Raw genomic sequence first — 72,089 nt, 5'->3', positions numbered from 1 at the left:
GTATCGAGTATAGTATAAAAATTTGTTTCTCCGATTCACTGTATATATAGAAGGCGTAACCCACACACGCTCACTCACTATGGATGATGTAGGGAAGGTGGACTGACAGACAAACCAGCCTGTAGTGAGAAGCAGAGGTGTAGCTCAGTGTAGGTGTGAAACCGCTAAGATAAAGAGAAAGGGTGCAGTGTTTTTTCTTGCTCATTGGAGGGCAGTGGAGAGTGTAGGAGTGGGACTGAATAACTGCCATTGGTCAGAGAAACTGTTAGGTGATGGTGGGCGGAGTTACCAGAACTGGAAGTATAAAAGGCTGAGGGAAGGTTCTGGAAGAGTCAGTCAGCGAAGGGAGCACAGTAAAGAAGAAGTTCTGCTGAGGAAATAGAGACAGTGGAAAGGCTCCAGAGAGGACTGACAGTTGAGGCGGTCATGGGGGGTGGCCCAGAGGATGGTAGTCGCAGACGAAGACGGCCTGGCGCTATCATACGGATGGTGTGCTCAGACTGGTGCAACACTGTGGTGGTTGGGCCTAGGCCAGCCACAGTGGAAGAGCCACAGAAGACGCCACAATTATAGTTACAAAGGAAGTGAAGGTATCGGGGCCTGTGTACAGAGAAATGTGAAGCGGCTGTAGTGAATTGCTGTTGTCGACAGAAGGATGGGCACTAAAATCGGACCTGTTAAATACAAACTCTGTCTCAGTCTCATGTTTGTCTGCGGCAAGAAGAAGGTCCCCCTACAGTTGGTTATCCTACAGATGATACCTTAATACAAATTTTTGAAACAAGGTACTGTATCAGCACATACCAGGTGTGTCCAGTCTAGGGTTAAATTTCCGTCTATACTTCAGGAGTCAGACACAGACACTCACAGGCTCAGTATGTATTACACCAGAATTTAACAAATAGAAAAAGGGAAAGGTAGTCAAAGCGTACAACAGTATACAGTGTTGTGGTACTTTTAAATCTTCATATATATTTCAATCTCAGTAAGCCAGTCCAGACTCTCCGCTACTGGAAACTACATGGATACAAGTATAGATGCAAAGTCGAGTGTTAGCAGAAATTTTGGAATTACTCATCGCGGGAAAACCTCCCAGTAGATGTTGCAGAGGCGATGCAGACTCTCAATTACTGTGTCTGTGGAGAAAGCGAAAAAGGTTCTTTGTGAAGAAAGGATTGCTTTATCGCAGTAGTGTGGATCACATCACTGTTACTCGTCTCCATCAAATTGTGATCACAGGGAGAGCTGTAGCCATGGTCCCCACTGCCTATCATGATGTGTCTGGTCATTTTGGAGTGCAAAAGACAGAAGCCATAGGCCGTAGGCGATTCTATTGGATTGTGATGAGAGGAGACATTGAAAAATGGTGGCAGGAATGTCACACATCTGTGACTATCACAACTGTGAAAAGTGATCATAAACCACCACTGCATCTGCTTGTAAGTTGATGTTGTCAGGTTTTGATCTTTATCTCTCAATGGGAGATCATCCGATATACTGGAGGGTTGCCAGATTGGTTATGGCCTACTCGAGTAGTGATGGACAAATACACAGAGACAGGTTATGAGTCTGGAAATGCCACACGGCTGTTTAATCAGATCCTGGTTTATATCCTCTTCTAGGTAGGTGTTTACATTACATCATCATATTTCACTGGACAGTCAGTTAATCAAGAGTAAGCATAAATGGTTTTCAACCAATCAGATTATTATTCAGAAACCAATCAGATTGTCCTGTGTTGCTAATCGTTAGTAGTTGTTGTTGCGTGATGGAATCTTTAGTCTAGCTGGTGTAAGTTACACAAGACCCTATTACCAATCTCATTAATCTACCCTAATGATGGTTATAGCTCCATTATCTATCTTCATGAGGGTAAATGAGGGCTATATCCCCACTATCTATCTGGTACTTGTACTCTACCCCCATTAGACATAAGGTACTGTCACACTAAGCGATATCGCTAGCAATATCGCTATAACTTGTGACGTTATAGCGATATTGCTAGCGACATCGCTGTGTCTGATACTTACCTACGACCGGCTCCCCCGCTGGTTATTGCTGATCGCGCGAGAACGTCCTGGACCGCTTCTCGTCGTCAGCTTCCTGCTGGGCTTCCTGTGGAGAGACGAGCGAAGAGCGTGGAGCCGGGCAGGAGGACGCAGGATCGCCTAGTGTGACATGTAAGTAGTGACCCCCCGTCCCCAGCGATGTCACTGGTGAGATCTGCCTGTGTGGCAGCTCACTAGCGACCACTTAGCGATGTACCAGCGATCCTGTCCGCGTCATATCGCTGGTCGGGATCGCTGGTACATCGCTAAGTGTGACAGTACCTATAGTCATGTAGCCTTAATCACCTACTGGGTGAAGCAAGTTATTTATCAGTCATCTACTGAGTAATTTATGAGAATCCTGAGACTGAGATTATAGGTAATTATTATGGGGAGTCAGCATGATACAGCATTTACATACACAGTGTGTGTGTATAAGACCCCAGAAAGAAGACAAAGAATAGAAAGAGGACTTATAGGATTCCCTATCAACGTCCATTTCAAATGGTAGCCATTGATCATCTGAAGGTAGAGGTCAGCAGGACAGGCCATAGCTACGTCTTAATCATCTTTGATCAATACACCAAATTTCTAGTGGCCGTCCCTGTGAAGGATTTAACTGCCCAGACTACACAGCGGTGGAGCAGGGAGAGGTAAGTATTGCAACTTTCAAGTGCTGTGGCCATGACCAAGCAGAGGGGGCACAGTCATGGTTGACGGTACAGGCACAGGGCCCCTCATAGTACGCTGGTGTGTCTGACGGCGAGTGGGCCCTCCCACCGTCTGAGACACTGTATTGTACTATGAGGGGCCCTGTGCCATTGCCGTCGGCCATCAGTGGGCCCATCCACCTGTTCAAAGCAACGGCACTTGCCCGGGTGCGCCACGTCTTGACCCTAGCCATTGGGTGAGGGGTGGGCAGTCCAGTTATGGAGGTTTAAAAATTGGCATATGTAGATGTGTTGGCTGGACATTCAGCTGCTGCAAAGGGCGTAATTGGGCAAGTTCGAGGAAGAGGAGGGAAAAACCGAGGCACTTTTCTGGTAACCTATGTGTCATCAGGGGAAGGTGGTACAAAATCCTTTGAAACCCATGCATGGTTCATTTTAATGAAGGTTAGATCATCAACATTTTGGGTCGACAGACGGGTCCTTTTTTCTGTCAGGATTGATCCAGCAGCACTGAAGACTCTTTCAGATAAAACACTAGCAGCAGGGCAAGCGAGCTCCTGTAAGGCATACTGTGCCAATTCAGGCCAGGCGTCCAGTTTAGAGGCCCAATAGTCAAAGGGGAATGACTAGAGTTGAGCGATACCGTCCGATACTTCAAAGTATCGTATCGGATGGTATCGGCCGATCTTTAAAAAAAGTATCGGTATCGCCGATTCCGATACCGGAAGTCCCATTCAAGTCTATGGGACTTCCGGTATCGGAATAAGAAAAACCCTTTCCTGCCCTTGTACAGCCTCTCTGGGGTCTGTACGGGCCTTTCGGGGGGCTGTGCCGGCCTGCCAGGGGGTCTGTGCAGGCTCCGGTGGTCTGTGCCGGCCTGCCGGTGGTCTGTGCAGGCTCCGGGGGGCTGTGCCGGCCTGCCGGGGGGCTGTGCCGGCCTGCCGGGGGGCTGTGCAGGCTCCGGGGGGCTGTGCCGGCCTGCCGGGGGGCTGTGCCGGCCTACCGGGGGGCTGTGCCGGCCTGCCGGTGGTCTGTGCAGGCTTCGGGGGTCTGTGCAGGCATCGTCCGATGGGACTACAAGTCCCATCGGGCGATGCCTGCTACCATGACAGTGATTGACACATTAGCCAATGATGGGACAGTAGTAGTCCCATCATCCGGCTAATGTGTTAAATGTAAAAAAAAAAAAAAAAAAAAAAAATTACATGCTACATACATACAACATGCATACTACATACATGCTACATTCATACTACATACTACATACATGCTACATTCATACTACATAAATACTACATGTAACATACATACTACATATATACTACATGCATGCTACATACATACTGCATGCTACATACATACCACATATATACTACATACATACTACATATATACTACATGCATGCTACATACATACTACATGCTACATACATACTACATATATACTACATGCATGCTACATACATACTACATGCTACATACATACTACATATATACTACATGCATGCTACATACTACATGCTACATACATACTACATATATACTACATGCATGCTACATACATACTACATGCATGCTACATACATACTACATGCTACATACATACCACATATATACTACATACATACAATACATTCATACAATACATACATAGACATACAGTACATATAACATAGAGTAACATACTTACCAATACTTGTCACATTGTTCCCCGAAGCCATTGTCTTTTCCGGGATAAATATTAACATAACAAACCACAAAAATACTCACCCACGATCCGAAGCAGTCCACGAGTGTGTCCCACGACGATCTTGGGTAGAGAACTGCAGCATCAGATGATGCTGCCGTTCTCTACGGGCTGCAGGAATCCAATGACGGAAGGTAGGTATCCTTCCGCACTGTATTCCTCCGCCACTTAAAAAAAAAAAGTCCCTAGTCTCACTTTATGCCATTGCTGTGTGGGAAATTCCCACACAGCAATGGCATAAAGTGAGACTAGGGACTTTTTTTTTTTAAGTGGCGGAGGAATACAGTGCGGAAGGATACCTACCTTCCGTCATTGGATTCCTGCAGCCCGTAGAGAACGGCAGCATCATCTGATGCTGCAGTTCTCTACCCAAGATCGTCGTGGGACACACTCGTGGACTGCTTCGGATCGTGGGTGAGTATTTTTGTGGTTTGTTATGTTAATATTTATCCCGGAAAAGACAATGGCTTCGGGGAACAATGTGACAAGTATTGGTAAGTATGTTACTCTATGTTATATGTACTGTATGTCTATGTATGTATTGTATGAATGTATTGTATGTATGTAGTATATATGTGGTATGTATGTAGCATGTAGTATGTATGTAGCATGCATGTAGTATGTATGTAGCATGCATGTAGTATGTATGTAGTATGTATGTAGCATGTAGTATGTATGTAGCATGCATGTAGTATATATGTAGTATGTATGTAGCATGCATGTAGTATGTATGTAGTATGTATGTAGCATGCAGTATGTATGTAGCATGTATGTAGTATGTATGTAGTATATATGTAGTATGTATGTAGCATGCATGTAGTATGTATGTAGTATGTATGTAGCATGCAGTATGTATGTAGCATGTATGTAGTATGTATGTAGTATATATGTAGTATGTATGTAGCATGCATGTAGTATGTATGTAGTATGTATGTAGCATGCAGTATGTATGTAGTATGTATGTAGTATATATGTAGTATGTATGTAGCATGCATGTAGTATGTATGTAGCATGCATGTAGTATGTATGTAGCATGCATGTAGTATGTATGTAGCATGCATGTAGTATGTATGTAGTATTTTTTTTTTTTTTTTTTAACATTTAACACATTAGCCGGATGATGGGACTACTACTGTCCCATCATTGGCTAATGTGTCAATCACTGTCATGGTAGCAGGCATCGCCCGATGGGACTTGTAGTCCCATCGGACGATGCTTGCACAGACCCCCGGACATCAGCACAGCCCCCCGGCAGGCCGGCACAGCCCCCCGGCAGGCCGGTACAGACCCCCACAGGGTGCACAGACCACCGGCAGGCCGGCACAGCCCCCCGGCAGGCCGGTACAGACCCCGGGCAGTCCACACAGCCCCCCGGCAGGCCGGCACAGCCCCCCGGCAGGCCGGCAGAGACCCCCGGAAGGCCCGAAATGACGGCGCATCATGATGCGCACACACCGCGCATCATGATGACGTCAGGCCGTCAATCAACTGAACTTCCGATTCCGATGCCGAATTCCGATATTGAAAAAATATCGGAAGTCGGTATCGGAATTCCGATACAGCAAGTATCGGCCGATACCCGATACTTGCGGTATCGGAATGCTCAACACTAGGAATGACCTGTGAGGGAGAACATCGATATGGGAGGAAAAGTAGTTTATAACCATAGTTGACAACTGCTGTCTCCTGTCACTTTTAATCGATGCAGTATTAGCAGTCGTGTGAGCGGTACTTGAGAAATCATTCCACAACATGGTCATTAAATGCCACTTCTGCTGTGTGCACCACGAACACCTCTTCCATTGTGCCCACTATGGCTCGTGGGAGAACCAGCACCGCTGCTGTGTGCTGGGAAAGACTCAAACAAACGGTTTTCCAGAGTTGCTTGTTTGTTTGCCAATATTATCTCTAGGTTCTCCTGTGGCATGATGTTGTGTAATTTGCCTTTGTAGCGTGTATCGAGGATGCTGGCCAGCCAGTAGTCGTCATCCCTCATCATTTTGGCAATTCGGGGGTCCCTTTTTAGGATTCACAAGGCATAATCGCACATGTGGGCCAGTGTTCCAGGTGTCAATGATGCACTGCCCATGGTCGGTGGAGGAGCAGTTTCTGGCAAATCCACATCCCTACAGTCACACACAAACACTGCCCCTGACCTTGGAACACCAACATTTTCTCTTGCCTCCTGAGAAACATCCTCCTGCCCAAAATAATCATCCCTCTCATCCTCCTCCTCTTCCTCCACCTCGTCCAGGACAGCTCCCTGACCAGACAATGGCTGACTGTCATCAAGGCTTCCCTCCTCCTCCTCCGCTGCAGATGCCTGATCCTTAATGTGCGTCAAAATTTGCATGAGCAGGCGCATAAGTGGGATGCTCATGCTTATGATGGCGTCATCTGCGCTTACCAGCCGTGTTCATTCCTCAAAGCTCTGAAGAACTTTACAGAGGTCTTTCAGCTTTGACCACTGCACACCTGACAATTCCATGTCTTCCCTCAAACTGCCTGCCAGTGTATCCTCCCACAAATGCATTACAGCCTGCCTCTGTTCGCACAGCCTCTCAACCATGTGCAGGGTGGAGTTCCACCTTGTTGCAATGTCTATGATTAGGCGGTGCTTGGGGAGGTGGAGCAATCGCTGCAGCTTCTGCATACGACTGGAGTGTACGGCCGAGCAACAGATGTGTGAGCACAGTCTTCGCACCTTATGGAGCAAAGATGTTAACTCTGGATAATTATTAAGGAAGCACTGCACCACCAGGTTCAAAGTGTGAGCCAGGTATGGTATGTGTGTGAGTTTTGCATGGGCTATGGCTGCCACAAAATTACGGCCATTATCACTTACTACCATGCCAGCATCAAGATGTAGACTGCCCAGCCATGACTCTGCTTGTTGTTGCAAGTAGTCGGCCAGTACCTCTGCGGTGTGTCTGTTGTCGCCCAAAGACATCATCTTTAACACAGCCTGCTGGCGCTTACCACTAGCTGTTCGATAGTGGGACACCTCGTGTGCAACACTGCCAGCTGCGGATGTAGTGCTCGTGCGACTGCTCTCTGTGGACGAGCTTTCACTGATAGACGAGGAGGAGCGAAGGCCTACAGCCAACTGTTTCCTATACCGTGGGCTAGGCAGCACTGTTCCACCACCGCTGTCTCCAGTGGAGCCTGCATCCACCACATTAATCCAGTGTGCAGTCATGGACACGTAACAGCCCTGGCCATGCCTACTGGTCCATGCATCTGTTGTGAGGTGCACCTTTCCACTCACTGACTGTTTTAGTGCATGGACAATACGGTCTTTCACATGTCGGTGGAGGGCAGGGATGGCTTTTCGAGAAAAGAAGTGCCGACTGGGTAGGTCATGGCGTGGGACAGTGTAGGCCATGAGCTCGCAGAAAGCTTTGCTTTCAACCAAACGGTAGGGCATCATCTCTAATGAGATTAGTTTTGCAATGTAGGCGTTCAAACACAGTGTATGCGGATGAGAGGATGAGTACTTTCTTGTCCTACTCAGAGTGTCTGGTAGGGTGAGCAGGACTGGAGAGCTGCATATGGGGGAAGTAGCGGTGGACCGGATGGAGTGAGAGAGGGTTAGTGATGGTATTGGTGGTGATGGCCTAGATTCAGTGTTGTGTTGCAAAACCATTGTGATTCCCTGAGTGCTTTGGCCTTGTGACGACACCTCCACATTTAGTGCTGGTGGTGTGCTTAATGGTGGCGGTGGTCTTACAGTGGAGGTAGCGATGGAGCGTTGCTGGCTACCTTCAGTCGGAGCAGGTGCACATGTGCTACCTGAGGTTTTGTAGTCTGTCCACGCTCGCAAGTGCATGTTGATTAAATGTCTAAGCATGCAACTGGTATCCAAATTTCTGAGTTGTTTACCTCGGCTAAAGGTCCTTCCGCACTTCTTACAGGTAACCTTTCCTTCGTCAGTAGGATTTTGGACAAAGAAGTGCCATACTGCACTCTTCCTACTATGGTAAACATTTTCTGGCCTTGCACGCTGTGCTAAGTTGACCGTCTGGTCAAGCTGTCCTGCAACTCTTTTAGTTTTTGTTCTATGTTTTAGGACAGCTACGGGCCTGCTAGATAACCGCTGCTGCGATGTCAATGCCTGCTGCAGATCCTTCTCCATATCTGAACTATTGCCAGCGCCACCCTCCTCCCCAATGGATGCCAATCCAGGTCCAGAACTGGGTCATCCATCACCTCCTCTTCAAAGTCATCTGCACCTTCCTCTTTACCTTCCTCTGTGTCACTGTGTAAGGTGATATGGTATGCGGGAAGGGGCACCTGGGTTTCATCAGGGTCAGATTCGGGCTCAATAGACTACGAGGGCAATGTAGTGCTGTGGGTCAATGTATCAGCAGAATCATCTAGCAGTGGTTGTGCATCAGTGCACTCCATGTAAGATTCATCTTGGACTGGGGAATTCTGGATTTGACTGTATAACCCAGGCATGGTATGTGAAAAGAGCTCCATAGAGTAATCTGAAGTGTGGGCTGCCGCATCCGTAAATTTTGGTGGGGGTGAAGGACACAAGGAAAGGGTTTTTTTATGACCAGAAACCTGCACTGATGACTCCGTGCTTGGAGTTTTTGACCGTTCAGAAGAGGAGGCAATAGAGCTGATGGCTGTTTCGGCAATGTACGCCAAAACCTGTTCCTGATGCTCTGGCTTTAAGAGCGGTTTTCCGACTCCAAGAAAAGGCAACCTTACAGGCCTCCTTGGCCCAGAGGATGACGCAGGCTCAACACCTTCTGCCTTAGCTGCTATTGTGCTTTTGCCAGAACCAGCCGATGCACCACCACTATCAGTACCAGCTGCTCCCCCCTGCCCACGTCCGCGGACTCTTCCACCATACTTCCTCATGTTTGGGTAAAATGTACCAAAAATACCAGCAGAGAGATGGTACTGTATGAGGAGTGTCCAGCTGTGTAAGTTGTATTAAACAAATTAAATCAACGTATATATTTTATGTTAGTCACCGACGCTCCCACAGTATGAATTGGACCGTAATCCATCAAGCAGATATAAGGAACTGTTTGAAAAATGGACACGACTCTAAGGTGTAGGTCTGAAAAAATGGAAAAAATCCTCCTTTTTTTTTCCAGAGTCACACACAGGTAGCTTCTATTTGTCCGTGCTAGAAGGCGGTACATGGTAGTGTGTGAGTATGTAAAATTGACAAGCTCCGTGTATTTGTATACGGACTGACACACGCTGTCTCTGTCTAGTTTTGACTGTAATCAAACATCAGGTATACAAAACTGTTTGAAAAACGGACACGACTCTAAGGCATAGGTCTGGAAAAACGGACAAACTTCTCGTTTTTTTTTCCAGATTCACACACAGGTAGCTTCTATTTGTCCGTGATACCAGCCGGAATACACGGTAGTGTGTGAGGAGCGTACACCGCTGTATGGTGTGTGTATGTAAAATTGTCAAGCTCAGTGTATTTGTGTAGGGAGTGACACACACTGTCTCTGTCTAGTTTTGACTGTAATCAAACAGCAGATATACGAAACTGTTTGAAAAATGGACATGACTCTAATGTGTAGGTGTGGAAAAACGGACAAACTCCTCGTTTCTTTTTTACAGAGTCACACACAGGTAGCTTCTATTTGTCCGTGATACCAGCCGGAATACACGGTAGTGTTTTAGGAGAGTACACCGCTAGATGGTGTGTGAAAAAATGAACGCTCAGTAACTCACCAGGACAAAATAATAAAATTTGGAGTGCTTTGAAAAAAGCTGTTTGAACAGCAGTGTGCACACAGCAATGCAGCTAGCAGGTAGCCTTAATAGGCAGCCTAATCACCACCAGTGCTGCTGCACACGACAAAAATCCTCCCCTTTCACTGCACACTAACTGTACAGTGAAAAGCACTATCAGCACAAGCAGTTTTTTTTTCTTCTTCCCTGCCTAACGCTCTCCCTGTTCAGAATCAGCAGCAGCACCTCTCCCTATTGTAAGACCGGCAGAAGTATGATGGCGGTTGGCGTTCATAGCCTTTTATACCCCCTGTGATGCCACACAAAGCCAGTCAATCACTTCAATGCCCTGCTCTAACATGGTGCTGGCCGCTGCGCATGTCATCCCATTGCCCACAGTGTGCGTCGTCCATCATTGGGTGAAAAATGGCGCTGAAAGCATTATTTGAAATGCGACTTTGGCGCGCTGATCGGCGACCTCATGGCTGACCTCACGCTAGGGTCGGGTTTCGATTGGCGAAACCCAACTTTGGCGAAATTCGGCGATTTTTGAATCTGACCGACCTGTTTCGCTCAACTCTAATAAAGAACAGTTACTTTGTGAAATAGAAGATATTACCAAGGCCTTCTCAGATTTTTACTCAAATCTATATAATTTAAAACCCAATTATAGCTCTGACTAATACTGTAGATAAGACTGTTAAAACACAAAATTTCCCATCCCCAAATCATGGACCTTCGATCAAACTTTTTAGATAGTCCCATAGCTAAAGAAGAAGTAGAAGAGGCGATAAACCGATCTCCAGATGGAAAAAGTCCAGGTCCAGACGGTTTTTCGACTGAATACTAAAAATATTTTAAACCTGAATTATCCCAACATTTGACAGATTATTTAAATCATATTATTAAATTCAATGATTTCTAAAAAGAGTAGTAGCCCACATCAGCCTCATTCTAAAAGAGGGAAAAGACCCCACCTCTTGCAGTAGTTACAGGCCTATTTTGGTCATTAATAATTATGTGAAATTATACGCCAAAATATTAGCAAACAGAATACAAAAACTTCTTCCAGATCTGATAAACCCAGAACAAGTTGGCTTTGTCAAAGGAAGAGAAGCGAAGGATAATGTCATGAGGGCAATCAGCGCGATTCATCTAGCAAAACAACACAATATAAAAATGTCGATTCTCGCTACAGCTGCAGAGACAGGTTCCGATCGCGTTGATTGGTATTTCATGCAACAAGCGCTTGCAAAATTTGGCTTCCCTCTAAATTTTATACATAAAATATCTGCCCTATACACAGCACCCTCTGCAAAAATTAAAATTAATAACACACTATCCGCCAGCTTTGACTTAAAAAATGGCACAAGGCAAGGTTGCCCCTATCGCTCCTTTTGTTTATTCTCTCAATAGAGACAATAGAGACAGAAAATACAAGAATCCCCTAAGATCAAAGGATTGAAAGTCGAAACAGTTGAACACAAATGTGCAGCATACGCAGATGACATACTTTTCTTTTTGGTGGATCCTGACAAGTTGCGCTTCTTTAACTCAATCTCCAACTTCAAAATAAACTTCACCAAGTCCAATATCATGCATATTTATTTATCTCCTGAAAACAGAAATAATTTAGCATCAGTCTCCCCATTTAAAGAATGCTCATCCATTGCATATTAGGGAACCAAACTTAGCTGCTCTCCGTCACACCTTTTTGATTTAAACTTCAAACCATTGTTTCATTTGGTCGAGTCTACCTTATCAAATTGGAGAGATGTCCTGGTTTCATGGTTCAGTAGAGTCAACCTTATAAAAATGGTAATTCTCCCCAAAGTCCTATAACATCTCCAAACCCTCCCAATAGACTTTCTTCAACAATTTTTTCAAAAGCTCCAAAATATAATTTCAAAATTTATACGGGCAGATAAAAACCATAGGATAAACCATAAAACCTTGGTAAAACCAAGATGTAGAGGAGGTTTAGGTCTCCCTGATTTTTAAAGATATAGATTATTAACCCACATATCAAGAGTGATAGAGCTGCAATCCCATTGTCCCACAAAACTTTGGGTTCCACTTGAGTTGAATGATCTTCATGATGGTTTCTCACACTATTTATGGCCCACCCCATTTAATAGATTTAAATACGATAATATCACAAACCCGTACACTATGACTACCCTCAGATTATGGCCCAAAACAAAAAATGAATCTTATTCCAAATATATGCAACGCCACTCCTATTTGATCCCTAATAACTATAGATCTTTTAGGAGGAAAATCAGTCTCTCAATTCCCTTCAGAAACATGCCGATTTACTCCTTGTAAAAAAATATGTATGAGCAAGAACTGTAAAAAAATATGTATGAGCAAGAGCAAGATCAGCTGACTCACTAAAAAAAACTTTCACTTGAAAGATGAGGAAATTTAAACTCTACAGGAAGTAACCAATCTTTATCTCCCAGACATTTCTACCTCAGCGCCTGATCTGCCAATTCTTAATCTATTTATGAACACAAAAGGAAAGGGAAAATGATAGCCACAATAAATAAGAACCTGACCCAAACACAGGAGATCCCAGATTTCATAAAAAAAATGAGAATTAGAACAAAACACAAAATTTCTCCCAGAAGAAATTCATACAATCTTCAAAAACATCCACTTCCTAACATCATCAGTGAGATTCCAAGAACATAACTATAAAATTAGATCAAGATGGTATAAAAGACCTGACATATTAAATAAAAAAGACAGCTGAATCTCCCCTCTGTTGGAGATGCAGCAGAGAGAAGAGTTCTCCGCCTCACAATTGGCTGTAATGCACAAAAATTAAAAGTTTCTGGGAGAGAGTTAGAGAGCATATGAAGAAAACCTTAAATGTAGACATCCCATTAACATCAAGTTTCATTCTATTCAATCTGGATCCTTCAAATTTACACTTTAAAAAGGCTCATTGATATCTCACTTGCTCAATGCAGCTAAAATAACTATTGCAATACACTGGAAAGAAGTAGAGACCCCTACCTGCAAAGAATGGATAAAAGAATCCAACCAAATCGGTATATAAAAAAAAAATTAGACTCTCAGGATCTAAAAACCTAAAGACTCTAAATACATGGATAGCCTGATTGAATGCCTGAGAGGATCACCAAATAAGCACAAACAGTAATCTTTAGTTTCTGTCTCCCTACAAATGTCTTTTGTTATTCCCTTTTTTTTCTTTGCATATAGCTTATTCTGTAATGTTCATGCTTTGATTTGAGCTTGATTTCCCAAATCGCTTAGTTAACCTCTATATTTTAGGCAGGACTTTCTGACTCCCTAACCTCCCCTTTTCTTCCCGTGTCCCTCTCCACCACTGCCCCTTGTTTTTTTAAACTCTTCTTACAACCCTTTGGTTCACAAATCCGAAGCCTTGTAGTGTTATCGTTGTGGTTTATTACATTGTTTTTTCTCCCTTTCTTTCTCTTACTATTTCTGGAAAATAGTTACCTCTTTTCCTTTCTTGTTATATTATTGAAATTTTCAAAATAAAGAATATTATACAAAGAAAGGAAATTTGGCAAAAATTTTTAAAATTTCGCAATTTTCAAACTTTGAGTTTTCATGCCCTTAAATCACAGAGATATGTCACACAAAATAATTAATAAATAACATTTCCCACATGTTTACTTTACATCAGCACAATTGTGGAACCAAATATTTTTTGGGTATGAAGTTATAAGGGTTAAGAGTTGACCAGCGATTATTTCTTTTTATTAACGAAATTTACAAAACCAGTTTTTTTAGGGACCGCCTCACATTTAAAGTCACTTTGAGGGGTCTATATGAAAGAAGGTACCCAAAAGTGACACCATTCTAAAAACTGCACTCCTCAAGATGCTCAAAACCACATTCAAGAAGTTTAATAAGGTGCTTCACACGAATTATTTGGAAAAAAAAGTTTAACTTTTTTCACAAAAAATTTACTTTAGATCCAATTTGTTTTAGTTTTACAAGGTTAACAGGAAAAAATGGACCTCGAGATTTGTTGTGTAATTTCTCCTGAGTATGCCGATACCCCATATGAGGGAGGAACCTACTGTTTGAGCTCACGACAGAGCTCGGAAGGGAAGGAGCTCCATTTGACTGCAAAATTTGCTGGAACAATTGGTGAATGCCATGTCGCGTTTGGAGAGCCTCTGATGTACCTAAACAGTAAAAATCCTCCGCAAGTGACACCATTTTGGTAAACAGACCCCTCAGTGAACCGATCTAGATGTGTGGTGAGCATATTGAACCCTCAGGTGCTTCACAGAAGTTTATAACGTTGAGCCGTAAAAATAAAAAAATAAAATTTTCCCCACGAATATGTTTTTAGCACAAAATATAGCATTTTCATAAGGGTAACAGGAGAAATTTCACCATACAATTTGTTGTGCAATTTCTCCTGAGGACGCCGACAGACTATATGTGGGGAATCCTACTTTTGAGACACAGTGCAGAGCTCAGAAGGGATGAGGCGTCATATTGGAGTTCAGATTTTGCTAAAATGGTTTGAGGTTGCCATGTCACATCGGAAGAGCCCCTAAGGTGCCAAAACAACAGAAACTCCTTATATATGAAATCATTTTATAAACTTATTTAGATTGTGAGCCCCATCAGGGACAGTGATGAAAATGTGTGCAAACTGTAAAGCGCTGAGGAATATGTTAGCGCTATATAAAAATAAAGATTATTATTATTATTATAAACTACACTCCACAATGAATTCATCTAGGAGTGCAGTGATCATATTGGCACTACATGTGGATCACAGAGTTTTATACCACTGAGCAGTGAAGAAAGAATAAACTACATTTTTACCACAAAAATGTTTTAGCCCCAAGTTTTTAATTTTTCTAAGGGCTAATAGGATTTTTTTTTTTTACAAAAACCTGAGGTCCATTTTCTCCTGTGTACCAATAGCTTACATGTAATTGGGAAATATTGTTCAGGCACAGTGCAAAGCTCAGAAGGTAAGGAGCGCCAGATTTTACTGTTATGGTTTGCAGGTTCCATGACCCACTGGGAGGTGCCAGAACAGCAGAACCCCATTTTACAAACTACACAACTTCCTGAATTAATTTATGGGTGCAGTGATCATATTGACACCATGGGTGTGTCACAGAATTTTATACCATTTGGCAGTGAAGACAACATAAAAACATTTTTACCACCAAAATTTAGTTTTCTCAGATTTTACATTTTCACTCAAGTGGGTAAAAATGACACCAAAATTTGTCCCACAATTTCTACTGAACGTGGCACTACCCCATAGGTGGGCTCTCATTGCTTCAGAAATGCCAAATGTGGACGTATTATGTGGTTTAGGTACACTGTGGGGTTCAGAAATGAGGGAACATTTAGATTTGGGAGCGGAGGATTTGCAGAAGTTCTTTTAGTGGATGAGGAGCCATTTCGCCTTTCCAGAGCCTTTGTGCTACCAGTAACGTGGAAGCCCCCTATATTTCCATTAACAGATGACAGACCTGAGTGAGGACTTGCTTTTTTTGTGGATTGAGTTGAAGCTTTAATTGGGAATATTTTACATAACGTTTGGAATCACATTTATCTACACTGACCACTTACTTCAGGGTTTCCTTCTAAATCTCCAAGTGATGTGATTCAGCTGAAACCCCCGAGGGATCTATTCACTATATTGAGGCAGCAGAGTTACTTTGGACTCAGACTGGCCTCTGTTCAGTGGTGTCCTTCTTTTCAGGAGTGCACAAAACTGTGGCCGACTGCACTTTTATGCAACCCCAAAAAGATGGACACTGCTGGTCAGAGATCACATGGCATCCACAGTGCCTCCCTTTGCCTCATTATAGGGAATCTACCACCAGAGGTTCCATTAGATTCACGTATTTCAGAGACTTACATGAAAACCACAATGTAAGAGCTCAACGCAGACAGAATGCAGTATAAATGTGCGCCCAGCCTTAGGCTGGTTTCACATTTGCGTTTTTTTGCGCTGGAAAAAAAACGCATACGTGCGCATGCGTTTTTTCCCCTATATTTAACATGGGTGCGCATACCTGCGCACTGGCATGCGCACGTATGCGATTTTCATGCGCTGCGTTTTTTTGGGGTGTGCGTTTGTATTTTACAGACGCATCATGTTGCATTTTTTGGCCCTGCAAAAAAGCGCATGCGCACGTATGCGCACGTTTTGCGCTAAAAATGGCCATTATAGCCTATGGATGCGCATACGTGCGCACAGGCATGCGCATGTATGCGTTTTTTTAGCGCTGCGTTCTTTTGGTGGTGTCCACTTGTTGTACTAGTTATAATCTTCTAAAGTCAAAAAAAAAAGTCTATATAAAGGAGGTGCCTGCCAAAACTCTGCCACTACTACACTGACAGATTGGAGAGCAGACAGTCAACAAGGAACCCATCTTCTATCAGCGAAGAATGTGAGTATATTACATTATATGCCTGTCCTTTTAAATTATGTATGTACTAATGATTTTTATTATTTTTACATGCAGTATGTCTTCAGAATCCGAGTATTCCCCATCGCGGCAGAAATTGGCGCAAGCAGACCGTGAGGTGATTATTTTCGTGCATCTGGTAAGTATATCTGCTGCTTCTCCAAATCTCTTACGTTTTTTTCAACTTTTTTAAGACATCGTCATCATCATCTTCTTCTGCGGACGGGACTAGTGAGGGCGAAGAGCAGGAGCAGCGAAGCCAAGTCCCGGTGGTGATACGGAATGTATGTATCAAATGATTTGTAATGTTCTTTATTTTTTATCTTCTATTTTTACTCTTTTTTATGTTTCTTTTTTTGTAACTTTTTATTCAATTTAAATTTGATTATTCTAATGAATGTGTTTTGTCTAGGTTCCACAACGGGATGAAGACGTCTACCTGGATAATGAGCAGCTCATCAGCCTGGTCCAGGAGCGTTCGCCGTTGTGGGACAGCCGTGACCGGCTGCACAAGGACATTGTGGTGACCCGGCGGCTATGGAATGAGGTGGCCGCAGCGTTGATGGATGGCTGGGACAGCGCCACAGCATCCTCCAAAAAGGCGTTTAGTGAGTATTTCCCTGCTCTGTATTGTGCCGCAGTGACTGTTGTCCTTGACGGCACTGTTGGGTTTTGTGCTAGGCATATTCTAGCAGGAAACCCAACAGTGTCATCGGGGTCTACAGTGACTGCTTTGAGTATTGTATTGCTACATTGTGCCGCAGTGACTGTTGTCCTTGACGGCACTGTTGGGTTTCGTGCTAGGTGTATTCTAGCAGGAAACCCAACAGTGTCATCGGGGTCTACAGTGACTGCTTTGAGTATTGTATTGCTACATTGTGCCGCAGTGACTGTTGTCCTTGACGGCACTGTTGGGTTTTGTGCTAGGTGTATTCTAGCAGGAAACCCAACAGTGTCATCGGGGTCTACAGTGACTGCTTTGAGTATTGTATTGCTACATTGTGCCGCAGTGACTGTTGTCCTTGACGGCACTGTTGGGTTTTGTGCTAGGTGTATTCTAGCAGGAAACCCAACAGTGTCATCGGGGTCTACAGTGACTGCTTTGAGTATTGTATTGCTATATTGTGCCGCAGTGACTGTTGTCCTTGACGGCACTGTTTTTTTTTTTAACAACAGTGGACAAAGTCCGAACACGTTGGCGTTCGATCAAGGACCACTTCAACAGTGATGTTCGTGCTGAGGGCCAGGTTCGCAGTGGATCTGCGTCAAGGACCAGAACTAGATACCGTCACTATCACGCGTTGCAGTTCCTAAGACCGGTCCTTGCCACGAGATCGTAAGTATTATAAATTTTGGGTTTTTATTTTTATTAATCTGTGTTTTTCTAATCCACAGCTGATGCTTCTTGTAAAGGCATGGTAGTAATGATTTTCCTTTCTTCCACAGCACCTGGAGCAGCACCCTGCAACCTGGCCCTGGAGCGGTCCTTCCTCGGACGTCCTCTGACCCGTCCCAGCCATCCGACAGCCAGGAAGCACCTTGCAGGTCAGCCACACACACAGCTGGTGACCAGGAAGCTGGGCCATCAGGTGTTCCCCTGTCCCAGGTCTCTGCCACTGGTTATGCGGGCACTACCCGCCAGCGGCAGAGGGCCTTGGACAGGAATGTCTTGCCCGAGTTTATGCATTTGAGCGAGGCCTTTAATTCCAGCCTCAAGTCACTGTCCGACAGAGTTGAAAGCGGTTTTGCACTCATGGAACGTGGTTTTAACCACTTTGAACACCGCTTCAATTCTGTAGAACAGCGCCTTGACCGTCTGGAGGCCGACCTCAACAGACCAGCACACCATTTTTTTAGTAAGATTGAAAAGGGCATGGCGGAACACCTTAGTCCTGAGCAACAGCTGAATGTGCTGCAGGCCTGCAACAATGCTTTCTTGCAGGCTATGCAGCATAATCGGTACGGTCAGCAGTCAGTGGTGTCATTTCCACCTGTGCCACCATTGACTCGCTTCACCTCACTACCGACTTGTGCTGCATACCACTGCACGGACACCTCTATTCAAAGCCAGGACACCCACCGTTACACCACCACAAGTCTGAGTGCAGCTGGCCACTTCACCGACACCACCATGGCAAGCGCTGCTCCTGTCTGGAGCACCACCGCCACTCCCATGCATGTGTGGAGCTCAGCCACCACTAGGCAAACATGGAACAGCCCTGCCGCTACAACAACATGTAGTAGCCCTGCCACCACCACTCTGCAAACCTGGACCATCACTGCCGCCACCAGTCCTCCTGCAAGGACGAGCACTGCCAACGAAGAGCAGCAGCAGCAGCCACCTCAGCAGCAGCAGCCACCTCAGCAGCAGCCACCTCAGCAGCAGCAGCAGCCACCTCAGCAGCAGCAGCAGCCACCTCAGCAGCAGCAGCAACCACCTCAGCAGCAGCAGCAGCCACCTCAGCAGCAGCAGCAGCCACCTCAGCAGCAGCCGCCACCTCAGCAGCAGCAGCCACCTCAGCAGCAGCAGCAGCAGCCACACCAGCAGACGGGGGACCTACACTCAATATTTGCCCCTAGTTCAAGGCGAAATCTATCAAGGCGGGCATTGGGCCAAAGTCGGTCCAGGCACACAAGCCTACGGCGACATGCCATTACAACTAATGTACCTGAACAGATTTCCTCTCCTCCAAGTGTTCCTAGTTTAATTCCCTTAACTGGACTACCTTCCCCCACAAGTTTTGTTGCCCCTTCCCCTCAAACACCGTCTTCAACTGCAAGTGTTGCATATTCCCTGCACACCCCCAAATTGAAACCATCTGCCCCCAAACGCCGGAAAAAATAATTTTTTGGTTTATTTTTGTGATTAAAAATAAATTTACATTTGTGGTTCACCATTACAAAGTTTCATTAATGTTGTTTGCGCCGCTCACACACACTGATGGGTAAATACATGTTAAAAACCAACCCAAGGCCTAGTATAGTCATATGTGAAATAACACGGACTAGTATAGTCATACCAAGGCCTAGTGTAATAACTCGAGTTTTACCAACTTGGATCTGGTTTCATGAAAAACAAACTGTTGAAACTTGTCTAAAAAATAAGTTTCTTTTTGTGAAACAAGATGCTAGTTGTTAAAAATCGAGTTATTACAGTAGGCCTTGGTATGACTATACTAGGCCGTGGTATTTCACATATTACTATACTACTAGCCCCAAGGCCTACTATACTCATATTTGAAATACCACGGCCTAGTGTAGTCATTACAAGGCCTAGTGTAATAACTCTAGTTTTACCAACTAGAATCTGGTTTCATGAAAAACAAACTGTTGAAACTTGTCAAGTTTCACCAGTTTGTTTTTCGTGAAACAAGATCCTAGTTGGCAAAAATCGAGTAGGCCTTGGTATGACTATACTAGGCCGTGGTATTTCACATATGACTATACTAGTAGGCCCAAGGCCTACTATACTCATATTTGAAATACCACGGCCTAGTGTAGTCATTCCAAGGCCTAGTGTAATAACTCTAGTTTTACCAACTAGAATCTGGTTTCATGAAAAACAAACTGTTGAAACTTGTCTAAAAAATAAGTTTCTTTCTAGTTTCACCAGTTTGTTTTTTGTGAAACAAGATGCTAGTTGTTAAAAATCGAGTTATTACAGTAGGCCTTGGTATGACTATACTAGGCCGTGGTATTTCACATATTACTATACTACTAGCCCCAAGGCCTACTATACTCATATTTGAAATACCACGGCCTAGTGTAGTCATTACAAGGCCTAGGGTAATAACTCTAGTTTTACCAACTAGAATCTGGTTTCATGAAAAACAAACTGTTGAAACTTGTCAAGTTTCACCAGTTTGTTTTTCGTGAAACAAGATCCTAGTTGGCAAAAATCGAGTAGGCCTTGGTATGACTATACTAGGCCGTGGTATTTCACATATGACTATACTAGTAGGCCCAAGGCATACTATACTCATATTTGAAATACCACGGCCTAGTATAGTCATTCCAAGGCCTAGTGTAATAACTTGTAAGTTGGAATGGAGCAGATTACATTCATCCACTCAATGCTGACTTGTATTCCCCATGGACTTTCATTGGGGTTGGGTTTTGAGGGTTGTGTTTTGAGAAAATCACATACTTTTTTTTCAACTAGTTGCACAATTTTCTCTTGAAAAAAATTGGTTTCCTGATTCATGGCCTGCAGCTTTGCTCGTTCCAATATATTTCACGCAGACTAGCAATGCTGCATTTTAACTCATATGTGTATTTACCTGCCCAGGTGTGTGATCATCAAAAAATTAAGTTATACATGGGAAGTTTTTTATTTAATTGGAGTTTAAAAAATATAGTGCACTCAGTAATGGTATCAAATAAGGTTTTTTATTACCATAAACAAACAAAAACATTACACCATTTCATCTTGCCAGTGCACCCGTCCTACATCAGAAATAAAGTAGGCCGCAAATTGGTCCCTCATTTGGCCAACTTCAACGGATGACCTGAGAGTGTGCTGAGTGAATTCAGGCAATGGGTTAGGAGCATCATCGTCCAGTTCAAAGGTCAGGTGCTCTTTAGCCATCACAAAGTTATGTAGAACCACACAGGCCTTCACCACCTCATCGACTGTTTCAAGTTTAAGATTAATGGCCGTGCCCAGAATTCGCCATCTGCAGACAAGAATCCCAAAAGCACACTCGACAGTTCTTCTGGCCCTGGTCAGCCTGTAATTAAATATTTTTTTGGTGTGGTCCAAGTCCCGGCTGGAGTAGGGTTTCAGTAAGTTTCCGCACATTTGAAAAGCCTCATCGCCAACCATTACAAAGGGCAGTGGCGGAGCTTCGGTGTGAGGAAGAGGCCGTGGCATAGGGAAATTAAATTGGTTGCCATACAACCTCCGGCCCATGTCTGAGTTTTTAAAAGCCTGTGAGTCATTACCACGGCCAAATGCTCCAATGTCCACTGCTACAAACATACATCCGGCATCCGCAATCGCCATGAGTACTATTGAAAAGTACTTTTTGTAATTATAGTACTCAGATCCCGTTCTTTGGGGTTTGATGATCCGTATGTGTTTACCATCAACAGCTCCCAAACAGTTGGGAAAATTGCATACTGTCCAGAATTTGTCAGCAATTTCCATCCACTTTTCAGCGGTGGGCAGGGGCATAAATTCTGGACAAAGAACATTCCAGAGAGCCCGGCAGGTGTCAGCAACAATTCCAGACAAGGTAGAGATTCCAATACGGTACTGGAAGTGTAGTGAAGATAGGGTTTCTCCAGTCGCCAGGAATCTGTGAACAGACAAAGAAGTAAAATTAATATTTATGTATATTATTTTAAAAAACTATAAAATAAAATATTAGTACATTCACGAAAACTAATTACCCAAGGTTTTGAATACTAAATTTAAAAAAAAAACATCAGACCGCACCCCTTGGTTTTTAAAACATACCGTAATGTCACCAGTAGCCGTTCCTCAGGAGGAATCGCACGACGGAGCTGTGTGTCCTGTCTCCGGATGGATTGTTGGACATGAGCAAGCAAATCCATGAAACTTTCGTGGGACATCCGGATATAATCTGTAAATTTCTCCGGGTTTGACTGGAGCTCGCTGTAGAGGGTGTGGTATGCCCCACGGCTCTCCCGGAGTTCAACAATCGGATGTATCCACATACGCCGCCGTCTTCGCTGCCTCTCTCTCTTCCTTTGTTCATGGCAAGCAACTGCATACGCCTGAGCCATCGCGATGTCCAAATCCAAGTTGAAGTGAAAACTCTTCCAGCGTAGATCCATGGTCACGAGAAGAATCAAGCAAATGTGAAGAATACTGTAGACAGGGTCTATATATTAACATACCACACCCACAATGAAGTCCCATTGGTCTTGTGTGTTGTTGAATGGTTGTTTTTTCTTTTTTGTGGGGTTTTTCCAAAATCTGTAAAAAAACGCAAACGCACAAAAAACGCATACAAACGCACAAAAACGCTGCGTTTTTTTCCTGCATGCGCATAAAAATGCTTGAAAAAAACGCAGCGTTTGTATGCATTTGTATGCGTTTTTTCAATGCGTTTTTTTGCGGGAAAAAAGTGTGAAACTAGCCTTACTGCGATTTTTGGGAGGCAGAATGAAAAAATCAACAGCATGTTAAGAATTGGTTTTATTTATTTTTTACTCCATTGCTCATGCAGTATAAGTGATTAGGTGACTTTATTCTTCGGGTCAGTGCGGTTACAGCAATACCAGATTTATATTGGGTTTTTATGTTTGGTTGCAGTCACATACCAAAAGTTGTTTTTTATTGCAAAAGTAGTTTTTTCATCACCACATTTTGTGAGCTATAATTTTTCCATATTTTGGCCCACAGAGTCATGGGAGGTCTTGTTTTTTGCGGGATGAGTTGATGGATGTTTTTATTGATAACCTTTTCGGTCACATGACATTTTTTGATCACTTTCTATTCTGATTTTTGTGAGGCAGAATTAAGAAAGAACAGCAATTCAGGAATTGTTTTTTTGGGGGGGTTTATGCCATTCCATGTGTTGTAAAATTGATAAGGCAGCTTTAGTCTTTGGGTCAGTACGATTACAGCAATATCTCATTTATATCTTTTTTTATGTTTTGGTGCTTTTATAAAATAAAAACTATTTTATAGAAATAATTATTATCTATAATTTTTTTATTTTTCCACTGATGGAGATGTGTGATGGTTTGTTTTTTGCAGGACAAAATGAAGTTTTCAGCAGTACGATGTTCATTTATATCTGTCTTTTTGATCGCGTTTAATTCCACATTTTGTTCGACAGTATGATTATAAAGCATTGTGTTTGCCTTGTTTTTTATTTATTTTTATGGTGTTTATTAAAGGGGTTAACTAATGGGACAGCTTTATAGGTCAGGTCGTTGCAGATGCGATGATACCAAATATATGTACTTTTATTTATTTTTTTCATTGAAATATTTATTTAGGGATAAAAAAAAAATCACAGGTCTGCAAAAAAAAATTCTTCAAGAGCTGTTTTGGTTATTCCATGTAATCTTTATGTTTTTGAGTGCGCTGAATCCGAAAATGACCTCCGTTTTGTCAAAACCAGGGGAAGAGCCTTGAGGAGATCATTTGCATATTCCCAGTGCCTTCTGGGATAAGTGAAGAGTCTCCGCGAGCTCAACGATCACTGGGTTTTGGCCGTTGCAGCTGAAAAGAGGAAATCGGAATACCGCGTGCCATCTTTCATCGTTTTTAAGAAATCTCAATATGGAAGAGGCCAGGAGCCATTTGGTGAGCTGCAATCCTTGCTACATGTTCACAGACTTACCAGTGGAAAAGCCAAACTTCACATGCCACAAATGCAAGCTTGTGTCCCTGTTGAGGAAAAGTTGCAAAATCATGTTTTCTGACAATTTAAGTAACTATGTTAAATAAGACAATACCTCAAAATAAATGAAAATAGACTCATAAAATTAATTTTTTATTACAAATGTTTCATGAAAATCATTCTTTTAACTGCAATGAGCTCACTAACACACACTAAAATCGATTCTTCTTCCCTGTGAGGCTTCTCTTGGTACATTTACGCTTGTGAGTAGCATCTGTAATGTCTCTCTGAAGCGTCCAACAGTAGTCTGCCATCATTGTAATGCTCCATCTTCCCTGGTATCTTCTTTCCATCTCTTATGTCCTGGTGGAATCGTTCACCTTGCTCTTCACTCACAGCTCCCAAATTTTCAGAAAAGTTGTCAAGGTGGGAATGGGGGAAATGCACTTTCAAACTCATCAGGCAACCTAAAGCTTGAAATGCTTTCAGCATTCGTCCGACGACTTTTTTGTAGTCAGGGTCTTTGTTATTGCCTAAAAATTTCTCTACGACCTCTTTAAATGCAATCCACCCTTCTTTTTGAGGATGCGTCATGGTATTGATAAACTCTTGATCAGCTATAAGCCTTCTAATGTCTGGTCCGACGAACACACCTTCCTTCAATTTTGCCTCCGAGAGGCCTGGAAACTTGGTGACCAAGTATTTGAAGCATTCTCCTTCTTTTGGAAGTGATTTTACAAATTGCTTCATCAATCCCAATTTGATGTGGAGAGGTGGTAGAAGAACTTTATGGGGAGGAACCAAAGTTTCTCGGAGGACATTTTTTTCACCAACTGTGAGCACCCTCGGCTGCCAATTCTTCTTGGTCCAGTGATTTTGTCAGTCTCGACTGTCCCATAGACACAGAAAACAAGGGTATTTGGTATACCCAGCTTGTTGCCCGAGCAGCATGCAGAAGACTTTCAAATCCCCGCACACTTGCCAACCATGGTCTTCATATTTAAGTTTACGAAGAACCAATTCCAAGTTCTCGTAGGTTTCCTTGAGGTGTATGGAATGACCTACAGGGATGGAAGCATAAAAACCGCCGTTGTGGAGTAAAACTGCTTTGAGACTTCTTTTTGAAGAATCTATAAAAAGACGCCATTGTGCTGAATCATATTGGATTTTGAATTGACCCATCAATCCTTCGACATCGATACAATAAACCAACTTATCTTCCTGGGCAAAGTAAGGAATGAACTCGTCTTTACGATGTCTGAACCATGAAAAAGACGCTCCTGGCAACAATAAATTCTTGCTTTTGAGCCTTGATCTGAGTAACTCAGCAGCATTTTTGGGAAGATTCAAGTCTATTACCAAATCATTCATCTCCTCCTGGGAAAACAATTTTGGTCTTGTATCATCTTCAAAGTCAGAACTTGATTCATCATCTGGTTCAGGTATGACTCCACTTTCATCAGAGCTAGTTATCTCTTCCAAGGTAGCAGGAGCCTTGGGTGCTGGTATATCTGTTCCATGGGGGATGGGACGAATTGCTGAGTGAATATTGGGGTATGAAATGGAATGCCTCCATTTTGAATTATACCCTTTCACATCGCATGAACAAAAGTAATAATCGTCACTATGGTTCTTTTGCTCTCGCCATACCATAGGAATCCCATAACGGAAAGCTTTTTTCTTACCCTTGAACCAATTTCGGAGGTCATCAACACACCGTTTGGACACTTTATGAGGTGCCCAAGCTTTATCTTGATCTCCAAGCTTTAGTCCGAAATATGCGAAGTATACTTTTTTCACAAAGTCTGTAATATTCAGCTGTTGCTTCAACACTGTATATTCACCACAAATGTAACAGAAACTGTCTGGCGAATTAATAGACTTCCGCTGAGCCATAATGCTAATTTTGGGAAACACGGTTCAATATGACGAGCTAACACGAACTAAGATTAAAAAGTGTGAACAGGTGAGAACCAAGATAAAACAAATTGAAACAAGCCCGCTCGTTCAGCTTGCAACATGTTGATGCTGGTTTCATTAGCTCACTCTGCAAGTTCTTTTCTTTGAAAGTTATATTTTTTTGGCATTGTATATCTTCAATGCATTGATGTGAATTAATTAATAGTAATTTTGACTTTCAAAACCCTAAAATAAAAAAAAACAAAAATTGAGAAAAATTTACTAAATTTGAAGAGAATTTTGCATTTTGTGGCAATCCTGATGTCCAGGATTTTTTTCAATATTTTTTTCATTTTCAGCACACCAAAATACATGGAAATTAGATGAAAATAATCAAACAGCTTTTTAGTCGCAGACCTGTGAAATCAAAAGATATTGTATTATTATTTTTGATAATTTCTTTACAATATTTTTACAAATATTTAAAAAATTTTTTTTACTTTTTTCAAACTTTTTTACTTTATTTCAATATGGGATAATCATATTTTGCATGCTGATCGCTTCTACAGCATGAAAATGAAGAAGCATCTCCATGCACTGGGCATGATCAGCAAATGTGCTAGGTCTGGTAACCCGTATGTCATCCTAATGACGTCGGATCACCATGGTAACGATCGGGACCCCGCATCACACCGAGGGGTCTCAGATTTCCCATTTATTTCTCTCTCCTCCGATATAATCTAGCACATCAGAGAAGAGAGAAATGGGCTCCCCCAAGCCCTCCGGTACCTCCGGCATCTGCTGCATCCCCCGGTCCTGTCTCCTGACCCACGGCGTCTTCTTCTGGGAAGAAAATGGCGGGTGCATGCGCAGCGCACCCATCAACAATAGGGAATTTTTCCAATTGGTTAATTTTGATCACTGTGATAGACCCTATCACAGTGATCAAAATAATAAAATAGTAATTCAAACCCCCCCTTTATCAATCACCCCCTTAGTTAGGTAAAAATAAAAAAAGTATTTATTTCCATTTTTCCATTAGCGTTGCAGCTAGAGCTAGAGTTAGGGTTGGGCTAGGGTTAGGGTTGGGGCTTGGGTTAGAGCTTGGGTTAGGGTTAGGCTAGGGTTGGACTAAGATTAGGGTTGGGGTTAGGGTTGTGTTGGGGTTAGGGTTGTGTTGGGGTTTGGGTTGTGGTTAAGGTTGGGATTACGGTTAGGGTTGCGATTAGGGTTAGGGGTGTGTTAGAGTTAGGGTTGTGGTTAGGGTTATGGTTAGGGTTGGGATTAGGGTTAGTGGCGTTATTGGTATTAGGATTGTATTAGGGTTGGAGCTAGAATTGGGGGATTTCACTGTTTAGGTACATCAGGGGGTCTCCAAACATGACATGGCGCCCACCATTAATTCCAGCCAATTTTACGTTCAAAAAGTCAAACGGTGCTCCCTCCCTTCTCAGTCCACATACAGGGTATTGGCATACTCAGGAGAAATTGTGCAGCAAATTTTGTTGTCCATTTTCTCCTGATACCTTTGTGAAAAAAGTTTGGTTCCAAAGTAAATTTTTTGTGAAAAAAAGAAAAATGTTCATTTTTTTCCTTCCCTTCGACATTGCTTTAGTCCTCGTGAAGGAGTTGAAGGGTTAATAAACTTCTTGAATGTGGTTTTGCGCACCTTGAGGGGTGCAGTTTTTAGAATGGTACCACTTTTTGGTATTTTCTGTTACATTGAACCCCAATCTCAGTTCAAACATGAGGTGGTCCCTAAAAAAAATGGTTTTGGAAATTTTGTTGGAAAAATGAGAAATCACTGGTCAACTTTTAACGCTTATAATGTCCTAACAAAAAACAGTTTCCAAAATTGTGCTGATATAAAGTTGACATGTGGGAAATGTTATTTATTAACTATTTTGTGTGACCCCACTCTCTGATTTAAGGGTACAAAAATAAAAATTTGAAAATTTCTAAATTTTCTAAATTGACAAATTTCCATTTTTTTTCCATAAATAAACGCAAGTTATATTGAAGAAATTTTACCAGTATCATGAAGTACAATATGTCCCGAAAAAACATTCTCATAATCAGCGGGATAATAATGATAATAATAATAGTAATAATAAATTTTATTTCTATCGCGTCGACATATTCCACAGCACTTTAAATTTCAGAGGGGATTTGTACAGACAATAGACATTACAGCATACCAATAATCACATAGATTATGACAAATACCAAGAGGAATGAGGGCCCTGCTCGCAAGCTTACAGTCTATGAGGAAAGAGGTAGACACGAAAGGTGGGTGGTAACAGTTGCCCTGATTGTATGGACCAGCCATAATGTTAAGTGTGTAACAGTACAGACACAGAGGGCTAATGGATGCATAAAGCATGAGGGAACATGATGCGAGGAACCTGGTTATGGTAAAACTTTTGGCTGTGCCACTCAAGGATAGATTAGGTTAATGTGTTGAGGCGACAGGCCAGGCTGAATAAATGCGTTTTCAGGGCACGCTTAAAATTGTGGGGATTGGGGACTAATCGTATTGACCTGGAAGTGCATTCCAAAGAATTGGCACAGCACGTGTAAAGTCTTGGAGACGGGAGTGGTACGTTCTGATTATTGAGGATGCTAACCTCAGGTCATCAGCCGAATGGAGGGTGCAAATAGGGTGGTATACTGAAACAATGGAGGAGATGTAGGGTGGTGCTGAACCATGGAGGGCTTTGTGGGTGAGGGTAATAAGTTTATACTGAATTCTGGAGTGGATGGGTAGCCAGTGTAATGACTGGCACAAAGTAGAGGCATCGGTGTAACGATTGGTGAGGAATGTGATCCTGGCTGCAGCATTCAAGACAGATTGGAGAGGGGAGCGTTTGGTAAGAGGGAGACAGATTAGAAGAGAGTTACTGTACAATAGTCGAGACGAGAATGAATAAGAGAAACAGTAAGAGTTTTTGCAGAGTCAAAAGTAAGAAAAGGTTGAATTCTAGAAATGTTTTTGAGGTGCAGATGACAAGAGCGAGCCAGTGATCGAATGTGGGGGGCAAAGGAAAGCTCGGAGTCAAGTATGACCCCAAGACAGCGGGCATGTTGCTGGGGAGTAATAGTGGAACCACACACAGAAATGGCAATGTTGGGTATAGGTAAATTAGTAGAGGGAGGAAACACAAGGAGTTCAGTCTTTGACAGGTTCAGTTTCAGATATAGTGAGGACATGATAATAGACGCAGCGTTTAGACAATCACCGGTGTTTTCTAGAAAGGCTGGCGTGATGTCAGGAGAAGAAGAGCATAACTGGGTGTCATCAGCATAGAGATGGTACTGGAAACCAAATCTACTGATTTGTTTGACCAAGAGTGGCAGTGTACAAGGAGAAGAGGAGGGGGCCTAGAACCGATCCTTGAGGAACCCCAAAAGTAAGGGGAAGGTGAGAGGAGGAGGAACCGGCAAAAGATAAAGTAAAGGAGCGATCAGAGAGATAGGAGGAGAACCAGGAGAGAACTGTGTCCTTTAGGCCAATGGAATGGAGCATAGTGAGGAGGAGCTGATGATCCAAAGTGTCGAATGCTGCAGAGAGATCCAAGAGAATTAGCATGGAGTAATGACCATTTGATTTAGCTGTTAGTAGATCATTAGAGACTTTAGTGAGGGCAGTTTCAGTAGAGTGTAAAGAGCGGAAACCGGATTAGAGAGGGTCGAGAAGAGAGTTATCAAAGAGATAGCGGATAAGATGGAAGTGGACAGGCGTTCCAGGAGTTAGAGATGAAGGGAAGATTAGAGACAGGTCTATAGTTAGCGGCACAGTTTTGGTCGAGGGATAGTTTTTTAAGTAGTGGATGTATGATGGCATCCTTAAATGAGGAGGGAAAGATACCAGAAGAGAGAGGTTAAATATTTTAGTTAGGTGAGGGGTGACAGCAGGGGAAAGGGACTGGAGGAGAAGTGACGGAAATGGGTCACTGGTGCAAGTGGTTGGGCGAGAAGATGCAAGGAGCATGCTTAATTCGTCTTCTGTGACTGGTTCAAAATCAGAGAGTGAGCTAGATGTACTCTATCCAGGAGTACAGCTAAAGAAGGGAACGAGCCCCTAGACCATCCATGCTTTCAGAGCAGGGTGGTAAGCTGAGAGACTGTGTGGGATTATACAACCAGCAGTAAAGTGTTTTCCCTCGGAAATACTGCCACAACCTAGGATCAGTGAAGGATAGTGCAAGTGGGAACTTGAGCTGCTTCACACACGATTCAAGTTGCTGAAGGAGAAATACACAGTGAGTAGAGGCAATATTGGAAGTTCTAAACTCCGGGAAGGCTTGGTCCCAAAAGGGATTAGAATAGCAGGAAGCTTACACTGAGTCACAGCAGAGAGGGAAAGATAACTCCCATTCTCCACAGCAGACTGTAACCTGGTGAGAGTTGAAATATCTCCTCCGAACTGCACCTGAACTACAGTAAATGATAAAATGACTTTCCTTGTCTCCTGCTTTATTACTCCTTGCCTTCTACTTTCATCACAATCTCTGGGGGTATGCACAGGTGGGAGAGAGTTTAACATCTGCACTGCCATCACCATCTACTCCCCCTGGCATCATCTGCAGTACCAGCTATACTACAGTCGAGCGTCACGAATCACTACATAAACTTTATCCCTAATCAACACGCCCCTTTTACATGACCGCCTGAGGCCACGGTCCGGCTCACTGCCACTGTGATGCTTCTGATTGAAGTTAACGGGCCCGGCGCCGAGTATCCCACGGCCTCTGGGGCGCGTCATTTTTGGCGTCCCTGAACAGGATTCGAACAGGATTCCGTGCGTGCCTAAAGTCCTACAGGAGCAATGACCTGCAGCAACTGAAGCAGTGAGTTGCACCCCTGCAAGGGTTAACTAGAGGGGGAAATGTCTAATCCCAGCGACGTTCAAGGTGCAGAAGCTGCATATTGCTTCTCACCATGCCTTATGTACCGGGTGCGACATGGCTGCCACAGTACAATGGCAAATCGCACACCTTAAATGACTTCAAAGAGAAGCTGTGCAGCATGTTTGAAATCTACCCTATGTCAGATGAGCAGTAAGTCAGTAAACTTACAAGTCAGCTCAGTGGCGCTGCTCAGAGAGAAGTTAAATCTTGGCCAGCGACTGATAAAAAGATTGTAAAAGACATTTTTGCTAAATTAAAGGATACTTTTGACACCCGAAATCACAGGACGCTATTCGGCTGGGTTCACACGTAGCGGAACTCTCACGGAAGTTACCGCGAGAATTCCGGAATTCCATTCTGCGGGAAAATCGCATTTTAAATTTCCACAATTTTCCCGCAGAAAAGCTAGCGATTTGCAAGTGTAATTAGCTTGCAGAATGCTAGTGTTTTCCAAGCGATCTGTAGCATTGCTTGGAGAACTGATTGACAGGTTGGTCACACTCGTCAAACATAATGTTTGATTAGTGTAGCCAACTTTTTACTATTGCGGCTGCCTATGCAGCATCAGTAGTAAAAAGATATAAAGTTAAAAATGATTAAAAAAATGAAAAATCGGGTTATATTCACCTTCCGACGTCCCGCGCCGTGTCCCCAGGCCTCTGCGATGCTCCGGCAGGTCCCGTTCCCAGTGATGCATTGCGGCAATGACCTTTGATAACGTCGCGGTCTCGCGAGACCACTACAGTATCACGAGACAGCGACTTCATTAAAGGTCATTATCGCAATGCATTACTGGGAACGGGACCTGCTGCGTGTATCGCTGAAGCCTGGGGATGCTGCGTGGGACATCGAAAGGTGAATATAACCCGATTTTTTAATTTTAATTGTATTTTTTTACAGGGATATGGTACCTACAGCCCGGAGGACAGCCTCCTCTCCTCTGGACCGTGGGTACCATCCGCAAATGTTCTGCTTACTTTTCACATGGTGGGCACAGCCACATGCGGAAAGTAAGCAGAACAATGCATTCCTATGTGGGCGGAATACCGCGATTCCGCAAAATAATGAGCATGCTGCGGATTTTTCCGCGATGCGATTCCGCCGCGGGAAAATCCACAGCATTAACACAGCATTGTGTGTTATGATTGAGTCACCGTAGGAGGCAAAAACAGAAATGCTAGCTAAGTCCTGAAAACCAGAGAGGTTGGCAACTATCAGATTGCAGACCCCTGAACCTATCAACACAACTAGCAGTAGCCGTGGGGGGTTCCTACGATGACCTAGACCCCTCGATCACAGCCGGAGAGATACATAGGCCTAAAGAAGGAAAGGGGAAATCTAACTGCCCCAGAGCAGACCCCAAAGCAATAGGCAGCCCCCCACATATAATGACTGTGAAGCAAGATGAAAACACTTACACAGACAGAAAGACATGCTGAGCAAAGACGGGGCCCAAAAACTACCTAGATAGGAACGGATAGGAAGGCTGCTGTCTGCAATCTGCCAAAACCCTATCAGAGACAAAAGCCAACAAGATGATATAAAAAATGGCCCTGAAGCAACTAAGCTTCAAAAACTAAATCAGCACTCAGGTACTTCCAGAAGACAGAGCTCAAGGAACACTGCACACTCCAGCAGGGAGTGGCAGAATCCAAAAAGCAAGAAAAACAAAAACAAATCTTAAATGCAAAAAGGCAAAACAGAAAACTTAGCTTTAGGAGAGCAGGAATCAGACTGGTGTCCAAGAGTCCACAGAGAAATCACCCGCAGGGCAGAAAGGGCGTAGGCTGCCTTAAATCCAGTCAGTGACTCCACTCAGCCAATCGTCTTCATTAGTCCCAGGTGCCTGATAATCAGGCTCACTACCTTCCTTCACTAGAATAGGGAGTTCACAGGCCTCAGTGACGGAGGGGAAAATGAACTCACAACAATTGTGGCATCCCATAGGAATGCATGGGATGCTTTTTTTTGTGTTTTCGTGACAAAATTGCGCGTTAAAAAGCGCCGTGAAAAAAACGCGACGTGTGAACGCAGCCTTAGAGACTATGCCCTTAACCTGCAGGAGGCGCTGCAGGCCATTAAACAAATTGATCCAGACAGTGTAAGAGAAGAGAACAAAATGCTGAAAGAGCAGTTCATTGAAGGTTTCTTGTCTGATTCCAGTAAGGCACAACTGCGCATGATGTCATTGCAGAACCATGACATGGACTTTGTTCAGTTTAAGGACAGATCCATCCATATCTACCTATGTCTGCACTGAGCCAGTTAAACATCCAGCAGTTACATACCACCAGGGGGCAGTATCCTCATCCCAAGTGCCTGCAGTACAGCATGTGCAGATTCCAATTGATGATTCTACTGCAGATTTACGGCTGCAAGCACAGGAACTGACTAAAAATATGGCTGCTCTATGTAAAACTGTTCAGACTCTCCAGACTTGTTCCCCCACAGAGAGGATCCAACTAGCATCAAGCCCGGATGATCTCCCATGGCGACGGCCAAAGAGGATGCCACCACATCAGCGACAACTGACTCGCACCGGCAGGAGAACAACAGACCGATTTGACTCTTCTGGGAGACCCATCTGCAGACGGTGCCATAAGGTTGATCATATTGAAAGAGAATGTCCTTTAAATGGGCGACGCCTGGGGCTGAGGACCAACCCCCAGGAGTAAGACAATCTGGTCAAACCAACTGGAGAAACAGGTATGTTGGAGGATGTCCACTTATACCTGTGGTAGTGGATGGTATCCCCTTCACTGCCCTCATGGACACTGGATCACAGGTAACCACAATGCCTCACACACTGTACCAGAGATATTGGACTGATGCTGATTTCACCCAACTTCCTGATGGTAACTTGTCATTAATAGCAAGTAATGGTCAACCTCTGACACAGGTGGGGTACAAAGAGGTTGTCATTAAAGTGGGGAAGGTGCAGCTCAAAGCTCAAGGTCTCGTGGTGGTAGAGGTGGACATTGCAGAGTGTCAACTTATCATAACATTAGGCACAAATGTGATTGAAAATTGTTTAAGTGAGGCCATCACCATTTTGAAAGACATAGCCAAGTCGGCCCCGTACAAAGAACAGCATGCCCTCAATAAAGATATCAAGGCCCTTGTGCAGCAACAGCAGGTGGTGTTAACTGGTGGAGAGATTGGTAGTGTAAGGGTGAGTGATCCCTACTCCATTATGCTTCCCCCTAGGAGTGAGACTCTCATCTGGTGCAGAGCAGCCATAGGCATCAGAGGACGGAACTACCAAGCTCTCCTTGAACCAGTCTACTCAGATAGCAGACCTACTGTGCTGACGGCCAGGGGAATTGTTGATGTTAAAAGGGGCAGGGTTACAGTACGTGTTCTGAACTGTGGAGAGGAGGAAGCTTGCTTGCCCCGTTATGCAACCGTAGCCAAACTATTCACAGTCAGAAACAATGATATTCAGGCTGTGGAACCCTTGGATCCGTCAGAAGCGATGGATGGCTATGGCTCTTCTGCTCAGACGAGGAATGGTTCCAAAAGATACATGTTGGCACCAACTTCACTCCTGTACATCAGAAAAATGGAGTGCAGCGGGTGGTACAAGAATACTAGAGGGTTTTCAGTAAGCATCCCTTGGATTTTGGGCAGGTAAAAGGGTTTCAACATAACATCCCTACAGGAGATCACCCACCTATCAAAGAAAGGTATCATCTCATACCTCCAGCTCATTATCAGTGTGTAAAAGGTATGCTAAGAGAAAGGAAACAAGCAGGGGTAATCAGGGATAGCTACAGTCCTTGGGCAGCTCCCCTGGTGTTAGTCAAAAAGATGGTACAATGCGTATGTGTGTAGATTACAGACAACTTAACAAAATTACTCACAAAGATGCACACCCTTTACCGCGCATAGAGGAGTCTCTAGCAGCGTTAAAATCAGCTAGCTACTTCTCCACTTTGGACTTAACCAGCGGGTACTGGCAGGTTCCTGTTGCTGAGGCAGACAAAGAAAAAACTGTGTTCACTACTCCTATGGGGCTATGTGAATTTAACTACATGCCGTTCAGATTGAGCAGTGCTCCTGGGACCTTTCAGATAATTATGGAAAGTATATGTAGTAGTGCTTTTATCCTTAGTTATATCTGCACACTTGGGTCTTTTGATCCCCTCCCCCCATGCATGTATGCTTACTCACTATTTATTGTTCTTTTAGAGATATTAACCTATGGACATATTGACCTATGGACATAAACTATGGGGAATCGTCTTTGAGGAATACCTATTAAAGCCAACTAATGCTATTCACCTTTTGGATCATCAGATATTGAAGAACACAAGGAAGTATTTTTGATGTATAATTTTGATGGAATTTACATATACACTGATAATCTATACATGTTTGTTGCAATATGTTGTTCCTAATGTGAATATATATGTCCGTTCTTGGATATACAATGTGAATTTATATGTCAGTTCTTGGATAGGATCTAAATAATAATGTATACGATTTGTGCTGATATTACAATGTATATCTAGTTATATGATTGACAATTTAATATATTTCTGATGATCATTTAGTAGATTTTTGGTATTATAAACCCCTTAGTTTGAGATTCATGGGTCTGATAATATAGGATAGGCAATTTTCTCATAACAATCACATTTTTGGATATTAGTGGGCTTTCAATGGTCAATATGCATCTTGTATGTGATATTTAAGTTATGGTGATTAATCTTTACATTCAGGGCAATGTCTGTTCTGCCATTAAAGAACTTATGAGTAAGACATTAGGTAACTAACACTTATATGGGAGGAATCCCCATCATCTTTACTATTTATGTATGGACAACAAATCTCTCCAGCATTACAGGCTTGAGCGCATACCGCGCATGGGCTGTGCTGCGGTGTGGTGGCCGGCGCTCTAGAGGGCGTTGCGTTGCCCGGCAACATGCCCGGTCATGTGACCGGATCGTGTCGCTGTGTGACGTGCGTCCTGAGCGCCGCCTACCTCGCCACGTCGCAACATGGCGGGGACGCGCCGGACACAGCCGCTGATGATTGGAGACACATGCGGGGGGTATTTAAAGGGGTCAGACCCTATGCTTACCTATCTCCTGATGAAACTGCAGAGGCGGTGAAACGCGCGTCGGGGTGCGTCACAGGTCTTCATATCCAGTTAACCAGACCGCAATATGACTGCAGGTAAACGGGCTTGATAATGATTATAATGTTTATTTTCTATCCGCTTTGACTATAATGGATAGTTATATATCAAGCCATTTTCACTAAATAATGTGTATTGAATGTCATAGACAGTGATTGTTTGTTAATATCTTTGCCACTATAACTATTGAGGTTTCAGATATGGGGCACTGGTCCCCGTTATATGATATATAGTGTGAACAATACCCTAACAATCTATTACTGCCTAAAGGTCAGGTCTATGCGACCTTTTACAGTTGTCAGGTATTCACAGCTATGATTAACTAATTAGGGTAAGGTATTCACCACCCCTTATGTATTCTGCATCTCATTGAGTGGTATTGTGTTGCAATAATATGTTTTTTAAATTTTTGTATGAATAAAATAGTGTTTTTTGGATCTATTTGTTCCTTCGTTGTTTCTCTTTCGGTGCTATAATTATGGAATGTTGCCTGGGGCATATGAACTTTGAGACTGTGTTATTGTACTTGGATGATGTGATTGTATATTCCAGGACTTATGAGGAACATCTGCAACACCTGGCAAAGGTCTTGGAGTAATTGTCCAACTTCGGCTTAAAGGTAAAACCATCTAAGTGTCATCTCCTAAAGCCCAAAGTGCAGTATTTAGGCCATGTCATGAGTGCAGAAGGAGTAGAACCCGACCCAGACATAATGACTGTCATCAGAGACTGGCAAGTACCCACCAACATCCAAGAGGTCAGACAATTCCTAGGCCTAGTGGGATACTACAGATGCTTTATCAAAGACTTTACTAAATTGGCAGCCCCTCTTCAAGATCTCCTAGTTGGTCAACCCAAAAAGGCCAGTGGCAAGAGTCCAAGAGTCCGCTGATAGAGTGGAATGCTAGGTTGGATGAGACATTCAACAGCCTTAAGCAAGCACTTACTGGAGAAGAGGTTTTAGCGTATCCAGACTATGATCACCCATTTATCCTGCACACTGATGCCAGCAATGTTGGGTTAGGAGCTGTCCTATCTCAAGTGCAGAAGGGTAAGGAGAAAGTCATTGCTTATGCCAGTCGGAAGCTTTGTCCTACTTAGAGGAACCCTACCAACTATAGCTCCTTCAAGCTAGAATTCTTGGCTATTGTTTGGCCAGTGACTGAGAGGTTCAAGCACTATTTAGCCTCATCCAAGTTTACCATATATATGGACAACAATCCGTTAAACCATCTGGAGACCGCCAGGCTCGGCGCCTTGGAATAATGATGGATGGCTCGGTTGTCCAGTTATGAGTTCGTCATTAAATACCGAGCTGGTACTAAAGACTCAAATGCTGATGCTTTGTCCCTATGCAAAATGCTCCTGTCCCAGCAGAAGTTCAAGAAGACCTGGAAGAAATAGAGATGCCAGCATTCAACCGCCACTGTCCCTCCCAAGACTCTAACCATGTGACAGGGAGAAGTCTTGCCGTTCACGAAGTTTCCCTTTATCCACTACCTCACCATGGTTGGGCAGAGATGCAGCGCAGTGACCTGGCTATATGTATGGTCAAAGAGTTCCTTGGTGAAGCAGATTCATCTCCAGCTCCTGATGCACCTGCAGAGGTCCAACAGTTGTGGAAAGAGACAAAGAAGCTGTTCCCTTTTGAAGGCAAGTTGATCCGAAGAACTATTAACCCACGTACGCATGAACTGGTATGGCAGATCGTGGTCCCCAATAAAGACGTGTCTATGGTCTTGGAAGCTTACCACAATCAAGCGGGACACTTTGTTTGGAAAAAGCTGGAAGTAGTATGAAGCAGGTATGAGACGGTCTATTGAACAGTGATGTAGGGAATGCGGCCCATGTAATCTCAGAAGAAAGAATTCTGCCAACCAAAGGGCCCCCCTTGAAGCCCATCATCACTAAACAACCCTTGGAACTGGTGGCCTTACACCATGTGCAACTAACCAAGCCGATCAGGGTATACCTATGCCTTAACAATAGTGGAACACTATTCCCGTTTCCTAGTGGTCATTCCGGTGAAAAATCAAACAGCAAGAACAACTGCAAAGGCATTCCAGGAATATTTCTGCAGACCCCATGACTACCCAGATCAAGTTCTGACAGACAGAGGTCCAGCCTTCGAAGCAGGGGTCTTCCAAGAATTTTGCTCCCTCTATGAATGTAAAAAGATCAGAACTACACCATACCACCCACAAGGCAATGGTCTTTGTGAAAAACTGAACCATCAGTTAATCAATTTATTGCAGATCCTACCACTAGAAGAAAGGAACCAATGGCCTGAGAAATTACCTGATTTGATTGAGATGTACAACCATATCCTCAACCAGCGCAACAGGATATGTCCCAGCTTACTTGATGCGTGCACGGCCAGGTAAACTCCCCATCGACCTCGAAATGTGAGTCCTAACTCCTGAAACCATATCCAGCCAACTGGACACAGATTGGAATTCAGAAAAATAACTGCAGTATCAAAAAGTTCAGCAATGTGTAGAGGAAAGGCTTGCTCAAGCTATGCAAAAGCAGGAAAGGAACTTTAATAAACATGCTGTGGCAACCCCCTTACCAACAGGTGAACAAGTGTTGAAGAAAAAGAGGAGAAACCACAAGTTAGATGACCAATGGGAGGCTCAGTCTTACACTATTCAACCATCTAGTCATGACAACAGCAAAGTGTGTACTATCTCCAAAGACGGCGGAAAAACGTGTACTACTGTATCCAGAGACAATCTGAAAGTATGTCCAACACAATTGGGTGAAACAGTTGAGACTAAGGAAGATCCTCAGTTAAAAGAAAAGACTGATACCAAGATTCGCACCGTCCTAGGTGAATTCCTAGTTCTTGGCTACAAGTTAACAATGCAGTGGTAGTTCCAGTGATGGTGCTCCCACAAAGGTCCTTACCAGTGACACCAAATTGTTCTGGAAGCGACAAGTCGCTAATGCCAACCACTAACGCTTTGCATGTGGAAGAATCAGAAAACTTGCCCACAGTCAGCAGTGAACCTGTTGTACCCATGGTAGGTTCAAAGATTCGTAGGAAGTTGCCTAGTATTCCTATCTTGCGAGATCACAGCGTAGCACACAGGGCCAAACCCCTTCTCGCTATAGAAATGATTTGTAAAATATTTTAAGATTAATAAGTTAGTTTTCAGTTGTACTTACATTGAACTTTGCCTTAGGTAACGTTACTAAAAATGCTAAAGAAGTTGTGCCCACATGGACTAATGTGAGATTTCAGTAGTTATTATGCCTTTTTCTACTACAGGAACTCTTGTAAAGACTCTTAAACTTGAGAAGAAAAATTGTTCATCGTGCCTTGGCAGGAAGTCATCTAAAACAGCCAGTGCAGTGAATTTTCTATTATGGTCTGTGTGCCCTGCAGCTGCACTCAAAGACGATCCAACCAATCAGAAGTGATTTTGGGCTGTAATCCTCGATTCAACTCAGTTAATGTGACTGTTCACCCATACCCAGGTTAAATGTTATGTTACATGCTTATGTTCCTTGTGTAGCCCGAGGACGTGCTACCTTTAACTAGGGGGAAATGTGGTGTCCTGCATCTTTACCGCCACAAAAGGGTTAAATATGTACTGTTTTGTATATGTTTTGTGAGTAATGGGAGTTATACTTTCTCTGCTAGAGACCACAACACACATACACAATTTACTGCACTCCCTTACTTGTCTGAAGCTTAGAGCTTTGCAGACATACCCTAACTGGGAGGGGGAGGAGTCAAAATTTGTTGTTTCAGTGAAGAAGGGAGAAGAATGCTGTTGGAAGCCATGATAAGACATGTGCTCTATCCAGGAGTACAGCTAAAGAAGCATCAGGGAACCAGCCCCTAGACCATCCATGCTTTCAGAGCAGGGTGGTAAGTTGAGAGACTGTGTGGGATTATACAACCAGCAGTAAAGTGTTTTCCCTCGGAAATACTGCCACAACCTAGGATCAGTGAAGGATAGTGCAAGTGGGAACTTGAGCTGCTTCACACATGATTCAAGTTGCAAGTTGCTGAAGGAGAAATACACAGTGAGTAGAGGCAATATTGGAAGTTTTAAACTCCAGGAAACCTTGGTCCCAGAAGGGATTAGAATAGCAGGAAGCTTACACTGAGTCACAGCAGAGAGGGAAAGATAACTCCCATTCTCCAGAGCAGATTGTAACCTGGTGAGAGTTGTAATAACTCCTCTGAACTGCTCCTGAACTACAGTAAATGATAAAGTGACTTTCCTTGTCTCCTGCTTTATTACTCCTTGCCTTCTACTTTCATCACAATTCTCTGGGGGTATGCACAGGTGGGAGAGAGTTTAACATCTGCACTGCCATCACCATCTACTCCCCCTGGCATCATCTGCAGTACCAGCTATACTACAGTCGAGCGTCACGAATCACTACATAAACTTTATCCCTAATCAACACTCCCCTTTTACATGACCGCCTGAGGCCACGGTCTGGCTCACTGCCACTGTGATGCTTCCGATTGAAGTTATCGGGCCCGGCGCCGAGTATCCCACGGCCTCTGGGGCGCGTCATTTTTGGCGTCCCTGAACAGGATTCGAACAGGATTCCGTGCGTGCCTAAAGTCCTACAGGAGCAACGACCTGCAGCAACTGAAGCAGTGAGTTGCACCCCTGCAAGGGTTAACTAGGGGGGGAAATGTCTAATCCCAGCGACGTTCAAGGTGCAGAAGCTGCATATTGCTTCTCACCATGCCTTATGTACCGGGTGCGACATGGCTGCCACAGTACAATGGCAAATCGCACACCTTAAATGACTTCAAAGAGAAGCTGTGCAGCATGTTTGAAATCTACCCTATGTCAGAGGAGCAGTAAGTCAGTAAACTTACAAGTCAGCTCAGTGGCGCTGCTCAGAGAGAAGTTAAATCTTGGCCAGCGACTGATAAAAAGATTGTAAAAGACATTTTTGCTAAATTAAAGGATACTTTTGACACCCGAAATCACAGGACGCTATTCGGCTGGGTTCACAGGTATGCCCTGGTTGGAGAGGGTTTAACATCTGCACTGCCATCACCATCTACTCCCCTAGGGATCATCTGCTGTGCCGGCTATACTACAGTCGAACACTCCAATTGGCGTCACAAGTCACTACATAAACTTTATCCCTAATCAATACTCCCCTTTTACAAGACTGCCTGAGGCCACGGACCGGGTCACTGCCACTGTGACATTTCCCATTGAAGATAATGGGCCCAGCGCCGAGTATCCCATGGCCTCTGGGGTGTGTCAGCATCGTATAGAATGACTACATCCTCTCCCTACATCAACTACACCACCACCATCATCATCTACGCCAACATTATCACGGCCACATTTTTGTAAGTAGTTTTCCTAAACACTACTTGTAAAGAGATGTATTTTCCCTGACTACTATAAAGCACACACTGGTGTAGGAAAATTATTTATTTAGCTTATAAATGGCAGCAAGATTGCTGATGAGAATTATTTATTTGCCACCCTACTGAAAACACACAGCGGTCCTGAAAAAATATTTATTTGGAGTATAAAATGGCAATGAGCTGGTTAATGCAAGTTATTTATTTGGAACAATACTATAAAGCACCCAGCAGTCCTGAATTTTTTTTTTTTACCTATCAATGGCAATGAGATAGCTGATGCCAATTACTTATGTCTCATACTCCTATAAAACACACAGTGGCACAAAAAATATTTATTTGGCCTAGAAACGGCAATGAGATAACTTATTCCAATTATTTTTTGCCACACTACTAGAAAAGACAGAGGTATAAAAAAAATATTTATTTGTCCTATAAATGGCAACAAGATGTCTTATGAAAATTATTTATATACATCACTACTAGATAACACATAGCGGTCCTGAAAAGTTATTTATTTGGCCTATAAATGACAACAAGATGAATGATGCCACTTATTTATTTGCACCACTATTACAAAACACACAGCAGTACTGAAAAATTATTTATTTGGCTATAAATGGATATGAGATGGCTGATACCAATTGTTTATCTCCCAGACCACTAATTAAACCCACATCCGTATAGAAAAATTATTTATTTGGCTTAGAAATGGCAACAAGATGGCAAATGTAATTAATTTATTTCCCAGACTACTAGAAAACACACAGTGGCTTAAAGGCACAGCACTCACACAGGTGGAGGGTGCAGAGTACACACAGCAGCTTAATGGTGCAATACTTCCCACAGGTCAGAGGGCACAGAGTACACACGGAGCCCAAAGGAACAGTACTCCCACAGGTGGGGGTTGGAGTGTACACACAGCAGCTTAAAGACATAGTACACCCACTGTAGGTGAGAGGCTCAGAGTATGCAAAGTGACTTAAAGTCACAGTACTCCTTCAGATACGGGTTTCACAGTTCACATAATGGCTTTTGGCAGAGTACTTCCACAGATATGGGTTGCCGAGTACCCACAGCGTTTTTTTGCAGAGAGTGAAGTCACTATCTGTCCCTCACTCCAGCTGCATCCTATCCCTTCACAAATGAGAGCATAATGGCGGTGGCACTTGTGATCCGGCCTTTATACAGGGCAGCTATAAATGTATAACTGTGGCACAGCTGGAGTGGTGCACAAAAAAGGTTCCCACACCAGAGTAATGTATAAATAAATTTTTGGCACTCAACTTTGAATGGTAGAGAGTTTTTATTCGCAGTCACACTAGATGTTTCGGTCAAAACACATTGACCTTCCTCAATACACTGCAATAATGTAAAAATACAGAAAATAAACCAATAAATCATGAATATTTTATCCAAGATTCTAATCAAGAAACAACGATCTCCAAAAATTTAAATACATGTGTCACAAGGTCTTCTAATATGCTCCTGTTTTAGGTCTATTTAGGACTCAAATAGAACCTCACACAACTTAATTACGCCAAATGGGGGTCATCAATTATTCCTCACATGTAAGTCATCTCACTAGATGACAGTTTCTTGTCACATTCGATAACCATACCTTGTGACACATGTATTTAAATTTTAATCTAGGTTGAGGTCACTTACTCCTACGTCGCAAGAGCAGTTGGGTATGTTCTATATTTCTTTTCTTTTTTTCCCCCCTATTTTTTCCATTATCTCCTTCGTCACCCGTGCACAATTTTTGGAGATCGTTGTTTCTTGATTAGAATCTCGGATAAAATATTCATGGTTTATTGGTTTATTTTCTGTATTTTTACATTATTGCAGTGTATTGAGGAAGTCTGTATTTTTACATTATTGCAGTGTATTGAGAAAGGTAAATGTGTTTTGACCGAAATGTCTAGTGTGACTGCGAATAAAAACTCTCTACCATTTAAAGTTGAGTGCCAAAAATTTATTTATATTTTATACAGGGCAGGTCACATGCAGCACCGGCCAATTGCAGCCAAGCCAATATTTGGCATGGCTGTGATGGCTCTCAAAGTGCCCACAGTCTAAAAGCTAGTTGATTGACAGTGCTGTAGCCTTTCAACAAGCTGTATTAGACTGGCGAACCCAAACAGGAAACCGAACATACAGTAAAGAGCCCTTGTTTGTGGTTCGGTAACAGACACTAATCTCTGTTCCTAAACCTTATTCAACAAATTCTTCCTTCAGTGTAATATAGAATAGTAACATTCTGTTATTAATTTGCTTTCCACAAAATAATCATCCAAATATACTACTACTTACCCCTTTCGTGATTTCCCATAAGGTCTTCATTTTGCTTTACTAGGTCAAATGATAAGAAAAGAAAAAACAAATAATTGTAATAATGCTATTTTTAGGGATGTTTCCATTAAAACAGTGGATTGGGGCTGCAAACTAGGCCTCATGCACACGTTCAATATTTGGTGAGTTTATTGCCTCATTATTTGCAAACCAAAACCAGGAGAAAAACAATGAGAGGAAAAGTATAAGGCCGGGATCACACTACCGTGTGTGATACGAGAAACTCAAACGAGTCTCTCGCATCAACACCCGGCGCTGCCGCCGGCACTCAAGACCGGAGATGTGTCTGCATAGAAATACATGCGGCCGCAGCTCTGATCCTGAGTGCCGGCGCCAGTGCCGGGTGTTGATGCAAGAGACTCGTGCGAGTTTCTCACATCACACACAGTAGTGTGATCCTGGCCTCATAGAAACACGTCACCACTTCTGGATTTATCACCCAATCCTGACTCAAAAGCGTATTCATTTACCCATGATGTCTTCTTACAACAAGCCTATGTTGTGCAGTTTAATTTTGATGATCCTCATCATTGTGCTTGTCCGGTCCATCTGCTTAGAGAGAAATTTAAATTTAATTTGCAGTGAAGAAAACTGTCAGATTTTAGCACACAAGAGTAATGCATAAGAGGTTTGGATACAGTGTGTTGTTGGATGAGAAGCTTGGCACTGGACAAAAAATCTATCAGCTTAGAACAGGTGGTGCTATCCTGCTGTTATAATACCACAGGGCATCTTTGTTGTGACCAAAGGCAACAAAAGGACATTTTTGCAGGCAAAGCCATAAAGAAATTAACCCTACACTGAAGGAATCAGTTTGGATTTTTAATGCTTGAAAAAAGGAAAGTATAGAACCAAAGTTATTAGAGAACAAAATATTCCTATACATAAGACAGATAAAGCATCTATAACATCATAAACAGCAGTTAATTGATTTAAATGGATTAACCCCTTAATGGCTTGCCAGTTTTAGGCCTTTAAGACAGAGCAATTTTTTTGTTTTTCTGATTGTCACATTCCAGGAGCTATAGTATCTTTTTTTTTTTTTGTTGAAGGCCTTTATTTTACAGCGGCAGCATTTTGTTTTGGCCAACACATAACTTTTTAAATAATATTAATGTTCAGAAGAAGAAATAGAAAAAAAATAGTTCTGTTGTTTTTTTGATGTTTTTATTTTCTGTCATTCACATGCTGCATAAATAAGGTAATTTTGTTCATCATCAGTGTTATGGCAATGCCAAATTTAAATAGTTTTATTTATATTTTCCTACTTTTGCATGATAAAGTCACTGTTCGAAAAAAAAAATATCTTTTGTTTTTGTGTCGCCATATTCTGAGATCCAATTTTCTGTTAATGGAGCTTGATAAGGGCTTTTTTTCTGTAGGACAAGATATTGCTTTTACTTTTTATTCTATTTTTTTTTCTTTGTGAGACTGCATGAGCAAAATCCAGAAATTCTGGCATTTACAAACCAGCAATACCAAACATGTGACTTTTTTTAGCTACATTTATTTTTTTCCAGATTAAAACATTTGTTTACTGTGAAACTGGGATTTTTGGAAGGTTATTTTTCCTTTCATTTTTACAATATGTATCAGTCCCCAAGGGGATTTTAACATACAGTCTCATGACCTCATTAACAATGCACAGCACACTATGCATGCTTGACTAACAGTTGGCCTATCAGTCTCTTCCCACAATGGGATGTGAATGGCTGAGTTGCGTGGTAGACTTGGAGATCATTGTGTAGCAACTAGTTATGAGCAAGTATACTCGTTACTCAAGATTTCCTAGCATGCTCAGGTGATCTCCGAGTATTTGGATGTGCTCAGAGATTTAGTTTCTGTTGCCGTAGCTGCATGATTTGCGTCTGCTAGACAGGCTGAACACATGCAAGGATTGCCTGTTTGTTAGGAAATACCCACATGTATTCAGGCTGTCTAGCAGCCGCAAATCATGCAGCTATGGTAACGAAAACTAAATCTCTGAGCACATCCAAATACTCAGAGATCACACGAGCATGCTCGGGGAAACCCAAGTAACGAGTATACTCGCTCATCACTAGTAGCAACCCATCAGCACCTCCTACTGTCCTGCGGACGTGGTGATAGGCTCACATTGAGAGCTCTTTCACCCTATCCAGCTCCTCATGTACCCCTGTCACTCTTGACAGCGACATATGAGGAGCAAAACATTGTTTTCTAGTACAGCGCCTTCAACAACGCACGTACTACATAGCTCTAGGCGCTATATATGCTTCCTCTATTACAAAGTTTCTTACGATATGTACAAAATGTAGTGATATTCTAAATCCATCAATAACTCCAACATAGCAAAACTTCTGCATGTCTTTTGTTTTAATTGTGTCATATTATGAGATCTAGATAAAGTCTAGTTAATGGAATTCATATAAATAGTATCAATTTTAGCATATACTACACTCCTTTGACATCTGTTAGACGTTCTCATCTTTTTATCAGCCAGTTTCAATTATTTCTGTATCTGGTCTTCAGGCAAAGGCAATGCTGACACCTCTATACTGAAGATATAAAATTCATTAAGCGTAAAAGAAGAACAACGTATCTTCCATTGTTTTCTGCATGGGACCTCTTTGCTCCTTTTTTAGCTTGATTATCATTAACAGTTTAACAGTGTTTGTCACTTCATTAGTCTTGAATGAACAGTCCAATTGAGCTGTGTGCAGATACCACTGTGCAACTTTCTTCTCCAGTTATAAGCAACACATCTATCTTTTCTGATCTAATTAGCAAATTGATGCCATTCTGTGAACTGAGATGTTAAAGAAATTAGTCTTGATTACTTAAGATTCTGATTACATATAAAAAGGGCCAGATAATTTTGTCATGGATTAAATATTTATGGCTGCATGTCTGCATGCTGTTTGCTTGATATTGAGTAGGGTCAAACGTCTATTCGAAATATTGGTTGAATACTTTGCTCTGAGGCTTGCCTAGAAGTGTTGGGATTGCTGCAGATTTGTGCACGTAGCAGAAAAAGCAATCCTAAAATATTCGCATACTGTGGATTTTCATATCTGTCAGGCTACTTTCAGACTTGCGTTATGAGGCGCAGGGCTGTCGCTAAGCTCCGCCCCCAGCCGCACCTCCTGTGGACAGCTCCTCCTATGGGCGCATGACGCTGCATGCGACCAGCATATCCTATATTTAGCGCTGGGTAAGCTGGCCGTGCTCTGGTATGATTTTGCCGGCTTGTGCGCCCATTTGGCGCTGCACTGAGTGCACAACAATGCAACACGGTGCGTTTGGCGCATGTTGGCACAGCACCAAAAGAGCGCACGCGCCGGCAAAATCATACCAGCGCATGGCCAGCATACCCAACTCTAAATATAGGGTACGCTGGTCGCATGCAGCGTCATGCGCCCATAGGAGGAGCTGACCAGAGGAGGTGCTGCCGGGGGCAGAGCTTAGAGGCGGCCCTGTGCTGCGCCTCATAATGCAAGTCTGAAAGTAGCCTCAGAGATATGTCCATTTGTTTTAAATTTGTTGACTGATGACATTTCGAATGTTGGCTTCTAGATTTACTATTTTCCAAGGTTGTGAGAGGACAAAGTCAAGCATATATCAGCAAAGAGACAAATCTGGGAATTCCAGAAAGATAAGAGCAGCGATTAGAGAATCTTTTTGAATTCGGCTTTGTAGAATTTTCCCCAAAAAATCGAGTTGCAGCTACTCTCAATACAGTAACCCATATAATTGCTCAGATGATACACATGGGGGAGGGAAGGAGAACCGCACTGACCATAAAAGATTGCACTCCACAAGCAAGAGGGAAGACACCAGTGACCATAAGAGCTTACATACTTCAGGCGAGAGAGAAAGAAATAGTAACCTGCTGACCATAAGAGCTTACACTCTACAGGAGAGAGAGACTTACCTATTGAGTTTGGAGATGGAATGTGACTGCCATACAAACTGTGCTCCACTGGGAATCACTGGTCTGTTATAGCCCCAGATGTCATAGCTGCAGGGTATTATGGGGAGGCCCACGTGGCAGCAGAAAACTACGTTAGTCTGCTCTCTGATGCATCATCAGTATGGGAAATGGTGTCAAGCAAGTTCTTTTTTTTTTTGCGAACCACTAATCAAATCTAAAGAAGTTTAAAGTCACATAAACTGTATTTATGGAAATTCGACTTAAACTAGATGCTCCATGGATCGTTCCATTCTTCATAAGCTATAAGCCTTGTATTCTGCTAGCAGCAGTATGTAAATAGCACATTCAGCAGCAGAGTAGCCTGCAGAAACTATTGGTTTATACCTTCGATTCTTTATATGCAATCTATATTGGAGATCAGGACCCCCATCTGTTTATTCACAAAGGAGGAGTATTATGAAAATCCTGAATATTTGTCAATAACACATGTTTCTCTTATAAAAGAAGTATCATCCAGTAATTGTCAACATTCACTTAAAATATTGAACCTAATCTAGACTGCCTGAGATAAATGTAACTATAGTTCATTGCCAAGTGATATTACCATAGCGCAAGAGCACAAATACTCTTCATTCAAAAAGACACTGTCAGTTCATCCCATGCAGTAAATCTATGGCATTGTTCAGCAGAGTCATATAAATAGAAATGCTGTAGGGTGTAGCAATGTACAGCAGTTTGCCTCAGGCAGCATTAATACTTTAGGGACCATTTTCATAGAAAGTCAATTAACTTAACTGCTGCATTTTTGGATCATAAGAAAAATTTTAGAAGTAGAAATATTCAAACTGTGTTAGTTGTGGTCACACTCATAATCAAACTCATAGCCAGTGTGGTGAGGAATTCGTATCAAGAACTGAGTGACCATGTACAGTAAGTTGTTTGATATACCGTATCTTCTGTGTTTTACACCTTTTTTTTAAAGGCACTAATGCTCTTAATTCAGTGTCTTACAATCAAGAAGTCAAGCAAATGCATGAATATTAGTGAAACTAATATATGTAATTATCCTGACTGATCTACATAATAATATAAAAAGATTTAACAAAAGTTCTTTTAGTTACTTTTAATATGTATTGTATGAAAACATTGTGGAAATTGTAAAAAAAATACTAGGAATGATAAAGGTAAGTCACCCATTATTAGAGGAATAAAGCATACATAAAAGATAGATGCCATGCCATGGTTCAGCCATCATTTGGTGGGCAACTATTTATCCCAATTTCTTCATACACAGGAGTTCTCAGTCTCCAAAATGCTCCTTTGGTCTCAAAAGGAGAACTGCTGACAGACTCCATTTGGTGGCATATCTTCCCACTAGAACAAAAGTATCAGCAGTCCAAAATCAGAATTCCTTTTTTTATGTCCAGACATCATCTGTTGGGGTAAAGACTAGTGATGAGTGACTATTCTGATTGCTCGTTTTCCCGAGCATGTTCATGTGTCCTCTGAGTATTTTGGTGTGCTCGGAGATTTAGTTTGTGTCGAAGCAGCTGCATGATTTGCCGCTGGCGGACAGGCTGAATACATGCGAGGAATGCCTGTTTGTTAGGGAATACCCACATGTATTCAGGCTGTCTAGCAGCCGCAAATTATGCAGATGCTTCGACACAAACTAAATCTCCGAGCATGCCAAAATAGCAGGAGGACACCCGAACATGCTCGGGAAAACCTGAGCAAGGAGTAGAGACTAGTGATGAGCAAGTATACTTGTTACTTGGGTTTCCCTGAGCATGCTGAGGTTATCTCTGAGTATTTGGATCTGCTCAGAGATTTAGTTTTTGTCACCTCAGCTGCATGATTTGTGACTACTAGAAAGCCTGAATACATGGAGGCATTGCTTAACAAACAGGCAACCCCCACAAATATTTCACCTGTCTAGCAGCCACAAATCATGCAGCTGCACATTTCTCCCTCTGCACAGGGGAAATCCTGAGCATTGTCTTCTGCGGTCTCCCATTCAGTCCTGGCCACAGAGGAACCTGCTCAGCAAAGACATCATTCCCAGCATCTTGCTCAGAATAGTGCTGTCAGGTTGGTTGCTGCTTCCATCCCTGATTCAGCTATAGCAGCCTGCACTAACCAGTGGCAAGCAGCTCCTGGGACTAAGTCCCTTTTTCACTCCACTGAGCATGCCCGTGGCTTAACCTCCCATTGGAGTTCAGGGGTCACATGCTCAGGTCCCATGTCTGTTCCGATTAGACTATCAGGAAGGTCCCGGAAAGATGCTGCTATAAAAGGGTCGCATGGCCGCTTGGCCATGCGCTAGTATAGACTCTAATAGTTATTTGTGTGTATGATGATGGATGCATGTATCTGGTGACTGACTCATTAAGACTCCCTCCCTCTGGTTGTGTTTGTGTTAGGGATTCAGAGTTAGAGTCAGCAACAACGGGTGGCTATGCTCACGCCACTGTGCTCCTAGTACTCAGAACACACTAGTGTCCGATGGTGTCGCCCTCTGCGGGGCACTATCGTACTGCGGCAAGTGACAGCCACTGCCTGTGCAGTGCGCAACCTGTGCGCTTATCTGGTCCAACCTGGGGGGATTGGCAGCATCCGCCTGAGTGGTACTGTGCACATTTGCACTCTTGTTTATAATTATAACCGTTTTCCTGGCAACGCAGTTGCGGTGCCGCATGCTAGTGAGTCGAGAGGGGCGCTATCCCTGTGTGCTGTCGGCAGAGTCCTGAGACTACACTAGCGCTCCATTTGCTGAGTCCTGTGGAGTTGGGCTCCGGCATTTGTGCTAGCGAACTCTGTGACGTAACAGAGTTCGCTACTGTATACACCGGGTCAGTGGTTACCCGCCGGTGTTTAGTTTGCACTGTGCCATTACCGAGCAGCAGTTTACCATCTCTACATGGTGGACCCCGGATTGTGATCGCTCTTCCTTATATTTTATATTTAGTGCAATCTGCAACCCTAGTAATGGCGGACGAGCAGCGACTCAGTGCGGACATCCGGCAGCTGAAGGGCAGGTTGGCAGCTCTTGAGCATCCAGCCTCAGCTGCGGATGTTACCGTGGCCGCGCTCCAGGCAGCCGCAGAGGCTGTCTCCCGTGTAACCACTGCCATCCCTGCCCCGACTTTGTCCTACCTCCCGCTGCCCTAGAAGTTTTCGGGTGATAGTGCTTCATGTAGGGGTTTTGTGAGCCAGTGCACTATACAGCTAGAGCTGCTGGCTGCGCGATTCCCCTTCGAGTGGGCTAAAGTGGGATTTGTCATCTCCCTCTTGTCAGGCAGGGCTTTGACATGGGCCACACTGCTGTGGGAGGGTGATGATCATGTGGTGCAGAGTGCTTCTTTGTTCTCGGCCACTCTGAAGCAGGTCTTCCTGGGACCGCAAATCACCCATGATATCGCGCTCCGGCTGCTGGCTTAGTCACAGGGCTGGTCCATGGTCAGTCACTTCGCCATCCAGTTCCGGACGTTGGCCTGAGTTGGAGTGGACAGATAAGGTCCTCATTCCGGCATTCTGGGGAGGCTTGGCTGACCATGTGAAGGACGCCCTGGCCACCAGGGAGATTCCTTCCACGCTGGAGAAGCTTATCACCTTCTCCACCCTCATAGACCTTCGTTTCACTGAGCGAGGGTTGGAGCGGTCCCAGTGTAGGCAGAGGTTTAGGTTGGCACCTAGTTTTGCTAAACCTCTGGAATCTTCCAAACAGGCATCCGAGCCTCAGGGGGCCATGGGGCTCCTCGCGTGGGACCCTGGTTCCGTCCTGGTCGAGCACCTGTGGTCTGTCATGTTTGCAGGCAGTCCGGTCACCTTGCCAACTGGTGCCCACAGCGGCTAGGAAAACACACGCCTCTAGTGGTCATAGGAGGGGGCTCACTAGAATCAGCGGCGTTTTCCTCCAAGCTGACCTCAAAGGGTACGCTTGAGGTAGGTTCTTCCACTCTGGCGGTGGAGCGTGGATTCCAGAGCGGATGGCAATTTCATGTCTTCTGCCTTCGCTCAACAGCACGCTATACCCCTGGTTATGATGGGCAAGCCAATCACCGTCAGGGTGGAGAATGGTGTGACTCTACTCTCTCAAATTACACATCAGACTGCCCAGTTGATACTCTCGGTGTCTCCGTCCCATCAGGAGACAATATCCGTCCTCGTCATGCCCGAAGGTATCGATCAGGTCCTTTTAGGGGTTCCCTGGTTACGGTTCCACTCTCCCCATATAGAGTGGTCCTCGGGAAGGATTCTTGGTTGGGGTAAAGCCTGTGAGGTTAGATGTCTGAGGGAGTGTGTTCAGGTAGCTTCCCCCTAAGTCCCCACAGATCTTTCCTCTCTCCCCACACACTATCAACAGTATGCAGATGTGTTCTCCAAGAGGGTGGCGGAGACTCTTCCGCCCCATCACCCCTACGACTGTCCTATTGACCTCTTGCCTGGTGCTGAGCCTCCTCGGGGTCGAGTCTACCCCCTTTCTCTCCCAGAGACAGAGGCCATGTCTCAGTATATCACGGAGAATCTGGCAAGGGGATTCATTAGGAAGTCGCTGTCACCAGCAGAGGTGGAATTCTTCTTCGTCCAGAAGAAGAAAGGAGACCTGTGTCCATGCATCGATTACAGGGGTCTTAACACGATCACTGTTAAGAATAAGTACCCTCTGCCCCTGATATCGGAGCTGTTTGATAGGCTACGGGGAGTGAGAGTGTTTACCAAACTCGATCTGTAGGGGCTTACAACCTGATTCGTGTCCGTGAGGGGGGTGAATGAAAGATGGCATTTAACACCAGAGATGGGCACTATGAATACCTGGTGTTGCCCTTTGGGCTCTGTAATGCCCCGGCCGTCTTCCAAGACTTTGTGAATGATATCTTCCGAGATATGCTTACCACCTCAGTAGTAGTCTATCTGGATGATATTCTCATCTACTCTCCAGATATCGACTCCCACCGGAGAGATGTTTGCAAAGTTTTTGACCTCCTGAGGGCAAACTCCCTCTATGCCAAGTTGGAGAACTGTGTGTTTGAGCAGGAGTCCTTGCCTTTCCTGGGCTATATCATCTCCGCCCAGGGATTGGCCATGGATCCTGCCAAGCTACAGGCAGTGATGGATTGACAGGAGCCCCATTCTCTCAAAGTGGTGCAGCACTTTATGGGGTTCTTAAATTACTATCACCAATTCATCCCCCACTTCTCGTCTTTGGTAGCCCCCTTGGTGGCCCTCACCAAAAAGGGTGCAAATCCCAAGTTGTGGTCCGAACCTGTCTCCAAGGCCTTCTTCTCCATTAAGTCCTATTTTGCTAGCGCTCCCATTCTACATCGCCCCGATGTAGATAAATTCTTCGTTCTGGAGGTGGATGCCTCTTCCGTCGGTGCTGGAGCGGTCCTGTTCCAGAAGGATATGCAAGGTTGGAAGCACCCATGCTTCTTTTTCTCCAAGACCTTCACACCGGCAGAAAGGAATTATTCCATCGGGGACAGGGAGTTGGCCTTTTCGGAGTGGAGACACCTCCTGGAGTGGGCTCGCCACCCTTTCCAGGTGTTCACCAACAACAAGAACTTGGTGTATTTGCAGACAGCCCAGCGGCTAAATTCTCGCCAGGCCAGATGGTCTTTGTTCTTCTCCCGGTTCCACTTCACCCTTTATTTTCTCTCCGGAGAGAAGAACGTCCGGGCCGATGCTCTCTCCTGCTCTGTGGTGTCATCGGAGGAGGTGGAGCCTCGGCTGATCATCCCATCCGAGAGCCTGAGGACCGTGGGTCCGGTCGCTCTTGAGTCTGTACCTCCGAGCAAGACTTTTGACCCTGCCCTTCTGTGACCGGAGGTTCTCTCTTGGGCTCACTCATCAAGGGTGGGTGTACATTTTGGGACAAAACGGACCTCTGAGCATCTGGCAAGGGCGTATTTGTGGCCGCATATGGCCCGTGACGTCAGGGACTATATTCGGGCGTGTGTCTTTTGCGCCCAGAATACGTCTCCTCAGCAGCGGCCCGCTGGACTTTGTGGTGAAATTGCCCAAGTCTGGTGGCAGCATGGTCATTTTGGTTGTCACCGACCATTTCTCTAAGATGGTGTACCTGGTGCCTCTGCCTCAGCTGCCTTCTGCACGGGGCCTGGCAGTGTTGTTAAGCATGTCTTCCGCCTACACAGCATGCCAGACAAGATTGTCAGAGACCGGGGTCCCCAGTTCATATCTCGGTTTTGGAGAGAGCTATGTCACCTGCTCATTATTGAGCTGAATATCTCCTCAGCCGATCACCTCGAGACGAACGGGTTGGTAGAGAGAGGCAACCAGATCCTGGTCACATATCTTCGACATTTTGTCTCGGCCAGGCAGGATGACTGGGCATCCTTGCTGCCATGCGTGGAGTTTGCTTTGAACAACGCTGTGGCCGATTCCACTGGTCAGACCCCATTCCTCCTCAATTACAGCCTGCATCTGCGTGTTCCTGTGTCCATGCTCGTGTCATCCACCGACTCTAGGGTGGCAGACTGGGTGGTGGAGGCACGTGACATTTGGGACTGCACTCAGGATGCCATACGGGCCTCCAAGGAGAGAATGAGGTCCTCCACTGATGCACACTGGCGCCCCGCTCCCACCTTTGCTCCGGGCGACTTGGTGTGACTCTCCGCTCATAACATCAGGCTGCAGGTTGAGTCCACTAAGTTTGTGCCTCGTTTTATAGGTCCCTTCAATGTCCTTGAGCAGGTTAACCCTGTGGTCTACCGTCTGGCCCTTCCTCCACACCTGGGTATCACGGACAACTTCCACGTGTCTCTCCTTAAACCCATTCACTCGTCCCGGTTTTCAGAGTCATCTACCGGGACATCAAGCTTGTCCTTGGATGAGTACGAGGTGAACGCCATCGTGGGATGTAAGGTGGTACATCGCAAAAAGTATTACCTAGTTGACTGGAAGGGTCATGGCCCAGAGGATAGGACCTGGGAACCTGTGGAGAATATTCGTGCTCCTTTGCTCATTGCGGCCTTTGGGCATAGTGAGGGGGCCAATGTTAAGCTGCCGGTATCTCCCTCTACACAGGAGGAATCCTGAGTCTTGCCTTCTACGGTCTCCCATTCAGTGCTGGCCACAGAGGAGCCTACTCAGCAAATATGTCGTTCCTGACATCTTGCTCAGGCTAGTGCTGTCAGGTGGTTGCTGCTCCCATCCCTGGTTCAGCTACAGCAGCCTGCACTAGTCAGTGGCAAGCAGCTCCTGGGACTAAGTCCATTTTTCACTCCACTGAGCATGCCCGTGGCTTAACCTCCCATTGGCGTTCAGGGGTCACATGCTCAGGTCCCGTGCCTGTTCCGATTGGACCATCAGGAAGGTCCCGGAAGGACACTGCTATAAAAGGTTCGCATGGCCGCTCGGCCATGCACTAGTATAGACTCTAATTGTTATTTGTGTGTATGATGATGGATGCATGTACAGTATCTGGTGACTGACTCATTAAGACTCCCTCCCTCTGGTTGTGTTTTTGTTAGGGATTCAGAGTTAGAGTCAGCTCCAACGGGTGGCTATTCTTACACCACTGTGCTCCTAGTACTCAGCACACACTAGTGTCCGATGTGTCGCCCTCTGCGGGGCACTATCATACTGCGGTAAGTGACAGCCACTGCCTGTGCAGCACCGTGCGCAACCTGTGCGCTTATCTGGCCCAACCCGGGGTGATTGGCGGCATCCGCCTGAGTGGCATTGTGCACACTTGCACGCTTGTTTATAAATAGAACCGTTTTCCTGGCAATGCAGTTGTGGTGCCGCATGCTAGTGAGTCAAGAGGGACTCTATCCCTGTGTCCTGGGGGCAGAATCCTGAGACTCTACACAAGCGCTCCATTTGCCGAGTCCTGTGGAGTTAACAGGCTCTGGCATTTGTGCTAGCGAACTCTGTGAAGTAACAGAGTTCGCTCCTGTACACACCGCGACAGTGGTTACCCACCGGTGTTTAGTTTGCACTCTGCCATTAGCGAGCAGCAGTTTACCATCTCTGCACTGTGGACCCCGGGTTGCGATCGCGCTTCCTTACATTTTATATTTAGTGCTATCCGCAACCCTAACACTGCGGCAACGCAAACTAAGTCTCCGAGCATGCCAAAATTCTCAGAGACTACCTGAGCATGCTTGGGGAAACTTAAGTAATGAGTATACGCGCTCATCACTAGAGTTGAGCGATACCGTCCGATACTTCAAAGTATCGGATCGGAATGGATCGGCCGATCTTTAAAAAAAGTATCGGTATCGCCGATTCCGATACCGGAAGTCTCATTCAAGTCTATGGGACTTCCGGTATCGGAATAAGAAAAACCCTGTTTTTGCCTTGTACAGCCTCTCTGGGGTATGTGCCGGTCTGCCGGGGGGCTGTGCCGGCCTGCCGGGGGGCTGTGCAGGCTCCGGGGGGCTGTGCCGGCCTGCCGGTGGTCTGTGCAGGCTCCGGGGGGCTGTGCCGGCCTGCCGGGGGGCTGTGCCGGCCTGCCGGTGGTCTGTGCAGGCTTCGGGGGTCTGTGCAGGCATCGTCCGATGGGACTACAAGTCCCATCGGGCGATGCCTGCTACCATGACAGTGATTGACACATTAGCCAATGATGGGACAGTAGTAGTCCCATCATCCGGCTAATGTGTTGAATGTAAAAAAAAAAAAAAATTACATGCTACATACATGCTACATACATACAACATGCATACTACATACATGCTACATTCATACTACATACTACATACATGCTACATTCATACTACATAAATACTACATGCAACATACATACTACATATATACTACATACATACTATATATATACTACATGCATGCTACATACATACTGCATGCTACATACATACTGCATGCTACATACATACTACATGCTACATACATACCACATATATACTACATACATACTACATGCATGCTACATACATACTACATACATACTACATACATACTACATGCATGCTACATGCATGCTACATGCTACATACATAACACATATATACTATATGCATGCTACATACATACTACATGCTACATACATACCACATACATACTACATGCATGCTACATACATACTACATGCATGCTACATACATACTACATGCTACATACTACATATATACTACATGCATGCTACATACATACTACATGCTACATACATACTACATATATACTACATGCATGCTACATACATACTACATGCTACATACATACTACATATATACTACATGCATGCTACATACATACTACATGCTACATACATACTACATATATACTACATGCATGCTACATACATACTACATGCTACATACATACTACATATATACTACATGCATGCTACATACTACATGCTACATACATGCTACATATATACTACATGCATGCTACATACATACTACATACATACTACATGCATGCTACATACATACTACATGCTACATACATACCACATACATACCACATATATACTACATGCATGCTACATACATACTACATGCTACATACATACTACATATATACTACATGCATGCTACATACATACTACATGCTACATACATACTATATATATACTACATATATACTACATGCATGCTACATACATACTGCATGCTACATGCATGCTACATACATACTACATACATACTACATGCATGCTACATACATACTACATGCTACATACATACCACATACATACTACATATATACTACATTCATGCTACATACATACTGCATGCTACATGCATGCTACATACATACTACATACATACTACATGCTACATACATACCACATATATACTACATACATACAATACATTCATACAATACATACATAGACATACAGTACATATAACATAGAGTAACATACTTACCAATACTTGTCACATTGTTCCCCGAAGCCATTGTCTTTTCCGGAATAAATATTAACATAACAAACCACAAAAATACTCACCCACGATCCGAAGCAGTCCACGAGTGTGTCCCACGACGATCTTGGGTAGAGAACTGCAGCATCAGCTGATGCTGCCGTTCTCTACGGGCTGCAGGAATCCAATGACGGAAGGTAGGTATCCTTCCGCACTGTATTCCTCCGCCACTTAAAAAAAAAAAAAGTCCCTAGTCTCACTTTATGCAATGGCACGCATATGTGAGATTGAGTAACCAAGGTGGCTGGAGAGGTGAGGTATTAGTTTTTTGTTTTTTTGCAACCTTTTGACAGCCCTCTACCATTTACTCAAATGGTGGCTAAACAATTGACTGTTTGCTAGTTTTGCATAAAGTGAATTAAAAAAAATTGCATCCCGGGAATACAGATTATTGTAAAATTCAAGATGTATTCAATTCCACTGAAATAAATTCAACCAACTCTAGAGTAGACACATGCAGTATCTTCAACAGAGCCAACAGTGCAACTAAAAATAGAACCAACATGTGGTTGGAATAGTATTTAAAGGGAATCTGTCAGCAGATTTTTGCTACCTCATCTGAGAGCAGCATAATGTAAACAAAGAGACCATGAATACAATGATATGTCACTTAGTTTACTGGGCGCAATGGATCTGATGCAATTAGAGCTTTTAGATTTAGCAATGTAGCAGAGCTGAGAAAGCTAACCCCACCCACACCAGGCTCTCAGTGTAAATAGTCTATAGACAGTAAGGTGCATATCACAGAAGATGGCAGGGTCGGACTTCCAGGCACCTTCTCCTGTGTCTCAGCAATGATCATAGACAAATAGACAATCTTCTGGTGCGGAAACAATCATTGCAAGTAAACAAAAGCATGGAACTTGTTGAGAGAAATATCCCTGGAATCTGGGTGTTAACCCTTACAGCATGCTGTCTTCAGATTACATACCGAAAACCTGCTGACAGATTCGCTTTAAATTGACACATGGTGGCATGACTAGGCAAGTAAACACTAGAGTTGAGCGAAACGGGTCGGTCAAATTCATAAGTCGCCGACTTTCGCTAAAGTCGGGTTTCGCCGATAGAAATCCGACCATAGCGTGAGGTCGGCCATGAGGTCGCCAACCCGCACGCCAAAGTTGCATTTCCCATAATGCTCCCAGCACCATTTCTCAGCTAATCATCAAAGAAGGCACACTGTGGGCAACGCGATGACATGGGCAGAGGCCACCACCATCTTAGAGAAGGGCATTCGTGTGATTGGCTTGGTTTGTGTGGCGTCACAGTGGCTATAAAAGCCCTGACCGCCAACCGCCATTTTACTTCTGCCGATCTTAGCATAGGGAGAGGTTGCTGCCGCTGATTCTCAATAGGGAGAGCATTAGGCAACAAAGAAAAAAAATCTGCGCTTCTTCTGATAGCGATTTCAACTGTACAGTTAGTGTGCAGTGACAGGGGAGGATTTTTGTGTGTGCAGCAGCGCTGGTGGTTATTAGGCTGCCTTATAAGGCTACCTGATAGCTGCATTGCTGAGTGTGCACACTGTTGTGCAGACTGCTTTATTCAAAGCAAAAAAACTTTTATTCTGATTTTCTGCACAGTTACAGAGTGTTCATTTTTTCACACACCGTATAGAGGTGTACGCTCCTCACACACTACTGTGTACCGGCTGGTATCACGGACATATGCATGCTATCTGTGTGTGACTCCGTAAAAAAATAGATGGAGATTTTAAATTTTCCATACATACACTATATAGAGCTGTCCGCTTCTCAAACATTATCGTATATCTGCTGTTTGTATTGCGGTCAAATCTATACAGAGACAGCGTGTGTGTGAGACTCCATAAATATATATACGGACATTTCCATACACCGTATAGAGCTGTCCGCTTCTCAAACAGTATCGTATATCTGCTGTTTGGATTACGGTTAAATCTATACAGAGACAGCATGTGTGTGACTCCGTAAAAAAATAGACGGAGATTTAAAATTTTCCATACATACACCGTATAGAGCTGTCCGCTTGTCAAACAGTATCATATATCTGCTGTTTGATTATGGTCAAATCTATACAGAGACAGCATGTGTGTGTGACTCCTTAAAAAAATAGATGGAGATTTAAAATTTTCCATACATACACCGTATAGAGCTGTCCGCTTGTCAAACAGTATTGTATATTTGCTGTTTGTGTTATGATTGGGTCACTGAGGAGGAAAACAAGACCAAGCTAAGCCACAGAAAACCAGAGAGGTTGGTAACTAAGTGGATTGCAGACCCCTGATCCTATCCACACAACTAGCAGTAGCCGTGGAGCGTACCTACGATGATTCTAGATGCCTCGACACAGCTGGAGGACTAAATAAGCCTAAAGCAAGAAAAGGGGAAATCTAAACTGCCCCAGAGCAGACTCCAAAGGAATAGATAGCCCCCAAACATATATTGTCGGTGAGACAAGATGAAAACACAAACACAGGTAGGAAAATAGGCTGAGCAAACGATGGGGCCCACACTAACTAGAAAGGACAGGAAAGGAACGATACTGTCTGCAATCATGCAAAAAAAACCTGAAAATATGTCCAACACTTCTGATAGCAAAAAATGCCCTGAAGTCACTAGATTTCACCCACTATATCAGCACTCTGCCATATTCTGAAAACAGAGCAAAAAGAGGCCAATCTAATAAGGGACAAAAAGCAAACTGGCACAAACAGTAACATAAGGATGGAAATTCAGCACAGCCCCAGCCGGGGCTGACTGACCACACAAAACTGAATAGACAAAACCAAATCAAATGTCGACAATAGCAAAGAACACTTAGCTTGAGAATACAGGGACTGAATTGGAAACTAAGACATCAGGAGGCAGGAAAAATCATCAGCAGGGATAGAGGGAGTCGGCTGTCTTAAATCCAGTCAGAGACTCCAAATGTCCAATCATCATCCTCATTATCAGGTGGCAGGTCTCTGTTAATTAGATCAGCTTCATTACCTCCTGCAACCACCAGAGGGAGCCTGGAAAGAGAATTCACGACTCCTCTGTCAATTCAACCAGCTCCACCACCCTCACCAGCAACCAGAGGTAGAGCAGAAAGTGAATTCACAACAGTACCACCCCTGGGGGAGGGGTCACCAAACCCTTATCCACGCCACCAGGCCGTTCTGGATGTGCCCGGTGTTAAAGTATAAACCAACCTATCGGCATGAATGTCAGAAGTAGAGACCCAAGAATTATCCTCCTGGCCATAGCCCCTCCATTTGACCAAGTACTGGAGTCTCCGTCTAGCCAAACGAGAATCCAATATTTTCTCTACCTCATATTCCACATTGCCTTTAACCAATACAGGGTCAGGAGGTGCCGCCATATGAACTACTGGCTCAACAAACCTCTTCAACAGAGATTTATGAAACACATTATGGATCTTAAACGTAACTGGAAGAGCCAATCGAAAAGAAGCATGATTAAGAATCTCCAAAATTTTATAAGGTCCATAAATCTTGGCTTGAACTTTGGAGACGCAACCTTCATGGAAATATTCTTTGACGACAAACAAACCATATCACCCACTTTAAACCGGGGACCAATGGTCCTATGCTGGTTGGAAAACCGCTGGGCCTTTTCCTGAGAGAGGGACAACTTATCCACTACTTTGTTCCAAATTTGCTGCATTCTCTCTACCACAGTGTCCACACCTGGGCAGGCTGAAGATTCCACTTACCCTGAAGAAAATCGAGGATGAAACCCAAAGTTACAGTAAAAGGGCAACATCAAAGTGGCAGAACTAGCTCTATTGTTTAGCGCGAATTCGGGCAAGGGCAAAAATGAGACCCAGTCATCCTGATCAGCAGACATAAAACATCCCAAATAGGACTCCAAAATCTGGTTTGTTGTCTCAGTCAGCCCATTGGTCTGAGGATGAAACTGTTAGGTGTCGGGTTCCTGCCACTTCACAGCAGGAATCCAGAGCCTTGCACCCAGTGGTCTCCCATTTTTCTTCGGCCGCAGTGGAGCCTGCTCAGCAGATTCGTCGGTCCCGGCACTCTGTCCAGGCCAACTCCGTGGGTTTGCTTGCTGTTGCCACCTCTGGCACAGCTATGACAATGTATGCTGCTCAGCAGCGAGATTCTCCAGGGACTAAGTCCTCATGTTGGGCCAATGAGCATGCTCGTGGAGTGATCTCCCATTGGAGATCGAGGGTCACGTGCTCAGGTCCTGCTCGTGTTCGGATTGGCCCACCCGAGTAGCCAGGAAGGTCCCGGACGCCCGTGGTTATAAAAGGTTTGCATGGCCACTCGCCCATGCGCTAGTATAGACTGTATTTACAGACTATGTGGAGTGAGTGATGTGTGCACGTATGAATGTCTCTGGTGAATGACTCATTAAGAAACCCCTACCCTTGGTACACATGTGTTGTGCAGCCTAGCCTGCTAGCGCCCAGGCTTAGCCGTAGGTAGGTCTGAGGTTGAATCAGGCATCTGGCCTCACCAGGGACTCGGCACGCCTCAGTACACGTGCTCCATATCCAGCATCTATAGCGGCGCTCGTGGCAGCGATGCCGCACGTTCAGTGGGCCTAGAAGGAATCTAACCCCGTGTCCTTGGGGTAGAGTTCTGTGGCCGCACACTGTGCGCTCTCTTGGCCGAGCTCTGTGAGTTAACAGGCTCCGGCATCTACTTTCTGCGGTGGTGCGGCTCTGTGCAGTAACAGAGTTTGCCCTTTTCACATTGGGTGACATAACCCATGTGTGACTGGTTTCACACCGCTTAATTCTTCCACCATTACTTAGCAGCAGTGTACCACCTCTGCACGGTGGACCCCGGGCTGCGAACACACCTACTATTATTTTATAATTTGGTGCGGAACAGCCCTAACAGAAATGCAGAGGAGAAAGATAACTGAATTCCCAGATTGGAACAAAAAGCTTTCCAGAATCTGGAAACAAACTGGACTCCTTTGTCCGACACAATGTTCTCAGGAATCCCATGCAACCGAACCACCTGTTGTAAAAACAAGGGCACCAACTCTGAAGAAGATGGCAACTTTGGGAGTGGTACAAGATGTACCATCTTAGAAAATCTATCACAAATCTCCCAGATAACAGTCATTCTCTGAGAGACAGGAAGATCAGAAATAAAATCCATTGAGATATGGGTCCATGGCCTCTTGGGCACCGGCAGGGGCATCAACAACCCACTAGAACGAGAACAGGGTTTGGACCGAAAACAAGTCCCACAGGACTGCACAAAATTCCTGACATCACGAGATAAGGCAGGCCACCAAAAAGACCGACTCACCAAATCTCTGGTACCAAAAATACCTGGATGACCAGCCAATGCGGAGCAATGAACTTCAGACATCACTCTCTTCCTCCACTGGTCAGGAACATACAATTTTCCCATAGGATAATGCTCAGGTTTGTTCTCCTGAAATTCCTCCAGGGCGCGTCTCAAATCGGGCGAGATGGCAGAAAGAACTACCCCCTCACTTAGGATGGTAGTAGGGTCGGTCACGATAAGAGAATCAGCAAAGAAACTCCTAAAAAGGGCGACTGCCTTAGCATTCTTAGTGCCCGGAAGAAAAGAGACCACAAAATTAAAACGCATGAAAAACAAGGCCCACCAGCCTGTCTAGGATTCAAGCGCTTGGCCAATTCAAGATAAATCAAATTCTTGTGGTCGGTGAGGACCAAAACTTGATGTCTAGCTCCCTCCAACCAATGTCTCCACTCTTCAAATGCCCATTTCATGGCCAACAATTCCCGATTCCCCACATCATAGTTACGTTCAAATGGGGAAAATTTTTGAGAAAAGAAGGCACAGGGATTAATTTTAGAAGTCACCGGATCTTTTTGGGACAAAACAGCTCCTGCACCAATCTCAGAAGCATCTACCTCCACCTGAAATGGAAGTGAGACATCAGGTTGCCGTAGAACCGGAGCAGAAGTGAATCTCCACGTAAGCTCCTGAAAAGCTGAGACAGTCTCTGGAGACCAATTCAGCACATCAGCGCCCTTCTTGGTCAGATCAGTCAGTGGTTTGACAATGCCAGAAAAATTACCTATAAATTTACGATAAAAATTAGCAAAACCCAAAAACTTCTGGAGAGCCTTCAAAGAAGTGGGCTGAACCCAATCATAAATGGCCTGTACCTTGGCCGGGTCCATTTCAATAGCCGACGGAGACAAAATAAATCCCAACAATGAAATCCTCTGTACACCAAAGAGGCATTTCGATCCCTTAACATACAGGAAATTTTCCCTCAAAATCCGGAACACAGTCTGGACATGTTCTGCATGAGAATCCCAATCACTGGAAAAGATCAAAATATCATCCAGATAAATGATCAAAAACTTATCCACAAAGTCCCGGAAAATATCGTTCATAAAAGACTGGAAGACAGAAGGGGCATTAGTGAGCCCAAAAGGCATCACCATTTACTCAAAATGTCCCTCCGGAGTAATAAACGCCATCTTCCATTCATCCCCGTGCTTGATGTGAATAAGATTATACGCCCCCCTGAGGTCAAGCTTGGTAAACCAGCAGGCACTTTTAAGTCTGGAAAATAAATCAGAAATCAGGGGTAACGGGTACTGATATTTAACCGTAATTTTGTTAAGGGAATGATAGTCAATACAAGGCATTAAGGAACCATCTTTATTGGTCACAAAAAAAAGCCCAGCACCTAAGGGTGAAGAGGATGGTCTAATATGACCCTTCTCCAATGACTTCTTGATATAAGATTGCATAGCATCATGTTCGGGTACCGATAAGTTGAAAAGCCGACCCTTAGGAAATTTACACCCTGGCATCAACTCAATTGCACAGTCATAACTCCTATGAGGAGGCAAAGACGCAGACTTACTCTCACTAAATACATCAGAAAAATCAGCCAAATAATCAGGAATATCATGAGACTGAGGAGAGGTGGAGAAAACAGGAGTGTCACTAAGAACACACTGACAACCCCAACTCACCACAGACACATATTTCCAATCCAAAACTGGATTATGAGTTTGCAACCAGGGAAAACCAAGAACAATAGTATCATGCAAATTGTGCAGCACCAAAAATTTGCAATTTTCTTGGTGGTCTGGGGCGACCCGCATTATCACCTGGGTCCAAAACTAAGGTTTATTCTCCGCCAAAGGAGTAGCATCAATACCCCTCAAAGGAATAGGCGTCCGCAAAGGTATCATGGGAAAACCACAACTTTTAGCAAAGTCCAAATCCATCAGATTCAAAGCTGCTCCTGAATTTACAAAAGCCTTAGCGGAAAATGTGGATAAGGAGCAGATCAGAGTAATTGCCAAAAGGAACTTAGGTTGTACACTGCCCACAGCAAATGTGTGTGCAAAACGTTTCTCTCGTTTAGGGCAGACAGAAATAGTATGAGAGGCGTCTCCACAGAAAAACACAGCTTAGGCTGGTTTCACATTTGCGGTTTTTTTCGCGGTAATTTAGTGCTAAATAGCGCATGCGTTTTTTTTTTCCTATACTTTGCATGGGATGCGCTTATGTGCGCATACACATGCGTTTGTACGCGTTTTACCGTGCATGCGTTTTTTTGCGGTATGCGCTCGGGCGCACAAAATGCAACTTGTTGCATTTTTTGTGCGTCCGATTTGCCTCAAAAAAACGCATGCGCGCGCAATGCGTTTTTTTACAGCAAGACACCCAATATAAGTCTATGGGTGCGCATATGTGCGCATTGGCATGCTTATGTATGCGTTTTTTTGCACATGCGTTTTTTTTTTGTTAACCATGGAATTTAGGGGTTTGGGTTAGAGTTAGGGTTAGTTAAGGGGGTTTAGGGTTAGGGTTAGGGTCAGGGTTAGGGTTAGGGTTAGGGTTAGGGTCAGGGTTAGGGTTAAGTATGGTTTGGTTAAGGGTTAGGGTCAGGGTCAGGGTTAGGGTTAGGGTTAGGGTTAGGGTCAGGGTTAGGGTTAAGTATGGTTTGGTTAAGGGTTAGGGTTAGGGTTAGGGTCAGGGTTAGGGTTAAGTATGGTTTGGTTAAGGGTTAGGGTTAGGGTTAGGGTCAGGGTTAGGGTTAGGGTTAGGGTCAGGGTTAGGGTTAAGTATGGTTTGGTTAAGGGTTAGGGTCAGGGTTAGGGTTAGGGTTAGGGTTAAGTATGGTTTGGTTAAGGGTTAGGGTTAGGGTTAGGGTCAGGGTTAGGGTTAGGGTTAGGGTTAGGGTCAGGGTTAGGGTTAAGTATGGTTTGGTTAAGGGTTAGGGTCAGGGTTAGGGTTAGGGTTAGGGTTAGGGTCAGGGTTAGGGTCAGGGTTAGGGTTAAGTATGGTTTGGTTAAGGGTTAGGGTCAGGGTTAGGGTTAGGGTTAGGGTTAGGGTCAGGGTTAGGGTCAGGGTTAGGGTTAAGTATGGTTTGGTTAAGGGTTAGGGTCAGGGTTAGGGTTAGGGTTAGGGTTAGGGTCAGGGTTAGGGTCAGGGTTAGGGTTAAGTATGGTTTGGTTAAGGGTTAGGGTTAGGGTCAGGGTTAGGGTTAGGGTTAGGGTCAGGGTTAGGGTTAGGGTCAGGGTTAGGGTTAGGGTTAGGGTCAGGGTTAGGGTTAAGTATGGTTTGGTTAAGGGTTAGGGTCAGGGTTAGGGTTAGGGTTAGGGTTAAGTATGGTTTGGTTAAGGGTTAGGGTTAGGGTTAGGGTCACGGTTAGGGTTAGGGTTAGGGTCAGGGTTAGGGTTAAGTATGGTTTGGTTACGGGTTAGGGTCAGGGTTAGGGTTAGGGTTAGGGTCAGGGTTAGGGTCAGGGTTAGGGTTAAGTATGGTTTGGTTAAGGGTTAGGGTCAGGGTTAGGGTTAGGGTCAGGGTTAGGGTCAGGGTTAGGGTTAAGTATGGTTTGGTTAAGGGTTAGGGTTAGGGTCAGGGTTAGGGTTAGTGTCAGGGTTAGGGTTAAGTATGGTTTGGTTAAGGGTTAGGGTTAGGGTTAGGGTCAGGGTCAGGGTTAGGGTTAGGGTTAGGGTCAGGGTTAGGGTTAGTAAAGTCATGGTTTGGGTTAGTGTGAGGGGCCACCTAATGTTGGAAAAAAACGCAAACGCGGTAAAAACGCACTAAAAACGCATACAAACGCATAAAAACGCTGCGTTTTTTTCATGCATGCTCATAAAAATGCTTGAAAAAAACGCAGCAGTTGTATGCTTTTGTATGCGTTTTTCAATGCGTTTTTTGCGGGAAAAACACGCTGCAAAAAAAGCAAGTGTGAAACAGGCCTTATTACACCTTCTAAACGCCTGACGTTGCACCCTAGACAAAACCCTATCACATTGCATGGGTTCAGGTGTTTGTTCAAAAGGCAGCAACGCCTCTCGTGTAGTTTTACGTTCACGTAAACGTTGATCAACTTGAATGGCTAATGACATAGAATCATCAAGACCAGAGGGAACAGGAAATCCTACCGTAACATCTTTTAAGGTTTCTGATAAGCCCTTCTGAAAGAGAGCTGCCAAGGCACCATCATTCCATGTAGTAAGGACCGCCCACTTTCGGAATTTTTGACAGTATATCTCTGCAGAATCCTGACCCTGGTTCAATGCCAATAGGGTTTTCTCAGCTTGATCAACAGCATTAGGTTCATCATACAGCAACCCCAAAGGCTTGAAAAAATGCGTCCACATTAGTCAGAATAGGATTTTCAGGTATCAGAGAAAAAGCCCAATCCTGGGGATCGCCACGCTGCAAGGAGATGACAATTTTAACCTGCTGCACAGAGCTCCCCGATGAGTTAGGCTTCAAGGCAAGAAATAATTTACAATTATTCTTAAAATTCAAAAATTTAGACTGATCCCCAGAAAATACATCAGGAGTAGGGATTTTTGGTTCAACAGCATTTGATTGAGCGAGATAGGCGGAAATTCCCCGCACTTCAGCAGCGAGCTGCTCAACACCATCAGACAATTGCTTAATGTCCATTAAAGAAGAAATCCTCCCACGGCCCCAGAGAAAAAGAGGAAAAAATACATATAAAAAAAAATTCTGACACTTTTTTTTTTTTTTTACAATTCCTTCCTGCTCTTGAGTACCCTAGAATCTGCGGTTTAGGCTGGTGATTCTGTTATGATTGGGTCACCAAGGAGGAAAATAAGACCAAGCTAAGCCACAGAAAACCAGAGAGGTTGGTAACTAAGCAGATTGCAGATCCCTGATCCTATCCACACAACTAGCAGTAGCCGTGGAGCGTACCTACGATGATTCTAGATGCCTCGACACAGCCGGAGGACTAAATAAGCCTAAAGCAAAAAAGGAAATCTAAACTGCCCCAGAGCAGACCCCAACTTTTCATCTTGAGACAAGATGAAAACCCAAACACAGGTAGGAAAATAGGCTGAGCAAATGATGAGGCCCACACTAATTAGAAAGGACAGGAAAGGAAAGATACTGTCTGCAATCATGCCAAAAAACCCTGCAAAAATGTCCAACACTTCTTATTGCAAAAAAAACCCTGAAGTCACTAGACTTCACCCAGTATATCAGCACTCTGACATATTCTGAAAACAGAGCAAAAAGAGGCCAATCTAATAAGGGACAAAAAGCAAACTGGCACAAACAGTAACATAAAGATGGAAATTCAGCACAGCCCCAGTCGGGGCTGGCTGACCACACAAATCTGAATAGACAAAACCAAATCAAATGTGAACAATAGCAAAGAACACTTAGCTTGAGAATGCAGGGACTGAACTGGAAACTAAGACCTCAGGAGGCAGGAAAAATCACCAGCAGGGATAGAGGGAGTCGGCTGTCTTAAATCCAGTCAGAGACTCCAGATGTCCAATCGTCGTCCTCATTATCAGGTGGCAGGGCTCTGTTAATTAGATCAGCTTCATTACCTCCTGCAACCACCAGAGGGAGCCGGGAAAGAGAACTCACGACTCCTCTGTCAATACATCCAGCTCTACCACCCTCACCAGCAACCAGAGGTAGACCAGAAACTGAATTCACAACATGTTTGATTACAGTCAAATCTATACAGAGACAGCGTGCATACATACACCGTTTAGAGCTGTACGCTCCTCACACACTACCGTGTGCCGGCTGGTATCACGGACAAATACATGCTATCTGGGTGTGACTCCATAAAAAATAGATGGAGATTTTCATTTTTCCATACATACACCATATAGAGCTGTCCGCTTCTGATACAGTACCGTATATCTGCTGGTTGGATTATGGTCAAATACATACTGGTGGAGCATCTGTGACTAATGAAATCTATACAGAGATTTAAATTTTTACCTACACCTTATACAGCTGTACGCTCCTCATACAGTACCATATATCTGCTGGTATTTTTGTTACATTTTCAAAAACATGAGAAAGTATGGTGGAAGAGGCCGCGAACATGGGCGGGGGGCAGCTGGTACTGATGGTGGTGGTGGTGCATCCTCTGGTTTTGCCAAAAGCACAATAGCAGCTAAGGCAGGAGGTGTTGAGCCTGCGTCATCGTCTGGCACAAGAAGGCCTGTAAGGTTCCCTTTTCTGGGAGTAGGAAAACCGCTTTTAAAGCCGGAGCATCCGGAACAGGTTTTGGCTTACATTGCCGAAACAGCCACCAGCCCTATTGCCTCCTCTTCTGAACTTTCAAACCTGCAAGCACTGAGTCGTCAGTGCAGGGTTCTGGTCAGGAAGAAAACCTTTCCTTTTGTCCTTCACCCCCACCAAAAGTGAAGGATGTGGCAGCCCACACTTCAGATTCCTTTATGGAGCTCTTTTCACATACCATGCCTGAGTTATCCAGTCAAATCCTGAATTCCCCAGTCCAAGATGAATCTGACATGGAGTGCACTGATGCACAGCCACTGCTAGATGATTCTGTTGGTACAATGACCCACAGCTAGTGTTGAGTATTCCGATACTGCAAATATCGGGTATCGGCTGATATTCGCTGTATCGGAATTCCGATACCGAGTACCGATATTTTTTCAATATCGGATATCGGAATCGGAAGTTCCCATAATGCAAAGAGCCACTGCTGTGGCTCTGATTGGCTGCCGAAATGACGTCATCATGATGCGCGGTTTGTGCGCATCATGATGCGCCGTCAGTTCGGGCCTTCCGGGGGGGTCTATGCCGACTGCCCGGGGTTCTGTACCGGCCTGCAGGGGGTCTGTGCCGACTGCCCGGGGGTCTGTGCGGACTGCCGGGGGTCCGTACCGGCCTCCCGGTGGTCTGTGCCAACTGCCCGGGGGTCTGTACCGGCCTTCCGGGGGGCTGTGCCGGCCTGCCGGTGGTCTGTGCCGACTGCCCGGGGGTCTGTGCCGACTGCCGTGGGTCTGTACCGGCCTGCCGGGGGGCTGTGCTGGCCTGCCGGTGGTCTGTACCGACTGTCCGGGGCTCTGAGCGGCCTGCCGGTGGTCTGTACCGGCCTGTCGGGGGGCTGTGCTGGCCTGCCGGGGGGCTGTGTCGACTGTCCGGGGGTCTGTGCAGGTTGCAGGGGTCTGTGCAGGCATCGTCAGATGGGACTACAAGTCCCATCGGGCGATGCCTGCTACCATGACGGTGATTGACACATTAGCCAATGATGGGACAGTAGTAGTCCCATCATCTGGCCTATGTGTTGAATGTAAAAAAAAAAAATACATACTACATGCTACATACATACTACATACATACTACATGCTACATACATACTACATACATGCTACATACATGCAACATACATACATACTGCATATATACCACATGCATGCAACATGCATACTACATATATACCACATATATACTACATGCATGCAACATGCATACTACATATATACCACATATATACTACATGCATGCAACATGCATACTACATATATACCACATATATACTACATGCATACTACATATATACCACATATACCGGGGGGCTGTGCCGACTGTCCGGGGGGCTGTGCCGACTGCCCGGGGGTCTGTACCGGCCTGCCGGTGGTCTGTATCGACTGTCCGGGGGTCTGAGCGGACTGCCGGGGGTCTGAGCCGGCCTGCCGGGGGGCTGTGCCGGCCTGCCGGTGGTCTGTACCGACTGTCCGGGGGTCTGTGCAGGCTGCGAGGGTCTGTACCGGCCTGCCGGGGGACTGTGCCGGCCTGCCGGTGGTCTGTACCGACTGTCCGGGGGTCTGAGTGGACTGTCCGGGGGTCTGTGCCGACTGCCCGGGGGGCTGTGCCGACTGTCCGGGGGCTGTGCCGACTGTCCGGGGGTCTGTGCCGACTGCCCGGGGGTCCGTGCCGACTGCCCGGGGGTCTGTATCAACCTGCCGGGGGGCTGTGCTGGCCTGCCGGGGGGCTGTGCCGACTGTCCGGGGGTCTGTGCAGGCTGCAGGGGGTCTGTGCAGGCATCGTCCGATGGGACTACAAGTCTGCTACCATGACGGTGATTGACACATTAGCCAATGATGGGACAGTAGTAGTCTGTACCGGCCTGCCGGGGGGCTGTGCCGGCCTGCCGGTGGTCTGTACCGACTGTCCGGGGGTCTGTGCAGGCTGCGGGTGTCTGTACCGGCCTGCCGGGGGGGCTGTGCCGGCCTGCCGGTGGTCTGTACCGACTGTCCAGGGGTCTGAGCGGACTGCTGTGGGTCTGTGCTGGCCTGCCGGGGGGCTGTGCTGGCCTGCCGGGGGGCTGTGCCGACTGTCCTGGGGTCGAGCGGACTGCCGGGGATCTGTACCGGCCTGCCGGGGGGCTGTGCCGACTGCCCGGGGGTCTGTGCCGACTGCCCGGGGGTCTGTACCGGCCTGCCGTGGGGCTGTGCTGGCCTGCCGGGGGGCTGTGCCGACTGTCTGGGGGTCTGTGCAGGCTGCAGGGGTCTGTGCAGGCATCGTCCGATGGGACTACAAGTCCCATCGGGCGATGCCTGCTACCATGACGGTGATAGACACATTAGCCAATGATGGGACAGTAGTAGTCCCATCATACGGCCTATGTGTTGAATGTAAAAAAAAAAAAAAAAAATACATACTACATACATACTACATGCTACATACATACTACATACATGCAACATATATACTACATGCATGCAACATACATACATGCATACTGCATATATACCACATGCATGAAACATGCATACTACATATATGCCACATATATACTACATGCATGCAACATGCATACTACATATATACCACATACACCAGGGGGCTGTGCCGACTGCCCGGGGGTCTTTACCGGCCTGCCGGGGGGCTGTGCCGGCCTGCCGGGGGGCTGTACCGACTGTCTGGGGGTCTGTGTAGGCTGCGGGGGTCTGTACCGGTCTGCTGGGGGGCTGTGCCGGCCTGCCAGTGGTCTGTACCGACTGTCCGGGGGTCTGAGCGGACTGCCGGGGGTCTGTACTGGCCTCCCGGTGGTCTTTGCCGACTGCCCGGGGGTCTGTGCCGACTGCCCGGGGGTCTGTACCGACTGTCCGGGGGTCTGTACCGACTGTTCGGGGGTCTGTACCGGCCTGCCGGTGGTCTGTACCGACTGTCCGGGGGTCTGAGTGGACTGCCGGGGGTCTGTACCGGCCTGCCGGGGGGGCTGTGCCGGCCTGCCGGGGGGGCTGTGCCGGCCTGCCGGGGGGGCTGTGCCGACTGTCCGGGGGTCTGAGCGGACTGCCTGGGATCTGTACCGGCCAGCCAGGGGGCTGTGCCGGCCTGCCGGTGGTCTGTACCGACTGTCGGGGGTCTGAGCGG

The 72,089-nt window shown here is 44.7% G+C and overlaps 1 protein-coding gene across 1 annotated transcript; it reads left to right on the top strand.

The window, feature by feature from the left end:
- Positions 1-17,655: 17,655 nt before the first annotated feature.
- On the top strand, positions 17,656-34,983 carry LOC141089659 (uncharacterized). The gene is made up of 3 exons (XM_073576143.1): positions 17,656-17,972; positions 18,083-19,222; positions 34,959-34,983. The coding sequence occupies exons 2-3, from the start codon at positions 18,318-18,320 to the stop codon at positions 34,981-34,983; spliced, it is 930 nt and encodes a 309-aa protein (XP_073432244.1). The 5' UTR covers positions 17,656-17,972; positions 18,083-18,317.
- The last annotated feature ends 37,106 nt before the right edge of the window (positions 34,984-72,089 follow it).

This window comes from Dendrobates tinctorius, unplaced genomic scaffold (assembly GCF_039654945.1).
Source record: "Dendrobates tinctorius isolate UK_male_01 unplaced genomic scaffold, ASM3965494v1 ptg000046l, whole genome shotgun sequence".
NCBI classification, from domain to species: domain Eukaryota; kingdom Metazoa; phylum Chordata; class Amphibia; order Anura; family Dendrobatidae; genus Dendrobates; species Dendrobates tinctorius.
Note: the sequence above shows the minus strand (reverse complement) of the source record. Positions and strands in the feature narration are given on the sequence as shown.

Coding starts and splice junctions, on each gene's coding strand:
- LOC141089659 (XM_073576143.1), top strand. CDS start 18,318: ATGCATTTGAGCGAGGCCTTTAATTCCAGCCTCAAGTCACTGTCCGAC. Junction 19,223..34,958: donor ATATTTGCCCCTAGTTCAAG/GCGAAATCTATC, acceptor TTGTTCTTTTAG/AGATATTAACCTATGGACAT.